This window comes from Maylandia zebra, linkage group LG3 (genome assembly GCF_041146795.1).
Source record: "Maylandia zebra isolate NMK-2024a linkage group LG3, Mzebra_GT3a, whole genome shotgun sequence".
NCBI classification, from domain to species: domain Eukaryota; kingdom Metazoa; phylum Chordata; class Actinopteri; order Cichliformes; family Cichlidae; genus Maylandia; species Maylandia zebra.
In genome coordinates, this window is record NC_135169.1 from 50,298,895 (window position 1) to 50,370,983 (window position 72,089).

The 72,089-nt window shown below is 41.3% G+C and overlaps 2 long non-coding RNA genes across 2 annotated transcripts; both read left to right on the top strand.

Moving 5' to 3' along the window:
• The first annotated feature begins 29,571 nt into the window (after window positions 1-29,571).
• Window positions 29,572-32,691, top strand: LOC112434160 (uncharacterized). Its single transcript, XR_003023925.2, has 4 exons — window positions 29,572-29,798; window positions 30,149-30,304; window positions 30,757-30,849; window positions 31,147-32,691. It is a non-coding gene; the product is annotated as an uncharacterized LOC112434160 (long non-coding RNA).
• Window positions 32,692-52,272: 19,581 nt separating this feature from the next.
• On the top strand, window positions 52,273-54,786 carry LOC143416577 (uncharacterized). The gene is made up of 3 exons (XR_013096973.1): window positions 52,273-52,357; window positions 52,708-52,756; window positions 54,221-54,786. It is a non-coding gene; the product is annotated as an uncharacterized LOC143416577 (long non-coding RNA).
• Window positions 54,787-72,089: the final 17,303 nt, after the last annotated feature.

Below are 72,089 nucleotides of genomic sequence, written 5' to 3' on the forward strand. Positions count from 1 at the left end.
TGCGACCGTGCACTGAAGTTTTAGATCAAATAAACTAAGCTGAAACCATTAAATAACTAACCAGCGTGTGTCAGGGATCTGTGTCAGCTGATCCCTGCAACCGTGCACTGAAGTTTTAGATAAACTAAGCTGAAACCATTAAATAACTAGCCAGCCTGTGCCAGCTATCTGTTTCAGCTGATCCCTGCAACCGTGCACTGAAGTTTTAGATAAACTAAGCTGAAACCATTAAATAACTAACCAGCCTGTGACAGCGATCTGTGTCAGCTGATCCCTGCAATCGTGCACTGAAGTTTTAGATCAAATAAACTAAGTTAAAACCATTAAATAACTAACCAGCCTGTGCCAGGGATCTGTGTCAGCTGATCCCTGCAACCGTGCATTGAAGTTTTAGATAAACTAAGCTGAAACCATTAAATAACTAACCAGCGACCTGTGCCAGCGATCTGTTTCAGCTGATCCCTGCAACCGTGCACTGAAGTTTTAGATAAACTAAGCTGAAACCATTAAATAACTAACCAGCCTGTGCCAGCGATCTGTGTCAGCTGATCCCTGCAACCGTGCACTGAAGTCTTAGATCAAATAAACTAAGCTGAAACCATTAAATAACTAACCAGCCTGTGCCAACGATCTGTGTCAGCTGATCCCTGCAACCGTGCACTGAAGTTTTAGATAAACTAAGCTGAAACAATTAAATAACTAACCAGCCTGTGCCAGGGATCTGTGTCAGCTGATCCCTGCAACCGTGCACTGAAGTTTTAGATTAAATAAACCAAACCGAAACCATTAAATAACTAACCAGCATGTGCCAGCGATCTGTGTCAGCTGATCCCTGCAACCGTGCACTGAAGTTTTAGATCAAATAAACTAAGTTGAAACCATTAAATAACTAACCAGCCTGTGCCAGCTATCTTTGTCATCTGATCCCTGCAACCGTGCACTGAAGTTTTAGATAAACTTGGCTGAAACCATTAAATAACTAACCAGCCTGTGCCAGCGATCTGTGTCAGCTGATCCCTGCAACCGTGCACTGAAGTTTTAGATAAACTAAGCTGAAACCATTAAATAACTAACCAGCCTGTGCCAGCGATCTGTGTCAGCTGATCCCTGCAACCGTGCACTGAAGTTTTAGATAAAATAAACCAAACCAAAACCATTAAATAACTAACCAGCATGTGCCAGCGATCTGTGTCAGCTGATCCCTGCAACCGTGCACTGAAGTCTTAGATCAAATAAACTAAGCTGAAACCATTAAATAACTAACCAGCCTGTGCCAACGATCTGTGTCAGCTGATCCCTGCAACCGTGCACTGAAGTTTTAGATAAATTAAGCTGAAACAATTAAATAACTAACCAGCCTGTGCCAGCGATCTGTGTCAGCTGATCCCTGCGAACGTGGACTGAAGTTTTAGATCAAATAAACCAAACCTAAACCATTAAATAACTAACCAGCCGGTGCCAGCGATCTGTGTCAGCTGATCCCTGCAACCGTGCACTGAAGTTTTAGATTAAATAAACCAAACCTAAACCATTAAATAACTAACCAGCCTGTGCCAGCGATCTGTGTCATCTGATCCCTGCAACCGTGCACTGAAGTTTTAGATAAACTAAGCTGAAACCATTAAATAACTAACCAGCATGTGCCAGCGATCTGTGTCAGCTGATTCCTGCAACCGTGCACTGAAGTTTTAGATAAACTAAGCTGAAACCATTAAATAACTAACCAGCCTGTGCCAGCGATCTGTGTCAGCTGATCCCTGCAACCGTGCACTGAAGTTTTAGATCAAATAAACCAAACCTAAACCATTAAATAACTAACCAGCCGGTGCCAGCGATCTGTGTCAGCTGATCCCTGCAACCGTGCACTGAAGTTTTAGATTAAATAAACCAAACCTAAACCATTAAATAACTAACTAGCCTGTGCCAGCGATCTGTGTCATCTGATCCCTGCAACCGTGCACTGAAGTTTTAGATAAACTTGGCTGAAACCATTAAATAACTAACCAGCCTGTGCCAGCGATCTGTGTCAGCTGATCCCTGCAACCGTGCACTGAAGTTTTAGATTAAATAAACCAAACCGAAACCATTAAATAACTAACCAGCATGTGCCAGCGATCTGTGTCAGCTGATTCCTGCAACCGTGCACTGAAGTTTTAGATAAACTAAGCTGAAACCATTAAATAACTAACCAGCCTGTGCCAGCGATCTGTGTCAGCTGATCCCTGCAACCGTGCACTGAAGTTTTAGATAAAATAAACCAAACCAAAACCATTAAATAACTAACCAGCATGTGCCAGCGATCTGTGTCAGCTGATCCCTGCAACCGTGCACTGAAGTCTTAGATCAAATAAACTAAGCTGAAACCATTAAATAACTAACCAGCCTGTGCCAACGATCTGTGTCAGCTGATCCCTGCAACCGTGCACTGAAGTTTTAGATCAAATAAACCAAACCTAAACCATTAAATAACTAACCAGCCGGTGCCAGCGATCTGTGTCAGCTGATCCCTGCAACCGTGCACTGAAGTTTTAGATTAAATAAACCAAACCTAAACCATTAAATAACTAACCAGCCTGTGCCAGCGATCTGTGTCATCTGATCCCTGCAACCGTGCTCTGAAGTTTTAGATAAACTAAGCTGAAACCATTAAATAACTAACCAGCCTGTGCCAGCTATCTTTGTCATCTGATCCCTGCAACCGTGCACTGAAGTTTTAGATAAACTTGGCTGAAACCATTAAATAACTAACCAGCCTGTGCCAGCGATCTGTGTCAGCTGATCCCTGCAACCGTGCACTGAAGTTTTAGATTAAATAAACCAAACCGAAACCATTAAATAACTAACCAGCATGTGCCAGCGATCTGTGTCAGCTGATTCCTGCAACCGTGCACTGAAGTTTTAGATAAACTAAGCTGAAACCATTAAATAACTAACCAGCCTGTGCCAGCGATCTGTGTCAGCTGATCCCTGCAACCGTGCACTGAAGTTTTAGATAAAATAAACCAAACCGAAACCATTAAATAACTAACCAGCCTGTGCCAGCGATCTGTGTCAGCTGATTCCTGCAACCGTGCACTGAAGTTTTAGATAAACTAAGTTGAAACCATTAAATAACTAACCAGCCTGTGCCAACGATCTGTGTCAGCTGATCCCTGCGAACGTGGACTGAAGTTTTAGATCAAATAAACAAAGCTGAAACCATTAAATAACTGACCAGCGATCTGTGTCAGCTGATCACTGTGACCGTGCACTGAAGTTTTAGATAAAATAAACTAAGTTGAAACCATTAAATAACTAACCAGCCTGTGCCAGCGATCTGGGTCAGCTGATCCCTGCGACCGTGCACTGAAGTTTTAGATAAAATAAACTAAGCTGAAACCATTAAATAACTAACCAGGCTGTGCCAGAGATCTGTGTCAGCTGATCCCTGCGAACGTGGACTGAAGTTTTAGATCAAATAAACAAAGCTGAAACCATTTAAATAACTAACCAGCGATCTGTGTCAGCGGATCCCTGCGACCGTGCACTGAAGTTTAAGATAAAATAAACTAAGTTGAAACCATTAAATAACTAACCAGCCTGTGCAAGGGATCTGTGCCAGCGATCTGTTTCAGCTGATCTTTGCGAACGTGCACTGAAGTCTTAGATCAAATAAACTAACCTGAAACCATTAAATAACCAACCAGCCTGTGCGAGCGATCTGTGTCAGCTGATCCCTGCAACCGTGCACTGAAGTCTTAGATCAAATAAACTAAGCTGAAACCATTAAATAACCAACCAGCCTGTGCCAGAGATCTGTTTCAGCTGATCCCTGCGAACGTGGACTGAAGTTTTAGATCAAATAAACTAAGCTGAAACCATTAAATAACTAACCAGCGATCTGTGTCAGCTGATCACTGCGACCGTGCACTGAAGTTTTAGAGAAAATAAACTAAGCTGAAACCACTAAATAACTAACCAGCCTGTGCCAGCGATCTGTGTCAGCTGATCCCTGCAACCGTGCACTGAAGTTTTAGAGAAAATAAACTAAGTTGAAACCATTAAATAACTAACCAGCGTGTGTCAGGGATCTGTGTTAGCTGATCCCTGCAACCGTGCACTGAAGTTTTAGAGAAAATAAACTAAGTTAAAACCATTAAATAACTAACCAGCCTGTGCCAGGGATCTGTGTCAGCTGATCCCTGCAACCGTGCACTGAAGTTTTAGATAAACTAAGCTGAAACCATTAAATAACTAGCCAGCCTGTGCCAGCGATCTGTTTCATCTGATCCCTGCAACCGTGCACTGAAGTTTTAGATAAACTAAGCTGAAACCATTAAATAACTAACCAGCCTGTGCAAGGGATCTGTGTCAGCTGATCCCTGCAACCGTGCACTGAAGTCTTAGATCAAATAAACTAAGTTAAAACCATTAAATAACTAACCAGCCTGTGCCAGGGATCTGTGTCAGCTGATTCCTGCAACCGTGCACTGAAGTTTTAGATAAACTAAGTTGAAACCATTAAATAACTAACCAGCCTGTGCCAGCGATCTGTGTCAGCTGATCCCTGCAACCGTGCACTGAAGTCTTAGATCAAATAAACTAAGCTGAAACCATTAAATAACCAACCAGCCTGTGCCAGAGATCTGTTTCAGCTGATCCCTGCGAACGTGGACTGAAGTTTTAGATCAAATAAACTAAGCTGAAACCATTAAATAACTAACCAGCGATCTGTGTCAGCTGATCACTGCGACCGTGCACTGAAGTTTTAGAGAAAATAAACTAAGCTGAAACCACTAAATAACTAACCAGCCTGTGCCAGCGATCTGTGTCAGCTGATCCCTGCAACCGTGCACTGAAGTTTTAGAGAAAATAAACTAAGTTGAAACCATTAAATAACTAACCAGCGTGTGTCAGGGATCTGTGTTAGCTGATCCCTGCAACCGTGCACTGAAGTTTTAGAGAAAATAAACTAAGTTAAAACCATTAAATAACTAACCAGCCTGTGCCAGGGATCTGTGTCAGCTGATCCCTGCAACCGTGCACTGAAGTTTTAGATAAACTAAGCTGAAACCATTAAATAACTAACCAGCCTGTGCCAGCGATCTGTTTCAGCTGATCCCTGCAACCGTGCACTGAAGTTTTAGATAAACTAAGCTGAAACCATTAAATAACTAACCAGCCTGTGCCAGCGATCTGTGTCAGCTGATCCCTGCAACCGTGCACTGAAGTTTTAGATAAAATAAACCAAACCGAAACCATTAAATAACTAACCAGCCTGTGCCAGCGATCTGTGTCAGCTGATTCCTGCAACCGTGCACTGAAGTTTTAGATAAACTAAGTTGAAACCATTAAATAACTAACCAGCCTGTGCCAGCGATCTGTGTCAGCTGATCCCTGCAACCGTGCACTGAAGTTTTAGATAAACTAAGCTGAAACAATTAAATAACTAACCAGCCTGTGCCAGCGATCTGTGTCAGCTGATTCCTGCAACCGTGCACTGAAGTTTTAGATAAACTAAGCTGAAACAATTAAATAACTAACCAGCCTGTGCCAGCGATCTGTGTCAGCTGATCCCTGCAACCGTGCACTGAAGTTTTAGATAAAATAAACCAAACCGAAACCATTAAATAACTAACCAGCCTGTGCCAGCGATCTGTGTCAGCTGATCCCTGCAACCGTGCACTGAAGTTTTAGATAAACTAAGCTGAAACAATTAAATAACTAACCAGCCTGTGCCAGCGATCTGTGTCAGCTGATCCCTGCAACCGTGCACTGAAGTTTTAGATAAAATAAACCAAACCGAAACCATTAAATAACTAACCAGCCTGTGCCAGCGATCTGTGTCAGCTGATCCCTGCAACCGTGCACTGAAGTTTTAGATAAACTAAGTTGAAACCATTAAATAACTAACCAGCGTGTGTCAGGGATCTGTGTCAGCTGATCCCTGCAACCGTGCACTGAAGTTTTAGATAAACTAAGCTGAAACCATTGAATAACTAACCAGCCTGTGCCAGCGATCTGGGTCAGCTGATCCCTGCGAACGTGGACTGAAGTTTTAGATCAAATAAACAAAGCTGAAACCATTAAATAACTAACCAGGGATCTGTGTCAGCTGATCCCTGCAACCGTGCACTGAAGTTTTAGATAAACTAAGCTGAAACCATTGAATAACTAACCAGCCTGTGACAGCGATCTGTGTCAGCTGATCCCTGCAACCGTGCACTTACGTCTTAGATCAAATAAACTAAGCTGAAACCATTAAATAACTAACTAGCCTGTGCCAGCGATCTGTGTCAGCTGATCCCTGCAACCGTGCTCTGAAGTTTTAGATCAAATAAACTAAGCTGAAACCATTAAATAACCAACCAGCCTGTGCCAGAGATCTGTGTCAGCTGATCCCTGCGAACGTGGACTGAAGTTTTAGATCAAATAAACAAAGCTGAAACCATTAAATAACTAACCAGCGATCTGTGTCAGCTGATCACTGCGACCGTGCACTGAAGTTTTAGATAAAATAAACTAAGTTGAAACCATTAAATAACTAACCAGCCTGTGCCAGCGATCTGTGTCAGCTGATCCCTGCAACCGTGCACTGAAGTCTTAGATCAAATAAACTAAGCTGAAACCATTAAATAACCAACCAGCCTGTGCCAGAGATCTGTTTCAGCTGATCCCTGCGAACGTGGACTGAAGTTTTAGATCAAATAAACTAAGCTGAAACCATTAAATAACTAACCAGCGATCTGTGTCAGCTGATCACTGCGACCGTGCACTGAAGTTTTAGAGAAAATAAACTAAGCTGAAACCACTAAATAACTAACCAGCCTGTGCCAGCGATCTGTGTCAGCTGATCCCTGCAACCGTGCACTGAAGTTTTAGAGAAAATAAACTAAGTTGAAACCATTAAATAACTAACCAGCGTGTGTCAGGGATCTGTGTTAGCTGATCCCTGCAACCGTGCACTGAAGTTTTAGAGAAAATAAACTAAGTTAAAACCATTAAATAACTAACCAGCCTGTGCCAGAGATCTGTGTCAGCTGATCCCTGCGAACGTGCACTGAAGTTTTAGAGAAAATAAACTAAGCTGAAACCACTAAATAACTAACCAGCCTGTGCCAGCGATCTGTGTCAGCTGATCCCTGCAACCGTGCACTGAAGTTTTAGAGAAAATAAACTAAGTTGAAACCATTAAATAACTAACCAGCGTGTGTCAGGGATCTGTGTTAGCTGATCCCTGCAACCGTGCACTGAAGTTTTAGAGAAAATAAACTAAGTTAAAACCATTAAATAACTAACCAGCCTGTGCCAGAGATCTGTGTCAGCTGATCCCTGCGAACGTGGACTGAAGTTTTAGATCAAATCAACAAAGCTGAAACCATTAAATAACTAACCAGCGATCTGTGTCAGCTGATCACTGCGACCGTGCACTGAAGTTTTAGAGAAAATAAACTAAGTTGAAACCATTAAATAACTAACCAGCGTGTGTCAGGGATCTGTGTCAGCTGATCCCTGCAACCGTGCACTGAAGTTTTAGATAAACTAAGCTGAAACCATTAAATAACTAGCCAGCCTGTGCCAGCGATCTGTTTCATCTGATCCCTGCAACCGTGCACTGAAGTTTTAGATAAACTAAGCTGAAACCATTAAATAACTAACCAGCCTGTGCCAGCGATCTGTTTCAGCTGATCCCTGCAACCGTGCACTGAAGTTTTAGATAAACTAAGCTGAAACCATTAAATAACTAACCAGCCTGTGCCAGCGATCTGTGTCAGCTGATCCCTGCAACCGTGCACTGAAGTTTTAGATAAAATAAACCAAACCGAAACCATTAAATAACTAACCAGCCTGTGCCAGCGATCTGTGTCAGCTGATTCCTGCAACCGTGCACTGAAGTTTTAGATAAACTAAGTTGAAACCATTAAATAACTAACCAGCCTGTGCCAGCGATCTGTGTCAGCTGATCCCTGCAACCGTGCACTGAAGTTTTAGATAAACTAAGCTGAAACAATTAAATAACTAACCAGCCTGTGCCAGCGATCTGTGTCAGCTGATTCCTGCAACCGTGCACTGAAGTTTTAGATAAACTAAGCTGAAACAATTAAATAACTAACCAGCCTGTGCCAGCGATCTGTGTCAGCTGATCCCTGCAACCGTGCACTGAAGTTTTAGATAAACTAAGCTGAAACAATTAAATAACTAACCAGCCTGTGCCAGCGATCTGTGTCAGCTGATCCCTGCGAACGTGGACTGAAGTTTTAGATCAAATAAACCAAACCTAAACCATTAAATAACTAACCAGCCTGTGCCAGCGATCTGTGTCAGCTGATCCCTGCAACCGTGCACTGAAGTTTTAGATTAAATAAACCAAACCTAAACCATTAAATAACTAACCAGCCTGTGCCAGCGATCTGTGTCAGCTGATCCCTGCAACCGTGCACTGAAGTTTTAGATAAACTAAGCTGAAACCATTAAATAACTAACCAGCCTGTACCAGCGATCTGTGTCAGCTGATCCCTGCAACCGTGCACTGAAGTTTTAGATAAACTAAGCTGAAACCATTAAATAACTAACCAGCCTGTGCCAGCGATCTGTGTCAGCTGATTCCTGCAACCGTGCACTGAAGTTTTAGATAAACTTGGCTGAAACCATTAAATAACTAACCAGCCTGTACCAGCGATCTGTGTCAGCTGATCCCTGCAACCGTGCACTGAAGTTTTAGATAAACTAAGCTGAAACCATTAAATAACTAACCAGCCTGTGCCAGCGATCTGTGTCAGCTGATCCCTGCAACCGTGCACTGAAGTTTTAGATAAAATAATCCAAACCGAAACCATTAAATAACTAACCAGCATGTGCCAGCGATCTGTGTCAGCTGATTCCTGCAACCGTGCACTGAAGTTTTAGATAAACTAAGCTGAAACCATTAAATAACTAACCAGCCTGTGCCAGCGATCTGTGTCAGCTGATCCCTGCAACCGTGCACTGAAGTTTTAGATCAAATAAACTAAGTTGAAACTATTAAATAACTAACCAGCCTGTGCCAGCGATCTGTGTCAGCTGATCCCTGCAACCGTGCACTGAAGTTTTAGATAAACTAAGCTGAAACCATTAAATAACTGACCAGCCTGTGCCAGCGATCTGTGTCAGCTGATCCCTGCAACCGTGCACTGAAGTTTTAGATAAAATAAACTAAGCTGAAACCATTAAATAACTAACCAGCCTGTGCCAGCGATCTGTTTCAGCTGATCCCTGCGAACGTGGACTGAAGTCTTAGATCAAAATAAACTAAGCTGAAACCATTAAATAACTAACCAGCCTGTGCCAGCGATCTGTGTCAGCTGATCCCTGCAACCGTGCACTGAAGTTTTAGATAAAATAAACTAAGTTGAAACCATTAAATAACTAACCAGCCTGTGCAAGGGATCTGTGCCAGCGATCTGTTTCAGCTGATCTTTGCGAACGTGCACTGAAGTCTTAGATCAAATAAACTAAGCTGAAACCATTAAATAACTAACCAGCCTGTGACAGCGATCTGTGTCAGCTGATCCCTGCAACCGTGCACTGAAGTTTTAGATCAAATAAACTAACCTGAAACCATTAAATAACTAACCAGGCTGTGCCAGAGATCTGTGTCAGCTGATCCCTGCGAACGTGGACTGAAGTTGTAGATCAAATAAACAAAGCTGAAACCATTAAATAACTAACCAGCGATCTGTGTCAGCTGATCCCTGCAACCGTGCACTGAAGTTTTAGAGAAAATAAACTAAGTTGAAACCATTAAATAACTAACCAGCCTGTGCAAGGGATCTGTGCCAGCGATCTGTTTCAGCTGATCTTTGCGAACGTGCACTGAAGTCTTAGATCAAATAAACTAAGCTGAAACCATTAAATAACTAACCAGGCTGTGCCAGAGATCTGTGTCAGCTGATCCCTGCGAACGTGGACTGAAGTTTTAGATCAAATAAACTAAGCTGAAACCACTAAATAACTAACCAGCGTGTGTCAGGGATCTGTGTTAGCTGATCCCTGCAAATGTGAACTGAAGTTTGACAGAAAATAAAGTAAGCTGAAACAATTAAATAACTAACCAGCCTGTGCCAGGGATCTGTGTCAGCTGATCTTTGCGACCATGCACTGAAGTCTTAGATCAAATAAACTAACCTGAAACCATTTAAATAACTAACCAGCCTGTGACAGCGATCTGTGTCAGCTGATCCCTGCAACCGTGCACTGAAGTTTTAGATTAAATAAACTAAGCTGAAACCATTAAATAACTAACCAGCCTGTGCCAGCGATCTGTGTCAGCGGATCCCTGCGACCGTGCACTGAAGTTTAAGAGAAAATAAACTAAGTTGAAACCATTAAATAACTAACCAGCCTGTGCCAGGGATCTGTGCCAGCGCTCTGTTTCAGCTGATCTTTGCGAACGTGCACTGAAGTCTTAGATCAAATAAACTAACCTGAAACCATTAAATAACCAACCAGCCTGTGCGAGCGATCTGTGTCAGCTGATCCCTGCAACCGTGCACTGAAGTTTTAGATCAAATAAACTAAGCTGAAACCATTAAATAACCAACCAGGCTGTGCCAGAGATCTGTGTCAGCTGATCCCTGCGAACGTGGACTGAAGTTTTAGATCAAATAAACTAAGCTGAAACCACTAAATAACTAACCAGCCTGTGCCAGAGATCTGTGTCAGCTGATCCCTGCGAACGTGGACTGAAGTTTTAGATCAAATAAACTAAGCTGAAACCACTAAATAACTAACCAGCCTGTGCCAGGAATCTTTGTCAACTGATCCCTGCAACCGTGCACTGAATTTTTAGAGAAAATAAACTAAGTTGAAACCATTAAATAACTAACCAGCGTGTGTCAGGGATCTGTGTTAGCAGATCCCTGCAAATGTGCACTGAAGTTTTACAGAAAATAAAGTAAGCTGAAACAATTAAATAACTAACCAGCCTGTGCCAGGGATCTGTGTCAGCTGATCTTTGCGACCATGCACTGAAGTCTTAGATCAAATAAACTAACCTGAAACCATTAAATAACCAACCAGCCTGTGCGAGCGATCTGTGTCAGCTGATTCCTGCAACCGTGCACTGAAGTTTTAGATAAACTAAGCTGAAACCATTAAATAACTAGCCAGCCTGTGCCAGGGATCTGTGTCAGCTGATCCCTGCAACCGTGCACTGAAGTTTTAGATAAACTTGGCTGAAACCATTAAATAACTAACCAGCCTGTACCAGCGATCTGTTTCAGCTGATCCCTGCAACCGTGCACTGAAGTTTTAGATAAACTAAGCTGAAACCATTAAATAACTAACCAGCCTGTGCCAGCGATCTGTGTCAGCTGATCCCTGCAACCGTGCACTGAAGTTTTAGATAAAATAAACCAAACCGAAACCATTAAATAACTAACCAGCCTGTGCCAGCGATCTGTGTCAGCTGATTCCTGCAACCGTGCACTGAAGTTTTAGATAAACTAAGCTGAAACCATTAAATAACTAGCCAGCCTGTGCCAGCGATCTGTGTCAGCTGATCCCTGCAACCGTGCACTGAAGTTTTAGAGAAAATAAACTAAGTTGAAACCATTAAATAACTAACCAGCGTGTGTCAGGGATCTGTGTTAGCTGATTCCTGCAACCGTGCACTGAAGTTTTAGAGAAAATAAACTAAGTTGAAACCATTAAATAACTAACCAGCCTGTACCAGCGATCTGTTTCAGCTGATCCCTGCAATCGTGCACTGAAGTTTTAGATAAACTAAGCTGAAACCATTAAATAACTAACCAGCCTGTGCCAGCGATCTGTGTCAGCTGATCCCTGCAACCGTGCACTGAAGTTTTAGATAAAATAAACCAAACCGAAACCATTAAATAACTAACCAGCCTGTGCCAGCGATCTGTTTCATCTGATCCCTGCAACCGTGCACTGAAGTTTTAGATAAAATAAACCGAACCGAAACCATTAAATAACCAACCAGGCTGTGCCAGAGATCTGTGTCAGCTGATCCCTGCGAACGTGTACTGAAGTTTTAGATCAAATAAACTAAGCTGAAACCACTAAATAACTAAACAGCGATCTGTGTCAGCTGATCCCTGCAACCGTGCACTGAATTTTTAGAGAAAATAAACTAAGCTGAAACAATTAAATAACTAACCAGCATGTGCCAGGGATCTGTGTCATCTGATCTTTGCGACCATGCACTGAAGTTTTAGATAAAATAAACTAAGCTGAAACCATTAAATAACTAACCAGCCTGTGCGAGCGATCTGTGTCAGCTGATCCCTGCAACCGTGCACTGAAGTTTTAGATCAAATAAACAAAGCTGAAACCATTAAATAACTAACCAGCGATCTGTGTCAGCTGATCACTGCGACCGTGCACTGAAGTTTTAGATCAAATAAACTAAGCTGAAACCACTAAATAACTAACCAGCCTGTGCCAGCGATCTGTGTCAGCTGATCCCTGCAACCGTGCACTGAAGTTTTAGAGAAAATAAACTAAGTTGAAACCATTAAATAACTAACCAGCGTGTGTCAGCGATCTGTGTCAGCTGATCTTTGCGACCGTGCACTGAAGTTTTAGATCAAATAAACTAACCTGAAACCATTTAAATAACTAACCAGCCTGTGACAGCGATCTGTGTCAGCTGGTCCCTGCAACCGTGCACTGAAGTTTTAGATCAAATAAACTAAGCTGAAACCATTAAATAACTAACCAGCCTGTGCCAGCGATCCGTGTCAGCGGATCCCTGCGACCGTGCACTGAAGTTTTAGATCAAATAAACTAAGCTGAAACCATTAAATAACTAACCAGCCTGTGCCAGCGATCTGTTTCAGCTGATCCCTGCAATCGTGGACTGAAGTTTTAGATCAAATAAACAAAGCTGAAACCATTAAATAACTAACCAGCGATCTGTGTCAGCTGATCACTGCGACCGTGCACTGAAGTTTTAGATCAAATAAACTAAGCTGAAACCACTAAATAACTAACCAGCCTGTGCCAGCGATCTGTGTCAGCTGATCCCTGCAACCGTGCACTGAATTTTTAGAGAAAATAAACTAAGTTGAAACCATTAAATAACTAACCAGCGTGTGTCAGGGATCTGTGTTAGCTGATCCCTGCAAATGTGCACTGAAGTTTTACAGAAAATAAAGTAAGCTGAAACAATTAAATAACTAACCAGCCTGTGCCAGGAATCTTTGTCAACTGATCCCTGCAACCGTGCACTGAATTTTTAGAGAAAATAAACTAAGTTGAAACCATTAAATAACTAACCAGCGTGTGTCAGGGATCTGTGTTAGCTGATCCCTGCAAATGTGCACTGAAGTTTTACAGAAAATAAAGTAAGCTGAAACAATTAAATAACTAACCAGCCTGTGCCAGGGATCTGTGTCAGCTGATCTTTGCGACCATGCACTGAAGTCTTAGATCAAATAAACTAACCTGAAACCATTAAATAACTAACCAGCCTGTGCCAGCGATCTGTGTCAGCTGATCCCTGCAACCGTGCACTGAAGTTTTAGATCAAATAAACTAAGCTGAAACCATTAAATAACCAATCAGCCTGTGCCAGAGATCTGTGTCAGCTGATCCCTGCGAACGTGGACTGAAGTTGTAGATCAAATAAACAAAGCTGAAACCATTAAATAACTAACAAGCGATCTGTGTCAGCTGATCCCTGCAACCGTGCACTGAAGTTTTAGAGAAAATAAACTAAGCTGAAACCATTAAATAACTAACCAGCCTGTGCCAGGGATCTGTGTCAGCTGATCCCTGCAACCGTGCACTGAAGTTTTAGATACACTAAGCTGAAACCATTAAATAACTAATCAGCCTGTGCCAGCGATCTGTGTCAGCTGATCCCTGCAACCGTGCACTGAAGTTTTAGATAAAATAAACCAAACCGAAACCATTAAATAACTAACCAGCCTGTGCCAGCGATCTGTGTCAGCTGATTCCTGCAACCGTGCACTGAAGTTTTAGATAAACTAAGCTGAAACCATTAAATAACTAACCAGCGTGTGTCAGGGATCTGTGTCAGCTGATCCCTGCAACCGTGCACTGAAGTTTTAGATAAACTAAGCTGAAACCATTGAATAACTAACCAGCCTGTGCCAGCGATCTGTGTCAGCTGATCCCTGCAACCGTGCACTTACGTCTTAGATCAAAAAAACTAAGTTGAAACCATTAAATAACTAACCAGCCTGTGCCAGCGATCTGTGTCAGCTGATCCCTGCAACCGTGCACTGAAGTTTTAGATCAAATAAACTAAGCTGAAACCATTAAATAACCAACCAGCCTGTGCCAGAGATCTGTGTCAGCTGATCCCTGCGAACGTGGACTGAAGTTTTAGATCAAATAAACAAAGCTGAAACCATTAAATAACTAACCAGCGATCTGTGTCAGCTGATCACTGCGACCGTGCACTGAAGTTTTTTATGATAAACTAAGTTGAAACCATTTAAATAACTAACCAGCCTGTGACAGCGATCTGTGTCAGCTTATCCCTGCAACCGTGCACTGAAGTTTTAGATAAACTAAGCTGAAACCATTAAATAACTAATCAGCCTGTGCCAGCGATCTGTGTCAGCTGATCCCTGCAACCGTGCACTGAAGTTTTAGATAAAATAAACCAAACCGAAACCATTAAATAACTAACCAGCCTGTGCCAGCGATCTGTGTCAGCTGATTCCTGCAACCGTGCACTGAAGTTTTAGATAAACTAAGCTGAAACCATTAAATAACTAACCAGCCTGTGCCAGCGATCTGTGTCAGCTGATCCCTGCAACCGTGCACTGAAGTTTTAGATAAACTAAGTTGAAACCATTAAATAACCAACCAGCCTGTGCCAGAGATCTGTGTCAGCTGATCCCTGCGAACGTGGACTGAAGTTTTAGATCAAATAAACAAAGCTGAAACCATTAAATAACTAACCAGCGATCTGTGTCAGCTGATCACTGCGACCGTGCACTGAAGTTTTAGATAAAATAAACTAAGTTGAAACCATTAAATAACTAACCAGCCTGTGCCAGCGATCTGTGTCAGCTGATCCCTGCAACCGTGCACTGAAGTCTTAGATCAAATAAACTAAGCTGAAACCATTAAATAACCAACCAGCCTGTGCCAGAGATCTGTTTCAGCTGATCCCTGCGAACGTGGACTGAAGTTTTAGATCAAATAAACTAAGCTGAAACCATTAAATAACTAACCAGCGATCTGTGTCAGCTGATCACTGCGACCGTGCACTGAAGTTTTAGAGAAAATAAACTAAGCTGAAACCACTAAATAACTAACCAGCCTGTGCCAGCGATCTGTGTCAGCTGATCCCTGCAACCGTGCACTGAAGTTTTAGAGAAAATAAACTAAGTTGAAACCATTAAATAACTAACCAGCGTGTGTCAGGGATCTGTGTTAGCTGATCCCTGCAACCGTGCACTGAAGTTTTAGAGAAAATAAACTAAGTTGAAACCATTAAATAACTAACCAGCCTGTGCCAGGGATCTGTGTCAGCTGATCTTTGCGACCATGCACTGAAGTCTTAGATCAAATAAACTAACCTGAAACCATTTAAATAACTAACCAGCCTGTGACAGCGATCTGTGTCAGCTGATCCCTGCAATCGTGCACTGAAGTTTTAGATCAAATAAACTAAGCTGAAACCATTAAATAACCAACCAGCCTGTTCCAGCGATCTGTTTCAGCTGATCCCTGCAACCGTGCACTGAAGTTTTAGATAAAATAAACCAAACCGAAACCATTAAATAAGTAACCAGCCTGTGCCAGCGATCTGTGTGAGCTGATTCCTGCAACCGTGCACTGAAGTTTTAGATAAACTTGGCTGAAACCATTAAATAACTAACCAGCCTGTGCCAGCGATCTGTGTCAGCTGATCCCTGCAACCGTGCACTGAAGTTTTAGATAAACTAAGCTGAAACCATTAAATAACTAACCAGTCTGTACCAGCGATTCTGTGTCAGCTGATCCCTGCAACCGTGCACTGAAGTTTTAGATTAAATAAACCAAACCTAAACCATTAAATAACTAACCAGCCTGTGCCAGCGATCTGTGTCAGCTGATCCCTGCAACCGTGCACTGAAGTTTTAGATAAACTAAGCTGAAACCATTAAATAACTAACCAGCCTGTGCCAGCTATCTTTATCATCTGATCCCTGCAACCGTGCACTGAAGTTTTAGATACACTTGGCTGAAACCATTAAATAACTAACGAGCATGTGCCAGCGATCTGTGTCAGCTGATTCCTGCAACCGTGCACTGAAGTTTTAGATAAAATAAACCAAACCGAAACCATTAAATAACTAACCAGCATGTGCCAGCGATCTGTGTCAGCTGATCCCTGCAACCGTGCACTGAAGTTTTAGATCAAATAAACTAAGTTGAAACTATTAAATAACTAGCCAGCCTGTGCCAGCGATCTGTGTCAGCTGATCCCTGCAACCGTGCACTGAAGTTTTAGATCAAATAAACTAAGTTGAAACCATTAAATAACTAACCAGCCTGTGCCAGCGATCTGTGTCAGCTGATCCCTGCAACCGTGCACTGAAGTTTTAGATAAACTAAGCTGAAACCATTAAATAACTAACCAGCGATCTGTGTCAGCTGATCACTGCGACCGTGCACTGAAGTTTTAGATAAAATAAACTAAGTTGAAACCATTAAATAACTAACCAGCCTGTGCCAGCGATCTGTGTCAGCTGATCCCTGCAACCGTGCACTGAAGTCTTAGATCAAATAAACTAAGCTGAAACCATTAAATAACCAACCAGCCTGTGCCAGAGATCTGTTTCAGCTGATCCCTGCGAACGTGGACTGAAGTTTTAGATCAAATAAACTAAGCTGAAACCATTAAATAACTAACCAGCGATCTGTGTCAGCTGATCACTGCGACCGTGCACTGAAGTTTTAGAGAAAATAAACTAAGCTGAAACCACTAAATAACTAACCAGCCTGTGCCAGCGATCTGTGTCAGCTGATCCCTGCAACCGTGCACTGAAGTTTTAGAGAAAATAAACTAAGTTGAAACCATTAAATAACTAACCAGCGTGTGTCAGGGATCTGTGTTAGCTGATCCCTGCAACCGTGCACTGAAGTTTTAGAGAAAATAAACTAAGTTGAAACCATTAAATAACTAACCAGCCTGTGCCAGGGATCTGTGTCAGCTGATCTTTGCGACCATGCACTGAAGTCTTAGATCAAATAAACTAACCTGAAACCATTTAAATAACTAACCAGCCTGTGACAGCGATCTGTGTCAGCTGATCCCTGCAATCGTGCACTGAAGTTTTAGATCAAATAAACTAAGCTGAAACCATTAAATAACCAACCAGCCTGTGCCAGCGATCTGTTTCAGCTGATCCCTGCAACCGTGCACTGAAGTTTTAGATAAAATAAACCAAACCGAAACCATTAAATAAGTAACCAGCCTGTGCCAGCGATCTGTGTCAGCTGATTCCTGCAACCGTGCACTGAAGTTTTAGATAAACTTGGCTGAAACCATTAAATAACTAACCAGCCTGTGCCAGCGATCTGTTTCAGCTGATCCCTGCAATCGTGCACTGAAGTTTTAGATCAAATAAACTAAGTTAAAACCATTAAATAACTAACCAGCCTGTGCCAGGGATCTGTGTCAGCTGATCCCTGCAACCGTGCACTGAAGTTTTAGATAAACTAAGCTGAAACCATTAAATAACTAACCAGCGATCTGTGTCAGCTGATCCCTGCGACCGTGCACTGAAGTTTTAGATAAAATAAACTAAGCTGAAACCATTAAATAACTAACCAGCCTGTGCAAGGGATCTGTGCCAGCGATCTGTTTCAGCTGATCTTTGCGAACGTGCACTGAAGTCTTAGATCAAATAAACTAACCTGAAACCATTAAATAACCAACCAGCCTGTGCGAGCGATCTGTGTCAGCTGATCCCTGCAACCGTGCACTGAAGTTTTAGATCAAATAAACTAAGCTGAAACCACTAAATAACTAACCAGCCTGTGCCAGCGATCTGTGTCAGCTGATCCCTGCAACCGTGCACTGAAGTTTTAGAGAAAATAAACTAAGTTGAAACCATTAAATAACTAACCAGTGTGTGTCAGGGATCTGTGTTAGCTGATCCCTGCAACTGTGCACTGAAGTTTTACAGAAAATAAACTAAGCTGAAACAATTAAATAACTAACCAGCCTGTGCCAGGGATCTGTGTCAGCTGATCTTTGCGACCATGCACTGAAGTTTTAGATAAAATAAACTAAGCTGAAACCATTAAATAACTAACCAGCCTGTGCGAGCGATCTGTGTCAGCTGATCCCTGCAACCGTGCACTGAAGTTTTAGATCAAATAAACTAAGCCGAAACCATTAAATAACTAACCAGGCTGTGCCAGAGATCTGTGTCAGCTGATCCCTGCGAACGTGGACTGAAGTTGTAGATCAAATAAACAAAGCTGAAACCATTAAATAACTAACCAGCGATCTGTGTCAGCTGATCCCTGCAACCGTGCACTGAAGTTTTAGAGAAAATAAACTAAGTTGAAACCATTAAATAACTAACCAGCGTGTGTCAGGGATCTGTGTCAGCTGATCCCTGCAACCGTGCACTGAAGTCTTAGATCAAATAAACTAACCTGAAACCATTTAAATAACTAACCAGCCTGTGACAGCGATCTGTGTCAGCTGATCCCTGCAACCGTGCACTGAAGTTTTAGATCAAATAAACTAAGCTGAAACCATTAAATAACTAACCAGCCTGTGCCAGCGATCTGTGTCAGCGGATCCCTGCGACCGTGCACTGAAGTTTAAGAGAAAATAAACTAAGTTGAAACCATTAAATAACTAACCAGCCTGTGCAAGGGATCTGTGCCAGCGATCTGTTTCAGCTGATCTTTGCGAACGTGCACTGAAGTCTTAGATCAAATAAACTAAGTTGAAACCATTAAATAACTAACCAGCCTGTGCCAGAGATCTGTGTCAGCTGATCCCTGCGAACGTGGACTGAAGTTTTAGATCAAATAAACTAAGCTGAAACCACTAAATAACTAACCAGCCTGTGCCAGCGATCTGTGTCAGCTGATCCCTGCAACCGTGCACTGAAGTTTTAGAGAAAATAAACTAAGTTGAAACCATTAAATAACTAACCAGCCTGTGCCAGGAATCTTTGTCAACTGATCCCTGCAACCGTGCACTGAATTTTAGAGAAAATAAACTAAGTTGAAACCATTAAATAACTAACCAGCGTGTGTCAGGGATCTGTGTTAGCTGATCCCTGCAAATGTGCACTGAAGTTTTACAGAAAATAAAGTAAGCTGAAACAATTAAATAACTAACCAGCCTGTGCCAGGAATCTTTGTCAACTGATCCCTGCAACCGTGCACTGAATTTTAGAGAAAATAAACTAACCTGAAACCATTAAATAACCAACCAGCCTGTGCGAGCGATCTGTGCCAGCTGATCCCTGCAACCGTGCACTGAAGTTTTAGATAAACTAAGCTGAAACCATTAAATAACTAGCCAGCCTGTGCCAGGGATCTGTGTCAGCTGATCCCTGCAACCGTCCACTGAAGTTTTAGATAAACTTGGCTGAAACCATTAAATAACTAACCAGCCTGTACCAGCGATCTGTTTCAGCTGATCCCTGCAACCGTGCACTGAAGTTTTAGATAAACTAAGCTGAAACCATTAAATAACTAACCAGCCTGTGCCAGCGATCTGTGTCAGCTGATCCCTGCAACCGTGCACTGAACTTTTAGATAAAATAAACCAAACCGAAACCATTAAATAACTAACCAGCCTGTGCCAGCGATCTGTGTCAGCTGATTCCTGCAACCGTGCACTGAAGTTTTAGATAAACTAAGCTGAAACCATTAAATAACTAGCCAGCCTGTGCCAGGGATCTGTGTCAGCTGATCCCTGAAACCGTGCACTGAAGTTTTAGAGAAAATAAACTAAGTTGAAACCATTAAATAACTAACCAGCGTGTGTCAGGGATCTGTGTCAGCTGATCCCTGCAACCGTGCACTGAAGTTTTAAAGAAAATAAACTAAGTTGAAACCATTAAATAACTAACCAGCCTGTGCCAGCGATCTGTGTCAGCGGATCCCTGCGACCGTGCACTGAAGTTTTAGATAAAATAAACTAAGTTAAAACCATTAAATAACTAACCAGCCTGTGCCAGCGATCTGTGTCAGCTGATCCCTGCAACCGTGCACTGAAGTTTTAGATAAAATAAACAAAGCTGAAACCATTAAATAACTAACCAGCGATCTGTGTCAGCTGATCACTGCGACCGTGCACTGAAGTTTTAGATCAAATAAACAAAGCTGAAACCATTAAATAACTAACCAGCGATCTGTGTCAGCTGATCACTGCGACCGTGCACTGAAGTTTTAGATAAAATAAACTAAGTTGAAACCATTAAATAACTAGCCAGCCAGTGCCAGCGATCTGTTTCATCTGATCCCTGCAACCGTGCACTGAAGTTTTAGATAAACTAAGCTGAAACCATTAAATAACTAACCAGCCTGTGCCAGCGATCTGTGTCAGCTGATCCCTGCAACCGTGCACTGAAGTTTTAGATAAAATAAACCAAACCGAAACCATTAAATAACTAACCAGCCTGTGCCAGCGATCTGTGTCAGCTGATTCCTGCAACCGTGCACTGAAGTTTTAGATAAACTAAGTTGAAACCATTAAATAACTAACCAGCCTGTGCCAACGATCTGTGTCAGCTGATCCCTGCAACCGTGCACTTACGTCTTAGATCAAATAAACTAAGCTGAAACCATTAAATAACTAACCAGCCTGTGCCAGCGATCTGTGTCAGCTGATCCCTGCGAACGTGGACTGAAGTTTTAGATCAAATAAACAAAGCTGAAACCATTAAATAACTAACCAGCGATCTGTGTCAGCTGATCACTGCGACCGTGCACTGAAGTTTTAGATCAAATAAACAAAGCTGAAACCATTAAATAACTAACCAGCGATCTGTGTCAGCGGATCCCTGCAACCGTGCACTGAAGTTTTAGATCAAATAAACTGAGCTGAAACCATTAAATAACCAACCAGCCTGTGCCAGAGATCTGTGTCAGCTGATCCCTGCGAACGTGGACTGAAGTTTTAGATCAAATAAACAAAGCTGAAACCATTAAATAACTAACCAGCGATCTGTGTCAGCTGATCACTGCGACCGTGCACTGAAGTTTTAGATCAAATAAACTAAGCTGAAACCACTAAATAACTAACCAGCCTGTGCCAGCGATCTGTGTCAGCTGATCCCTGCAACCGTGCACTGAAGTTTTAGAGAAAATAAACTAAGTTGAAACCATTAAATAACTAACCAGCGTGTGTCAGGGATCTGTGTCAGCTGATCTTTGCGACCGTGCACTGAAGTCTTAGATCAAATAAACTAACCTGAAACCATTTAAATAACTAACCAGCCTGTGACAGCGATCTGTGTCAGCTGATCCCTGCAACCGTGCACTGAAGTTTTAGATCAAATAAACTAAGCTGAAACCATTAAATAACCAACCAGCCTGTGCCAGCGATCTGTGTCAGCTGATCCCTGCAACCGTGCACTGAAGTTTTAGATAAACTTGGCTGAAACCATTAAATAACTAACCAGCCTGTACCAGCGATCTGTTTCAGCTGATCCCTGCAATCGTGCACTGAAGTTTTAGATCAAATAAACTAAGTTAAAACCATTAAATAACTAACCAGCCTGTGCCAGCGATCTGTGTCAGCTGATCCCTGCAACCGTGCACTGAAGTTTTAGATAAACTAAGCTGAAACCATTAAATAACTAACCAGCCTGTGCCAGCGATCTGTTTCATCTGATCCCTGCAACCGTGCACTGAAGTTTTAGATAAACTAAGCTGAAACCATTAAATAACCAACCAGCCTGTGCCAGCGATCTGTGTCAGCTGATCCCTGCAACCGTGCACTGAAGTTTTAGATAAAATAAACCAAACCGAAACCATTAAATAACTAACCAGCCTGTGCCAGCGATCTGTGTCAGCTGATCCCTGCAACCGTGCACTGAAGTTTTAGATAAAATAAACCAAACCGAAACCATTAAATAACTAACCAGCCTGTGCCAGCGATCTGTGTCAGCTGATTCCTGCAACCGTGCACTGAAGTTTTAGATAAACTAAGTTGAAACCATTAAATAAGTAAACAGCCTGTGCCAACGATCTGTGTCAGCTGATCCCTGCAACCGTGCACTGAAGTTTTAGATAAACTAAGCTGAAACAATTAAATAACTAACCAGCCTGTGCCAGCGATCTGTTTCAGCTGATCTTTGCGAATGTGCACTTACGTCTTAGATCAAATAAACTAAAATGAAACCATTAAATAACTAACCAGCCTGTGCCAGCGATCTGTGTCAGTTGATCCCTGCAACCATGCACTTACGTCTTAGATCAAATAAACTAAGCTGAAACCATTAAATAACTAACCAGCCTGTGCCAGCGATCTGTGTCAGCTGATCCCTGCAACCATGCACTTACGTCTTAGATCAAATAAACTAAGCTGAAACCATTAAATAACTAACCAGCGATCTGTGTCAGCTGATCCCTGCGACCGTGCACTGAAGTTTTAGATAAAATAAACTAAGCTGAAACCATTAAATAACTAACCAGCGATCTGTGTCAGCGGATCCCTGCGACCGTGCACTGAAGTTTAAGATAAAATAAACTAAGTTGAAACCATTAAATAACTAACCAGCCTGTGCAAGGGATCTGTGCCAGCGATCTGTTTCAGCTGATCTTTGCGAACGTGCACTGAAGTCTTAGATCAAATAAACTAACCTGAAACCATTAAATAACCAACCAGCCTGTGCGAGCGATCTGTGTCAGCTGATCCCTGCAACCGTGCACTGAAGTTTTAGATCAAATAAACTAAGCTGAAACCATTAAATAACCAACCAGGCTGTGCCAGAGATCTGTGTCAGCTGATCCCTGCGAACGTGGACTGAAGTTTTAGATCAAATAAACTAAGCTGAAACCACTAAATAACTAACCAGCCTGTGCCAGCGATCTGTGTCAGCTGATCCCTGCAACCGTGCACTGAATTTTTAGAGAAAATAAACTAAGTTGAAACCATTAAATAACTAACCAGCGTGTGCCAGGGATCTGTGTTAGCTGAGCCCTGCAAATGTGCACTGACGTTTTACAGAAAATAAAGTAAGCTGAAACAATAAAATAACTAACCAGCCTGTGCCAGGAATCTTTGTCAACTGATCCCTGCAACCGTGCACTGAATTTTTAGAGAAAATAAACTAAGTTGAAACCATTAAATAACTAACCAGCCTGTGCCAGGGATCTGTGTCAGCTGATCTTTGCGACCATGCACTGAAGTCTTAGATCAAATAAACTAACCTGAAACCATTAAATAACCAACCAGGCTGTGCCAGAGATCTGTGTCAGCTGATCCCTGCAACCGTGCACTGAAGTTTTAGATCAAATAAACTAAGCTGAAACCATTAAATAACCAACCAGCCTGTGCCAGAGATCTGTGTCAGCTGATCCCTGCGAACGTGGACTGAAGTTGTAGATCAAATAAACAAAGCTGAAACCATTAAATAACTAACAAGCGATCTGTGTCAGCTGATCCCTGCAACCGTGCACTGAAGTTTTAGAGAAAATAAAGTAAGTTGAAACCATTAAATAACTAACCAGCGTGTGTCAGGGATCTGTGTCAGCTGATCTTTGCGACCATGCACTGAAGTCTTAGATCAAATAAACTAAGCTGAAACCATTCAATAACTAACCAGCCTGTGACAGCGATCTGTGTCAGCTGATCCCTGCGACCGTGCACTGAAGTTTTAGATAAAATAAACTAAGTTGAAACCATTAAATAACTAACCAGCCTGTGCAAGGGATCTGTGTCAGCTGATCCCTGCAACCGTGCACTGAAGTTTTAGATAAACTTGGCTGAAACCATTAAATAACTAACCAGCCTGTGCCACGGATTTGTGTCAGCTGATCCCTGCAACCGTGCACTGAAGTTTTAGATAAACTAAGCTGAAACCATTAAATAACTAACCAGCCTGTGCCAGGGATCTGTGTCAGCTGATCCCTGCAACCGTGCACTGAAGTTTTAGATAAAATAAACCAAACCGAAACCATTAAATAACTAACCAGCCTGTGCCAGCGATCTGTGTCAGCTGATTCCTGCAACCGTGCACTGAAGTTTTAGATAAACTAAGCTGAAACCATTAAATAACTAGCCAGCCTGTGCCAGGGATCTGTGTCAGCTGATCCCTGCAACCGTGCACTGAAGTTTTAGATAAACTAAGCTGAAACCATTAAATAACTAACCAGCCTGTGCCAGCGATCTGTGTCAGCTGATCCCTGCAACCGTGCACTGAAGTTTTAGATAAAATAAACCAAACCGAAACCATTAAATAACTAACCAGCCTGTACCAGCGATCTGTTTCAGCTGATCCCTGCAACCGTGCACTGAAGTTTTAGATAAACTAAGCTGAAACCATTAAATAACTAACCAGCCTGTGCCAGCGATCTGTGTCAGCTGATCCCTGCAACCGTGCACTGAAGTTTTAGATAAAATAAACCAAACCGAAACCATTAAATAACTAACCAGCCTGTACCAGCGATCTGTGTCAGCTGATCCCTGCAACCGTGCACTGAAGTTTTAGATAAACTAAGTTGAAACCATTAAATAACCAACCAGCCTGTGCCAGCGATCTGTGTCAGCTGATCCCTGCAACCGTGCAATGAAGTTTTAGAGAAAATAAACTAAGTTGAAACCATTAAATAACTAACCAGCGTGTGTCAGGGATCTGTGTTAGCTGATCCCTGCAACTGTGCACTGAAGTTTTACAGAAAATAAAGTAAGCTGAAACAATTAAATAACTAACCAGCCTGTGCCAGGGATCTGTGTCAGCTGATCCCTGCGACCATGCACTGAAGTCTTAGATCAAATAAACTAACCTGAAACCATTAAATAACTAACCAGCCTGTGCGAGCGATCTGCGTCAGCTGATCCCTGCAACCGTGCACTGAAGTTTTAGATCAAATAAACTAACCTGAAACCATTAAATAACTAACCAGCGTGTGTCAGGGATCTGTGTCAGCTGATCTTTGCGACCATGCACTGAAGTCTTAGATCAAATAAACTAACCTGAAACCATTTAAATAACTAACCAGCCTGTGACAGCGATCTGTGTCAGCTGATCCCTGCAACCGTGCACTGAAGTTTTAGATCAAATAAACTAAGCTGAAACCATTAAATAACTAACCAGCCTGTGCCAGCGATCTGTGTCAGCGGATCCCTGCGACCGTGCACTGAAGTTTTAGATAAAATAAACTAAGTTGAAACCATTAAATAACTAACCAGCCTGTGCAAGGGATCTGTGTCAGCTGATCCCTGCAACCGCGCACTGAAGTTTTAGATAAACTTGGCTGAAACCATTAAATAACTAACCAGCCTGTACCAGCGATCTGTTTCAGCTGATCCCTGCAACCGTGCACTGAAGTTTTAGATAAACTTGGCTGAAACCATTAAATAACTAACCAGCCTGTACCAGCGATCTGTTTCAGCTGATCCCTGCAACCGTGCACTGAAGTTTTAGAGAAAATAAACTAAGTTAAAACCATTAAATAACTAACCAGCCTGTGCCAGCGCTCTGTGTCAGCTGATCCCTGCAACCGTGCACTGAATTTTTAGAGAAAATAAACTAAGTTGAAACCATTAAATAACTAACCAGCCTGTGCCAGCGCTCTGTGTCAACTGATCCCTGCAACCGTGCACTGAAGTTTTAGAGAAAATAAACTAAGTTAAAACCATTAAATAACTAACCAGCCTGTGCCAGCGCTCTGTGTCAACTGATCCCTGCAACCGTGCACTGAATTTTTAGAGAAAATAAACTAAGTTGAAACCATTAAATAACTAACCAGCCTGTGCCAGGGATCTGTGTCAGCTGATCCCTGCGAACATGGACTGAAGTCTTAGATCAAATAAACTAAGCTGAAACCATTAAATAACTAACCAGCCTGTGCCAGCGATCTGTGTCAGCGGATCCCTGCAACCGTGCACTGAAGTTTTAGATAAACTAAGCTGAAACCATTAAATAACTAGCCAGCCTGTACCAGCGATCTGTTTCAGCTGATCCCTGCAATCGTGCACTGAAGTTTTAGATCAAATAAACTAAGTTAAAACCATTAAATAACTAACCAGCCTGTGCCAGGGATCTGTGTCAGCTGATCCCTGCAACCGTGCACTGAAGTTTTAGATAAACTAAGCTGAAACCATTAAATAACTAACCAGCGATCTGTGTCAGCTGATCCCTGCGACCATGCACTGAAGTTTTAGATAAAATAAACTAAGCTGAAACCATTAAATAACTAACCAGCGATCTGTGTCAGCGGATCCCTGCGACCGTGCACTGAAGTTTAAGATAAAATAAACTAAGTTGAAACCATTAAATAACTAACCAGCCTGTGCAAGGGATCTGTGTCAGCGATCTGTTTCAGCTGATCTTTGCGAACGTGCACTGAAGTCTTAGATCAAATAAACTAACCTGAAACCATTAACTAACCAACCAGCCTGTGCGAGCGATCTGTGTCAGCTGATCCCTGCAACCGTGCACTGAAGTTTTAGATCAAATAAACTAAGTTGAAACCATTAAATAACTTACCAGTGTGTGTCAGGGATCTGTGTTAGCTGATCCCTGCAACTGTGCACTGAAGTTTTACAGAAAATAAAGTAAGCTGAAACCATTCAATAACTAACCAGCCTGTACGAGCGATCTGTGTCAGCTGATCACTGCAACCGTGCACTGAAGTTTTAGATCAAATAAACTAAGCTGAAACCATTAAATAACCAACCAGGCTGTGCCAGAGATCTGTGTCAGCTGATCCCTGCGAACGTGGACTGAAGTTGTAGATCAAATAAACTAAGCTGAAACCACTAAATAACTAACCAGCCTGTGCCAGCGATCTGTGTCAGCTGATCCCTGCAACCGTGCAATGAAGTTTTAGAGAAAATAAACTAAGTTGAAACCATTAAATAACTAACCAGCGTGTGTCAGGGATCTGTGTCAGCTGATCTTTGCGACCATGCACTGAAGTTTTAGATCAAATAAACTAAGCTGAAACCACTAAATAACTAACCAGCCTGTGCCAGCGATCTGTGTCAGCTGATCCCTGCAACCGTGCACTGAAGTTTTAGAGAAAATAAACTAAGTTGAAACCATTAAATAACTAACCAGCGTGTGTCAGGGATCTGTGTCAGCTGATCTTTGCGACCATGCACTGAAGTCTTAGATCAAATAAACTAACCTGAAACCATTTAAATAACTAACCAGCCTGTGACAGCGATCTGTGTCAGCTGATCCCTGCAACCGTGCACTGAAGTTTTAGATCAAATAAACTAAGTTGAAACCATTAAATAACTAACCAGCCTGTGCCAGCGATCTGTGTCAGCGGATCCCTGCGAACGTGGACTGAAGTTTTAGATCAAATAAACTAAGCTGAAACCACTAAATAACTAACCAGCCTGTGCAAGGGATCTGTGTCAGCTGATCCCTGCAACCGCGCACTGAAGTTTTAGATAAACTTGGCTGAAACCATTAAATAACTAACCAGCCTGTACCAGCGATCTGTTTCAGCTGATCCCTGCAATCGTGCACTGAAGTTTTAGATCAAATAAACTAAGTTAAAACCATTAAATAACTAACCAGCCTGTGCCAGGGATCTGTGTCAGCTGATCCCTGCAACCGTGCACTGAAGTTTTAGTTAAACTAAGCTGAAACCATTAAATAACTAGCCAGCCTGTGCCAGCGATCTGTTTCAGCTGATCCCTGCAATCGTGCACTGAAGTCTTAGATCAAAATAAACTAAGCTGAAACCACGAAATAACTAACCAGCCTGTGCCAGCGATCTGTGTCAGCTGATCCCTGCAACCGTGCACTGAAGTTTTAGATAAACTAAGCTGAAACAATTAAATAACTAACCAGCCTGTGCCAGGGATCTGTGTCAGCTGATCCCTGCGACCGTGCACTGAAGTTTTAGATCAAATAAACTAAGCTGAAACCACTAAATAACTAACCAGCCTGTGCAAGGGATCTGTGCCAGCGATCTGTTTCAGCTGATCCCTGCAACCGTGCACTGAAGTTTTAGATCAAATAAACTAACCTGAAACCATTAAATAACCAACCAGCCTGTGCCAGAGATCTGTGTCAGCTGATCCCTGCGAACGTGGACTGAAGTTTTAGATCAAATAAACTAAGCTGAAACCACTAAATAACTAACCAGCCTGTGCCAGCGATCTGTGTCAGCTGATCCCTGCAACCGTGCACTGAAGTCTTAGATCAAATAAACTAAGCTGAAACCATTAAATAACCAACCAGCCTGTGCCAGAGATCTGTGTCAGCTGATCCCTGCGAACGTGGACTGAAGTTGTAGATCAAATAAACAAAGCTGAAACCATTAAATAACTAACCAGCGATCTGTGTCAGCTGATCCCTGCAACCGTGCACTGAAGTTTTAGAGAAAATAAACTAAGTTGAAACCATTAAATAACTAACCAGCGTGTGTCAGGGATCTGTGTCAGCTGATCTTTGCGACCATGCACTGAAGTCTTAGATCAAATAAACTAACCTGAAACCATTAAATAACTAACCAGCCTGTGACAGCGATCTGTGTCAGCTGATCCCTGCAACCGTGCACTGAAGTTTTAGATCAAATAAACTAAGCTGAAACCATTAAATAACTAACCAGCCTGTGCCAGCGATCTGTGTCAGCGGATCCCTGCGACCGTGCACTGAAGTTTTAGATAAAATAAACTAAGTTGAAACCATTAAATAACTAACCAGCCTGTGCAAGGGATCTGTGTCAGCTGATCCCTGCAACCGCGCACTGAAGTTTTAGATAAACTTGGCTGAAACCATTAAATAACTAACCAGCCTGTACCAGCGATCTGTTTCAGCTGATCGCTGCAATCGTGCACTGAAGTTTTAGATCAAATAAACTAAGTTAAAACCATTAAATAACTAACCAGCCTGTGCCAGGGATCTGTGTCAGCTGATCCCTGCAACCGTGCACTGAAGTTTTAGATAAACTAAGCTGAAACCATTAAATAACTAACCAGCCTGTGCCAGCGATCTGTGTCAGCTGATCCCTGCAACCGTGCACTGAAGTTTTAGATAAAATAAACCAAACCGAAACCATTAAATAACTTACCAGCCTGTGCCAGCGATCTGTGTCAGCTGATTCCTGCAACCGTGCACTGAAGTTTTAGATAAACTAAGCTGAAACCATTAAATAACTAGCCAGCCTGTGCCAGGGATCTGTGTCAGCTGATCCCTGCAACCGTGCACTGAAGTTTTAGAGAAAATAAACTAAGTTGAAACCATTAAATAACTAACCAGCGATCTGTGTCAGCTGATCACTGCGACCGTGCACTGAAGTTTTAGATCAAATAAACTAAGTTGAAACCATTAAATAACTAACCAGCGTGTGTCAGGGATCTGTGTTAGCTGATCCCTGCAACTGTGCACTGAAGTTTTACAGAAAATAAAGTAAGCTGAAACAATTAAATAACTAACCAGCCAGACAATGGAGGTCGACAGACCTGGTGATAATTGCTTCTATAGAAAGTTAGCACATGGCAGTGTCAATCTCTTGCTTTTCTTCTGAGTAGTATTTTATTTAGTTGTAATTCAAACAATAATTTGCTTCTTGAAATTAAGGAATTAATTATTTTTTTTCTTTATAAATCTCAGATCCTGCCTTTACCTGCTCCCTCCTATACTGATGTGGTGTATGTGGTATTGCTGAGCTTGTATGTGGTATGTGAACTGTTATACTTTTAAAAACAAAACTGTTTTATAAGTTAAGTTTTCTTTTGTGACCCATCCCATGCCCCTGTTATTTCTTCTCCACATCTGAACCATGGTAAAGGTTGCAGTTCAAGGGCCTGAGGCATGAAATTCTTTTCAGATCAGCTGTGATCAATATTTTTTGGAACTTGATAAATAACAATAAAAGCTGTAATGGCTCCATTAGCATTTTGTGTAAATGTTTGTGTTAAAATTATAGCTTTAATGAGGTCTTACTACATTAGTTTTAGTTTGTATATGTGTACATATAGTATGTATATTTACAGTACAGTATGTTGTGTTTGTTGACATATTTTCAGGTGGAAGCAGAATATGTGAGGATTACTACTGCTGCACATGTTCCAAGGCTTTTTACACAACTTGACCAATACACTGACCAGCTCATAAAAGTCTTCAAGAAAAAAGGAGGCGTTGCAGGGAAGAAAATTAGACAAACTTTGGCCCCAGCCACACAGGTGCGTTATTCTGTTGGTAGCAAAATATTATGGCTAATAAGATCATTTTCAAATTTAAACAGCTAGTGTGTGGTAGCTGCACAGTGCACTTACATTTATATTAAGCAAGACAAAGTTTGGTACTCAAAACGTTGGAAAATTTAAATTACCTAAACATATGTAAAATCTGATCCCTTGATTTAGGTTAAACCAGAAGTGAATGTTTTTATGTTATGTTTTGAATGCAAAAAAGATGATGTATTAGTTTGTCTTTACCTCCATTATGGACATATATAATGTGGTGGAAACCCTGCCCAACAGGTTAACTATTCATGTCCATGTGATGATTAGTTGGTCTTGTGTACATGTCTATCTGTGCAGTGGATATGTCATTCATTTTGCGTATAACGTGAGTTTCTGTCATCCTAAAGTATATCTGTTTTCTCTTCCTGTATCTCTGCCACTCTCTACAGAAGGAAACCATTGAAAAGGGGAGGGAGTGTGTCCTCAGGGCACTACCTTTTTACCTGAATGAAGACCCAAGCATCCTCTTCAAAGAATAATTGGTTGGTAATTTTAGTTTAGTTTTTTATCTGTATTAAACCAAATTTTGAATAACTAATGTTGTTGCATGTTGTAATGTTGTTGTTGTTGTAATTTGCATGGAACCTGTTTAAATGTTTTGGGAAATCTTCTTGTATACCCAAACTATTTATATTTATCGTTGAATCTGTAGTCTAAAATAGTGGCGCACTGGGGTGCATGTTCCTAATATTGTGTTTACGTCATTAAAGGGTAGCTTTGGCCCTTTTTCTTTCTTTTTTTAAAACTGGATGCCATTTTTCTATGTTTTTGTGTCTAAGCTACAGCTGTTCAGAGGGAGCTGGAACAAATTACCCTTGCTATCTTTACCATCGAAAGAGCTGATGCCAGCACTCCTCCAGCCGATGTGGGTGTAAGCGCCAGACGTCTGCTTTATATTTTTATTTACGATTGAGTTCATGTTTGTTTTATAATTCATAGATTCATTACATAAGTCATCTTTTCAGGATTAATAAATGTGAAAATATATGTGTTTACATAAAGTAATTTTAAGTCACTGTTTTGGGATTGGAACCTAAAAGGGGGTACCTCTCACTTTAATTATGTAAGTGCAATAGTAGCATGAAACCCTGTGTGAGAGGGAAGGGGAGGAGCATGGACAGAGAGGTTAGGAGTCTCACGGTTTTCTGACCGTGTGCACAGCTAGTTCTGGATAACTGCTATTTTTTGGAACTTTCATGCTTTTTAGGAAGGAGTTCATTGTTACATCTTCCGTTTGTAATAAATAAACAGTCTTCAAATCATAATGCAACTGGAAGCATTTCTTTTGGAAACCAGGAACACGCGTCAGCCATAGACTCTTCTTTTTTGAACTTGGTTTATTGGAAATTACCCTACAGTGGGTATAACCATCTAGTGTGTCCTGCATGACCTGGAAGACCTGGCCTCTGCATGTGCACTCTTAATGGGTGGGATATATGCACTGAATCTCAGTTAACCTCAAGACTGAAAGCTAAGAGACAATCAAAAGTATTGAGATTTAAAGGATTTAATTGAGAGATGATACTGCACCAGAAATGTTGAAGGGTGGTGTGTATATTAGCGTTCAAGGCATATTGTTATGAGGTGGAAATATGTTCATATTCAGTTTGTGTTACATTGTGTGCATTGTAAAGGTAATTGCAATACATACTAAAATTAAGGGTAAGTTAGGAGGTTGATCTGATATCCTCGTGTTGGTGTTGTTCCCAGATCATCATACTAAATGTTGTTCCAGGATCAACATTGCAAGTGACCAATCAGAATGTTGTGACGTCATACTTTTGCGACTTCGGGAAAAACCGGCGTAAAACAAAAAACTGTACTTAAGCTGCGTGAAACCGCCTCTGTCCGCCGATCAACTGACCCTAACCCTAACCGTAACCCTTTAATAAACAGTAAGCAGAATTGATATTGTCCTTGCAACATTGGAATTTCATAAATGCACGAATGGCTTGGAATAGAATAACGTCACAACAATGTGATTGGTCACTTGCAATGTTGAACCTGGAACAACATTTTCATGATGGTCTGGGAACAACACCAACACGAGGATATCAGATCATCCAAGTTGGGAATGCAGGATGAATGTATATTTTGTGGACTTTTAAAGACGAACAATTGTTTCCATGTTAAAATGTTTCCATCTGAAGTTTTTTGCCCAAACACTGGTAAAATAAATGTTGACAGTGGCGAGTGTTAAATGGTTACTGCTGTGCTGTTGCAAAAAAACTGAACGCTGACAAGCTGTTTTATTGTTAGACCATAATGTTGGCATGTTTTGTTAAAGTTTTATTTGGGATGGTGACGTAATTTTCTTTGATTGCTAATATCAGTGGACTATTTATTATTATTATTATTATTATTATTATTGTTGTTGTTGTTGTTGTTACATTTTTTTTTTTTAAATTGTGGCTGTTGAGGTGGACACTTCACTTTGCATTGTTAAAGGAAAGCACTTCATTGGCATTGTGTTACTGGACTGACCCTAAGCAATCATTGCAAATAGCAACTTTGCTATCCATTTTAGACACTAAAAGAAAAAAACACTCACAGACCTTACTAGCATCACATGTGCATAACTCAAGTGTCATCTTATCAATGTGTTATGTGATCTTCAATGCATTTTTTTTTCTTCTATTTCTGGTAGATACAGACATTTAATTTAAAGTCTTGATGTTGCATCTGTCTACATACTGTTAATTACTAACCCTAATGAGCTGTTGTGTTTTATTTTGGACTGGGTTTACACAAATGCTCACTGAATGTGTTGGCAATAAAATAAATTTAAAAAAATAAGTTGGATGTACTTAATTCATTTGTGTGGAACCTGTTGACAAAATAGATTTATGTAAAACTAATTAATAAAGCACAAGGTGGCTGAAAATATAATATTTGAATTAATCTAACTTAAATTTAACATTTTACTGCCACAAATAAGAAATGTGTTGAAGTAACTAATCTAAACTATCTAACCTGAAAATATATCATCTATGTTCATACAACATAACTTGATTTAGTTAGTCTTAAATATGTCTTGTTAATCTTAAGTAGTTTTTTTAAATTAGATGAACTAAAGATTTTTGCTTTAAACTAACATAATTCAATTTCGTGGAACCTGTTGACAAAATAATTTTAATTAAAGTCAACGTTTCATTTTTTTGAGTGTAGGAAGACAATCTGGTCTCGGGCTTGTCCAAACTTGATTCCCCAACCGTCATTAATAATATTTATGTCGGGCTGGCGTTGTTGTCTTTCTTCCAGGTTTTTATATTTCACTTCCATCTGTCTACACTTCTCCTCCAGTTGAAGTTTCTCATCTTCAATCTGTTGAATTTTATTCTGGAGATGGTAGTTTTCCTTCTTACTGTCATGTAATGCCCTTTGGATGGCTAAGAGGTCATTTGGCCGGCCACGACAGGAAGGAGAAGCGGCGTAATCTTTTTGCCAAAGGGTTGAAAACAGACCCCACTGAGTAGATATAAATATAAAAAGTACGAAATAAAGATAAACAAAGGGAAAATTACAGTAGAAATTATCTTTAGAGTATTTGAAATTAATAATAGCAAGGATAACAACCTGTAAAGTGATATTATCAATGAAACACAGTTGGCATGATGACCATGCCCACAATGTATAAAATGGATATAAAGCAAATAATTCACACGAAAATATTTTAATAACATAAATAAAGTATATTAAGGCTGTGTCACTGTTCAGCCAAGGACAGTGTGTGAAAAGGTAACTGTCTCCACCTTGGGAAAAGGATGATACTGCAGGTCATCTGAAGCCCTTGATGGATACAAAATAAAATATAAATAATATATTATAATAGAACTGCCTGGTCTGCCATGCAACAGAGAGAACAAATGTGACCGCAGATTGGATGAATTCTAAATTATCTGTTTGCTAAATAAGATGATCCTAACTATCAAATTGGCTCAGTAGTAGTATAGTGGTACACACTAATAAAATATTATAATATGCTATTGCTGTTATATAAGACAAAGAGGATAATATTAACAATGACATAATGTTAATATGAAGAGGCACCTTAGTCGGTTATGATGTGAGGTGGATAATTGTTAAGCAGTAGTCTGCATCAAGCTTAAGGTTTGCTGAAACTCAGTGTAATGACATGTGAGATGAAGACAATACAGAGAATAACTAACTAATGAAGTGCATAGAGGCACTTGACCAGCTTCACAGCTATCATTCTAGCATGACACATTGCTGAGATATAGAGCACACCTATAATAACAACCAATAAGCAAAACCCTGTAGACAACAGCTAAAACTACAGGATTGAGAAGCTGAATTAAATATGTAGACACTGCTAAGCTGATGAGCATGTTACACATTTTCTTTTATTTTTATTTATTTGTTTCTTTTAGAGCAGAAGCTGCATGCTATTAAAAGCCAACATATGCAGACTTCTGCCTTGTTCGGGTGGCAGCATTTTTCTTTTTTCTTTTGTGTCCTGACACGTTTATGTTTTTGTTTGATTATTTTGTTGGTTTTGGAAACGAATTTAAACGAACTTGTGACAATACTTGAGAATCACAGTGACACATGGTGATTAGGCATATGATTGAAAAATGCCTAGGTTTAGAGCTATGAGCTATGAGCAATGCAAAGTTAAATATATATATATATGTATAAATGGGAAACAACCCTAACTTGAAAGTTTGAAATGTGTGAGATCCATGATTTGTTTGAAAACTAGAAATTATTTCAAACTGCCTTAAGTGAAAATGTAGTGTTGCATCTATTCTCCCAAACCAAGACAAAAAAAAGAAGAAGCATTCTGTAACTTAAAAATAAGGCTGATGTGTTGACAATAGACTAAAACACTAATCCGCAGGTGGCTATCAGGAACAGAGAGGCGAGCAAAGTCACAAACACCAAGGCTGCAGACAGTCACGCAGAAACAGCAGATAACATAGAGACAACGCCTGCTAGAACCGTGGAGAGGAAGGTCACTTCACACGAGATTGTAGGAGTAGGCCACAGAGAAATAATGCAAAACAGTTTTGAGGCAGCCACTTAAGAACTTATTTGACCTTACAGCACAGGCCGAAATTGTGTAGGTTACGCAGTAACCACAGATAGTAGGATAATAGAAGCAAAACCACTTTCTTCTTCATATTCTGCACAGAGCGCTGAGCTGATAGCTGTGATTCGCGCATGTGAAATACACAAAGATAAACAAATAAACATTTATACAGACAGCCAGTATGTTTTCTCTGCTGTGCATCATTTTGCAGAATATTTGGCAAAACAGAGGAATGATTACATCAACCACATCCACCGGTTCAGCATGCCAGCCTGCTACAACGCCTACTGACTGTAATACATTTACCACAACAACTCGCATTGTGTAAATGTGCAGCACACAAAACTGATGGCTCTTTCATTACTACAGGCAATAACTTTGCTGACAGAGCAGCAAAACAGGCGGCACAAACGACAAACATCACATTGATGGCAGTAGACACACATCAGATTCCACTGGATGTGTTGAAAAATGAACAAAAAGCAGCAAGCACAGCCGAGCAGGCAAAATGGCTAAAACACGGTGCAGTTCTGACAAACGACTTAATGATGTGTTATGGCAAGCCAGTGTTGCCAAAATCCCTCCACAAAATGGCGGCGTTAGTGACTCATGGCTGTACGCATTTGTCAACGGGGGCAATGACCTGTATTGTCAACTCTCATTTCTACACTGTAAATTTTGGAACTTCAGCAAAACAATTTGTCAGAACATGCATGGCGTGTCAAAAATAGAATGCTCAGGGGAACCTGAGACCAAAAAGAGGCCGTTTTCCCACACCACCTTATCCTTTTCACACAATTCATATGGACTTTATTGAGCTAAATGAATGCCAAGGGTCAAAATACGCCCTAGTGGTCATAGACGTGTTCTCAAAGTGGCCGGAAATCTACCCAGTGAAAAAGGCAGATACAATTTCAGTAGCAAAATGTATGTCTAAGTTGTAGGAAAATAAAGAGATGATTGTAAATAACGAAGAATGTAATGATGTCTATCAAGTGTCTTGCAGATTACAGCCCAGTGTCTGGGTTCTGATCAAGGTGCTCCAAAGGAAAAACTGGAGCACACCCAGGTGGGAGGGACCACATCAGGTTCTCCTCACCATGCCCACCGCTTGCAAAATTGCGGAACGACCATCCTGGATCCATCAGAGTCACTGCAGGCGAGTAAGTGAAGCCATCTAAACTCAGCCGACACAGGCTCGCCCAATCGTTGTGATCTCGCCCGGTGGAGGGGTCAGCCTTCCTGGCCGGGGGGTCTACTCACGACAGGAGGGTGTGTCCTGTTGTCATGAGGTGGTGGCTCCTAATAGCTGCAGCGGCCCTGACCCTGACCGGGCTCCTCATCTTTGCTTCCGTGAGGGACAACAAGTCACGCTATATGAAGAAAAGGCAGACACTGTATGACAAAGGAAAGTACACCAAGTTTCCCCATGGCTACGCCACTAATTTCTGGTGGCAGTTTATGAACACTACAGCTCACCTGAATAATAAAACTGACTGCTTTGCATGTACCCATATGCCCCTATCCTCACAGACGTTTGGCCTGTGGCCGTACAGCATACCTGAAGATCGCAGTTGGTGCCTGTTGGGCCTGGCAACACATCCAGGCTACGGTACTCTTTGGTCCAAGGCCAACTACAGCATCCCAGCAAAAGCAACCTGGAGGTCATCATGACCCACAAATGTGAACTGTTCCGGACAGACCTAGCTACTGACCTGGCCCCAAGTCTCAGACCCACTGCCTGATGTAATTCTACTGAACAAACTGCACGCAGCACAACTGCCAGTATGTGTGATGAACAATGGATTGCGGGCAGTGGGGGAGCTGCCTACTCACCTATCTACCGGATGCCACTACAAACAAAGACTCAGTACCAGACAGGATGTGCACGGACGGCACCAAGCAGTAAAGGAACCAGAGTTTCACATCTGAGGAGGAGTGAAATTCTTACAGAGCTTGATCCCCGGCATTGGAGTTGCCGAGGTGCAGGATCACGTGGAAATCAACCGATATGCTCTGCTACGACACATCAACTTAACTAAGACCCTGGGAACGGCCTTAGCAGGAGAACAGAAGGCCATCAGAATGATGGTGCTGCAGAACAGACTGACACTAGACCTGCTAACAGCATCACAAGGCGGAGTTTGTAAGCTGATCGGGGAGACATGTTGCACTTTTATCCCTGATGGATACGAAGCTGGAGGAGACATTTATTAAGTTTTGCAGAATTTGACCGTTCTGCAAAAATATGTCACTGACCACACACCTACAATGACTGCTTATGTTGCCGTGTCTCAAAAAGAACAGCATCCCGTTGCAATTCTGTTAGAGGACAACTTGTAATAGCTGCTAATAAATGACGTGGTGATTAAAAATGACTTGTCAAGTGATCATGCACTGATTAACACATTAGTAGTTTATGCAGGTACAATATAAGGTTTTATCCTTTTATTTTTTGTAGTTTTAGTTTTATTGTTTTCTCTTGATTATTCCTGTTGCTATTTTATTTACTATACTTTTCTTTGTTCTTTTTATTATTTTATTTGTTTCATTCTTTAGACCACATGATTTACATTTATGCTATGCTGACATTTTGACAATTAAAAAATTGCTAAAGATACTTAATAAATAACCTTTACAGACAATTGTTGTATACATTTAAAATAAGTTAAAACAGGAGGGAATATGTTAGTGGAAAATGATTCTATGTTTCTTTACCTTCTTTTAAATGTACAAAGATGCCCTTTGTCTATGGTTAGATTAGTTTAGAATTATCCTTTTAGACTTTCCCAGCGAAGACATATTGTTTTGGGACATATTGTTTTAGATTATTTTATCTTTCTCCCAGCTCTCTGCTGACGAGACTAGCGCCACATATGGAGTTGTTTATTTTATCTGTTTATTATTTTCTTATCCTGTTCTCACCGTCTCTGTGATTTGTGCCTATAAAAATGCCAAGCCTCTGTTCATGGGTGTGAGTTGTTCTTAACAGCTTACCCGTGTGCACGTTAAAGCATAAAAAGTAACTTTGTCTCATTGTGTCTTTATTTCTCCTGGGTTTTTGCAGAGCTTTCCCCCAACAGTTGGTGTCTTGTTGGATACATGTTGAAGGTTGTACACAACAACTCTGCAAAGGTTTCCAAAAGTTTCTGTGGTGAACGTGTGAAGGCTGCAAACACAAATGCTGCGAAGACACGAACTAAAAAACTGCTGTTTCTCACCCCTGTTTAAGGAAAAACTTCAAAAGATCAAAGTGTAGTGACATCATAACTCCGTGAGCCAATGAGATTGTCATGTGACATTTTGGAATGGGGATGTTTTTTTTTTAAACCGTTTTCAAATTTAACTTAATATTTGACTGTTTCTTAACTGACTTGTTTAGCTGATTAAGAAATGAATTGAAACGAGCATCACTAACGTTATATAACAGACAACAGAAAAAAAACAGGGTTTTTTTCTAAGTGATAGAGGTATAATACGTTTTTTTTTTTTTTTTAATTTAATTATCCTACTTCTTATAAGAGGGAACATTATTTAAAGAATATGTATTTAATTGGAAAACTCTCTATTCAGCTAAAGGCTATAACAAAAAAGGTGAGCTTCCTGCTCAAAAATGAAATGACCAAAATAAATGGAGCATTTCTCTGCAATTACAAACTCTGTGTAAACAATCTTGGTTTCAAAATAAGGCTAATGCTTGTGAGATGTCATCACAGGTGTAAATATTACTGCACATGTTACTATGTCAAAGTCTCACAACTGTCTTATGTTTATTTATGTAGGCAAGACCTACTTTTCACTTTTTTGCTTTGCTATATGCTCTTGAGTTTATTAGTTTGCCAGCAGCACGAACATGTACTAGTGTCAATAATAATAGTACGGTGGATTAGAAAACCTGCTCACAAGTTGAATAAACACCCAGGATTGTTGCATAATTTTCATTCAAAACCAATATTTGAGTCAAAATGAGAAAGTTGTTTGTGCTGTCTGATAAAGAAGAAGCAAAATAAAGTGCAGTTTTGATGTAGATGATGTTGTATACAAACTAGAAGAGGAAGATAGTAGGATCTCTGTATCATGTTTTGTCACTTTGTACCATGTAATTCTTTCTATTTCCACCAGGGGGTGTTTTCAGAGATGGTAGGTGGTAAAAGAAGAGGTCAGCAGGAAGATGGCGAAGAGCGACCAAAGACCAAGAAAAAGAGGCAGTCAGGCAAAGATGAAGAGTATTATATCCCTTACAGACCTAAAGACTTTGACTCTGACAGAGGGTGCAGCCCTCACCTCCTTCCTCAATATTCTCATAGTGGGAACGTCTCCCTCGTTAAAAGCAAGTTTCCTTTTAAGTATCAGATCCTTAATATCTTTAGAGAGCCACGGTTTGTTATTAGGGAAAGTCTTAAATTCTCTGACTGGAATCACAGAGTCTTTGCTACACACCACATCAGTGAGTTCATCCAAATCAGAAGTGCTCTCTTGAAACAAGGACCAATCAGTGCAATCAAAACACCCCTGAAGGGCAACACAACTGTCTTTTGTCCAGACATTAGTCCGCTTCACACAGGCCTTCTCCCTCCTAATCACAGATCTGTAAGCAGGGAGGAGATGAATAACATTGTGATCCGAAGAACCTAGCGCAGGTCCGTCCACAGACTTATATGCCCCCTGTTTTCCACTCTCCTTTTTCTCCCTCCTCGCGCTCACAGACGGGTATGGCAGTCCATTCTCCCTGCAGCACGGACTACACTGCCCATGAGGCTACATTCGTTAGGGCTATGCCTGTAGCATTCTGCCTGTTAGCTTAGCACAACAACAACAACAACAAAAATATTTGTATTTTAAATATGTAACGGCGGTACATGTACTCCGTTACTCCCCAACACTGGGAATGAAGCCCATTGACAGCGAGCAGGTCTGAACAGGAATGGAACGCATCCATGGATAATACACCACTTTATTTGAAGACATCTGTAGCACTGCCTCAGTTCTGGATGTTTCCACAGACTCCTCTGGCCTCTGTGCACCTAAAGAAAAGGTCAAAGGTCAGCAGCACATGTAGTTGGGACAATTCTTAATTTACAAACAACAGTTGCACAAACGATACAATTATTTTCCTCCAATCACGACTTTTCACTTGCAGAAATGGTCCTGTGTGATTTCTAGGCTGTGATATGAAAAACTAGTTCCTAATGGCAGCGATTCACTCAGTAAACATGTGTTTCCTCCTCAGAGGTCAGACTGGGCCACTGGATTCAACAATGAGCCAATGATCATCAAGTAGTGACTAAAGCAGAGCCCTGACGTTCTGACATTCATCACACAGTTAGAACAAATGTCTGCTGATGACTTCATCTCATGAAACGACTGATAGATGTCAACTCATTGATCAGCTGAGCTGCTGCTGCTGATCTTCTTCATCGTGCACAGAAACATTCAGCTCGTTTCAATCAGTAAATAACTTTGAACTGTTCCCACTCAAAATGCTGTCAGAACAATGATCATTGTTACTCCCCTCGAGTCTTAATAAAGCTCAACTTGTTCTTTGTGTTTAAACTGACATTTATTTCGGACAGGAGGATTCTTCCACATGTCTTAACATGTAATGATGTCCAACCACAGCCGATACAATGCCGTCAGAACTAAAAGGAAATACAAACTTAAATGAATATTCTTACTAAAGTCCTTAAGCATTATATACAACGAAACATTCCAACAAAATGATCAATAAAGTACACATTACACTTCACACTGCGGCTATTGCACTTGAATACCATGCAAAACTCGTGCATTTACATACAACGATAATAAACAAAACATTTACCTCATTGGCCTCACTCAAAGGGAATAAACTTTCATTTTTACTCGGTGGGGATGTCCAGAAAAGGCACTCTTTATTTATCTTTCTGCAGACGTGCAAACCTCGTGGCTCGTCTCTTAATTAGCTTGCTGAGTGTGACAGCCAAAAAATGCCCTCTTAGCCACAACACAACTTTAGAAAAGGTTCCTCTATAATTGCACAATTAGCACAAATAACACATTTAAACATATAAATCTAATCAACAAACATGGATTACTATTTATTTCTTATGTATTATTTCTTAATATTTCAACTACTTATTGTTTCAAACTTAACTATCTAATAAAATGAACTGAAAAAGCAACAGAAGAGTGAAAACATTTCGTGTTTCTAGAAAGATCTTTCAGCTCATAGCTGCTCACAGACTGTATTTACAAGTGACAAACTGCAACTCTACAGTACATCTACAGTATATATCAAATATATTCTGTATTCAAATCTATTGAGTGATGTTTGAAAGTCTTTCCAGGTGAGTTTGATCCAGGAGGGTCTGAAGCCAGAGTCAGACAGAGACTGTGCAGAGACTGTAGAAGGACAGCGCAGCAGCAGAGCAGTCCAGATACACTGATGATCCTCTGTCAGATCCAGAGGGACACACAGGGATGATGCTGGACTCTACATTGTGTCTGACAGTGGAGCTGTTCTCAGAGCAGTTCACTCTGCAGCACTGACAGTCATCTGCACTTCTTCTCATTCCTCTGTCAGTCACTGCTGGATGAAGCTCTCCTCTCCACCTCCCAGTAACATGGCCCAGTCAGAGCGTCTCTACACACAAGCTGCTGCTGCTTCAACCTCTCTGGATCATCAGGACACAGCTCCTCCTCTCTCAGCACACACACCGTCCTGTTTACCATCATATCCTCCACCTGCAGAGAGAAGAAGGAAGAGCAGAGGAGATAAACGAGTGTTTCCAGAGACTCTTCATCAGCTGTCAGTCAGTGATGCAGCACATCCAGTATAAAGAGCAGCAGGGACTTCAGTGCTGGGACTGTACTAGGACTCATTGTTGCTTCACTTTTTCTAATCTTTGGATTTTTATTGAAGTTGATGAAAATGTTTTTCCCTCCTAGTTTGAGTTTGGACTTTCATTCATTAGAAGAACCTTGGTGTGTCCACTCTGAGCTCTGTAGGAACCCCAACAACAAGCCCAACAATCCAGATGGACAGTTCCAGCTGTTAACTGGAGGAATTCCATCCAAACATCTGCTCTCACTAAATTCTTCCTCACCTACAGACTGTGTTCTTCACTGCTTTAAACTTGGAAATGAATGCAGTCATTGGTCTGCGTGCTGCTTTGTTCAGAGAGCTGATTGGCTGTTGACAGTGTTTGATCAGAGCGTGTCAGCCATTACTATGGTGACCATAAAGGTCAGAAACAGGAAGTGTTTGTGTCCAATCCTGAAGCCTGTCACCATTCTCCTCTCACAGCTTCACTGAGAAGCGGCAGCTTTACAGGAAACACTGGATCTTTGTTTCATACTGACTGTGTTTAGTACAATACTGCTGACAGCACCACCCACTCACTCCATCACTCTACTGACCTCAGAGTCTCCAGTCTGTAGTCTGGACTCTGAAGATCAGACAGCTGCTTCACATCTGGATCCTTCAGGTTGTTGTCCCACAGGTCCAGCTGTCTCAGATGGGAGGGGTTGGACTTCAGTGCTGCTGCCAGATAATCACAGCTGATCTCTGACAAACCACAGCGACTAAATCTGTATAAAGAATGAAAGATGTAAGTTTATTAGACAAAGTGTGAGCTTGAAATCATTCAGTGTTTCATCATCTGTTCAGAGCTGAAGAAGGTTCAGAATGTAGAAGTTTAGAAAATGGAAACTCCAAACAGCTGAAGCCAACAGGAAGCAGCTTCAAACAGGAAACTGTGCAGAGTTTCAGACTATATGTCCTGATGCAGCCAGTTGGATTTTGGAGATTTGAATCTCTGTTCTGTGACTAAGTCCTTGAATCATTTCTTCCAGTTGGTCCAACAAGACAGACTAAGTGTTGGACATGTGTTGTGGCTCCATTAGGGGAGCTTCTAAATGTGATGTGATGGCCCCTCTGGGTCTGTCAGGTCACAGCACTGAAGAGAGCTCAAACTGGGCACACAGTTGTTCCAGTCTGGACCAAAGACTCTATACTGGGACTGAGGGACTGCTTTGACTGCACCCACTGGGACTTTATAAAGGCTCATGTTCTCACTTAGATCATCGATTTCTACTTACATTTCTTTCTGGGAAAAATGGGGAGTACTTTGAAAACAGGAAGTATTTTCCCCAATAAGCAGCCCTGGATTAGTAAATCACTCCAACATGTTCTCAGGCAGAAGAAGCTGTCTTGTTATGAGGGAGAAAAGAAAAAGATTGAGGCACAGAAACTTGTTGAAAGAGAGATAAAGCAGCTAAAATCAGGTGTAAAAGTAAAGCAGAGGATGAGCTGAATAAAGGACACTCAAGGCTGGCTTGGAAAGGAATGAAGTCCATGGTGGGGATGCAGAACAAGGAGCAAAGATGAATGTGATGCTGAATCAGCAGAAGACTTGGACTCATTTGATTCCAGCTTTGATATCATTGATTTCAATGAAGAGCTTTGTGATTGCAGCAAAGGGCTGGTAGCTCTGAGAGTCCCACTGATGAGGTGTTTGTGTGGAAATCTCTTAGTGGGACCAAAGAGAGAAAAAGCCCTGGTCCTGATGCTGTGGGAGGGAAATGATTGAAGTGTGCTGTGAGGAACTGACTGGGAGATTTTCACACATTTTCCAGTCCTCCTTGGAACAACAGGAAGTTCCCAGCATATGGAAACAAAGGTTAAGTGTCCTATGGCACTCAGTGATGATGGTGCTGTGGCCCCACCACCTCCACCTCTTTGTAAAGGAACTAACTGTAATCTGAAGCTTCAAATGGAACTAAGACTTCCTCCACTAGGTGGCAGTGTCTGATGAGAAAGTGTTAGTGGAGCTGGCCTGGAGTCAGAAACAGGAAGATGCAGGATTTGGGCTGAAATGGGGAAAAGTGGTTCGCACTAGTGCCTTAAAGCAAGAAGGTTGTAGGTTGAAGCTTGTTGGCCTTTCTGTGGAGGTTGGATGTTCTCCCACAGTCCAAAGAAATGCAGCTTAGGTTCACTGGTGCTTCTAAATTGGCTGTAGGTGTGGATGTGAGAGAGTGCTTCTCTGTCTCTCTCTGTTGGCCCTGTGATGGACTGCTCACCTGTGCAGGTGGACCACGCCTCTTGCCCTATGACAGCTAGGGCACAGGCTGCAGCTCTTTGAGCCTAAGCTGAATAAACAGTTAGCAAAAATGATCCATAGATGGCCTGAAATCCCCCAATTAGCAGTTTGGTAGATAGCTATGACATGCTAATCCCATCCAGCAGCTGTAGAATAGAATAGAATAGAATAGAATAGCCTTTATTGTCATTGTACAGAGTACAACGAAATTGGAGTGCCACTCCCTTGGTGCAAGTTTCAATAATAAATATAAATGTAAGATATAAAAAGTACAAAAAAAACCAATCATAAGTACTCAAACAATAGTATGTACAATATATACAGGATAGCAGCATTAATATAATGACAGTATGAATAGCAGCATAATATAATGACAGTGACGGTATGGAATAGGTTCAATTGTTTTTGTGCTTATTTACTACGGTGATAGCTCTGGGAAAGAAGTCAACCCCGAATCTGTTTGTCCTGGTTTTATGTGACCTGTACCGTCGGCCTGACGGTAATAGTTCAAACAGTTGGTTGCTGGGGTGAGAGTGGTCCTTGATGATATTACCAGCTCTGCTGAGGTACCGAGAGTTTGCAGTGACCTCCAGGCTGGGCAGAGAGCAGCCAGTGATCTTCTGGGCTGTGTTGATGACCCTCTGCAGTACTTTCCTGTCCACAGCTGAGCACCCTGCATACCATGTTGTTACGCCGTACGTTAGGATGCTCTCTATGGTGGCTCTGTAAAATGTCACCAGCAGCCTCTCCTCCAGGTTGTTCCTCCTGAGCACTCTCAGAAAGTGGAGACGCTGCTGGGCCTTTTTAACCACCGCTGTAGTATTTGCAGTCCAGGAGAGGTCATCAGATATCTGCACACCCAGAAACCTCATGGAGTGTACCCTCTCCACACAGCTCCCGTGAATGTAAAGTGGGGCCGGGTCTGCTCTGCCCTTCCTGAAGTCCAAGATAAGTTCTTTAGTTTTCGTGGTGTTCAGTTGGAGGTTGTTAACTGAACACCACTCAGTCAGTCTGTTGACCTCATCTCTGTAGTCCGACTCATCCCCCCTTGAGATGAGTCCAACCACTGTGGTGTCATCCGCGAACTTTATGATGGTGTTTGAGAGATGGGTAGGGGAGCAGTCGGATGTGTAGAGCGTAAACAGGAGGGGACTCAAAACACATCCTTGTGGAGACCCGGTGCTGAGTGTGATGGTGCTGGACCGGTGGGGGGCGGGTCTGACAGACTGTGGTCTATTTGTCAGGAAGTCACTGTCACTGTTCATAGACATAAACTACACCTTTATTGGTGCTATTTCCAAGCACATTGTGCGCTGTCGGTCCTGCTTGCTACACAAGAACATTCAATATTTAGTATTTACTGCTGTTTACACTTAGCTAGATTAACGTGATGGTCAGTGGCGGTCCTAGCCTGTTTGGCGCCCTGGGCAAACACTCTCTATGGTGCCCCCCCCTCCCCCCCTCCCCCACACACAAACACACACACACACATAAAACATATTAAGGATTGTATGTTAACATAAAACTGTTGTCGAAATTCACCAGAGAAACACACACACATGAAGAGAGAGAGAGAGTATGCATTGTATGCAGACGGCTACCAAACAGCCATCGTAATTCGTCACACAATGAGAACAGGACAAATCACAAATTGACAATGACTAATTAATGTTTTAAACTGTATTTGTTAACAATTTGAAAAATAAAATTTGCTGAATGAATGATCAACAGTTGTTGTTGCTGTGCAGCAGTGGGAATACTGACAACTGTCACTGGATCATTTAATGTTGAAGAAATATATTAAACCAGAGGACGACTTTTTTTTTTCTTTAATTCTCCGCTTTTCCAGTCTCTTCAATTTGTCTTTTAGAACACTCTACTCACCATATCAGGAAATGCTAAGATTTGACTAATGACTGCTTGAGAATCACTGGGCATAAAATAGTATTTTTTCCTGCCAAACTGTGTTACATTTTGAATTTTTGTAGATTAATTTAAAGAATTAAGAACAAATGATCTGTTTTGTGACAGGCTATTAATAACAAGCACCTAAAGATAATTTAAAATTAATTATTTGCAACATTGTCTGTTTTTTGTACACACAACATGGTTGATTCTTTTGAGTTAAGCACTTTTTTGTAACGGTGACAGTGTAGAAGTGAAAAAACACTGCCATCATCAGGTCAAACTTGAAATTTCAAAATTACTCTACAAATTTTATCCTGCAAATTGTCACTGAGGTTCTGTAATGACAGGAAAAAATTTTATGGAATGTTTATTTCCTTGAAAGTGGATCAAAGCCAAAGTAAAATGTATTTCTGTAGCTGTTGACCAAAGTGACCTGCTCTCCCTCTTGAGCTACAGCAACTCCTAATGTAACATTAAGTAAGATAAATACCACCTAGAACCTCTTGTACTATACAGTGTTTGTGTAGATAAAGAACTCTATGAATGTTTCTTAATCACTTTAAATAAATAATCATAAACAACCTCCAAAAATTCTGCTTGATCTGCTTGCAAACTGTCAGGGGTTAGTACTTAAAAAATTTATATATGAATGTACTACACAAAGGGAGTTCATTTGGATTTTTATGAACCCCAATTTTACAGGGAGTGCAGAATTATTAGGCAAATGAGTATTTTGTCCACATCATCCTCTTCATGCATGTTGTCTTACTCCAAGCTGTATAGGCTTGAAAGCCTACTACCAATTAAACATATTAGGTGATGTGCATCTCTGTAATGAGAAGGGGTGTGGTCTAATGACATCAACACCCTATATCAGGTGTGCATAATTATTAGGCAACGTCCTTTCCTTTGGCAAAATGGGTCAAAAGAAGGACTTGACAGGCTCAGAAAAGTCAAAAATAGTGGGATATCTTGCAGAGGGATGCAGCAGTCTCAAAATTGCAAAGCTTCTGAAGCGTGATCATCGAACAATCAAGCGTTTCATTCAAAATAGTCAACAGGGTCGCAAGAAGCGTGTGGAAAAACCAAGACGCAAAATAACTGCCAATGAACTGAGAAAAGTCAAGCATGCAGCTGCCAAGATGCCACTTGCCACCAGTTTGGCCATATTTCAGAGCTGCAACATCACTGGAGTGCCCAAAAGCACAAGGTGTGCAATAGCACACCTTGTGATGTCAGAGACATGGCCAAGGTAAGAAAGGCTGAAAGACGACCACCACTGAACAAGACACACAAGCTGAAACGTCAAGACTGGGCCAAGAAATATCTCAAGACTGATTTTTCTAAGGTTTTATGGACTGATGAAATGAGAGTGAGTCTTGATGGGCCAGATGGATGGGCCCGTGGCTGGATTGGTAAAGGGCAGAGAGCTCCAGTCCGACTCAGACGCCAGCAAGGTGGAGGTGGAGTACTGGTTTGGGCTGGTATCATCAAAGATGAGCTTGTGGGGCCTTTTCGGGTTGAGGATGGAGTCAAGCTCAACTCCCAGTCCTACTGCCAGTTTCTGGAAGACACCTTCTTCAAGCAGTGGTACAGGAAGAAGTCTGCATCCTTCAAGAAAAACATGATTTTCATGCAGGACAATGCTCCATCACACGCGTCCAAGTACTCCACAGCGTGGCTGGCAAGAAAGGGTATAAAAGAAGAAAAACTAATGACATGGCCTCCTTGTTCACCTGATCTGAACCCCATTGAGAACCTGTGGTCCATCATCAAATGTGAGATTTACAAGGAGGGAAAACAGTACAACTCTCTGAACAGTGTCTGGGAGGCTGTGGTTGCTGCTGCACGCAATGTTGATGGTGAACAGATCAAAACACTGACAGAATCCATGGATGGCAGGCTTTTGAGTGTCCTTGCAAAGAAAGGTGGCTATATTGGTCGCTGATTTGTTTTTGTTTTGTTTTTGAATGTCAGAAATGTATATTTGTGAATGTGGAGATGTTATATTGGTTTCACTGGTAAAAATAAATAATTGAAATGGGTATATATTTGTTTTTTGTTAAGTTGCCTAATAATTATGCACAGTAATAGTCACCTGCACACACAGATATCCCCCTAAAATAGCTAAAACTAAAAACAAACTAAAAACTACTTCCACAAACATTCAGCTTTGATATTAATGAGTTTTTTGGGTTCATTGAGAACATGGATGTTGTTCAATAATAAAATTATTCCTCAAAAATACAACTTGCCTAGTAATTCTGCACTCCCTGTAGACTGGTCAAGTTCTTCTATACCAAACTCGCTCATACATGTCTTTCTAGACCCTTCTTTGTGCGCTGCTGCACAGTCATGTTGGAACAGGAAGGGGTCATCTCCAAACTGTTTCCACAAAATTGGGAGCATGAAACTGTCAAAAATGTCTTGGTATGTCTGCGTGTATTTCAAAACATGTAGCTCTCCGACTTTATATCCTGTACGAGAGTTTGTCTTGTATTATGTTCAAATGTTTAATAAAAACGTGTATCACTCATTGATAAAGAAGAAAACTTTGAAGAAAACTCTGAAATTATCCCGATTAGTGAAGAGTGTGTCGTTTCCGCAGCACTATTCTTTGTTTCTATTTAATGTATTTAAATCTAGTATTGTGTAGATTCACAATGGTCAGAGGGCCCGGTGGCGCCAGTGTCCGGCAGCCTCGCCTCTGTCAGTGCGCCCCAGGGTGGCTGTGGCTACAATGTAGCTTGCCATCACCAGTGTGTGAATGTGTGTGTGAATGGGTGGATGACTGGATATGTAAAGCGCTTTGGGGTCCTTAGGGACTAGTAAAGCGCTGTATAAATACAGGCCATTTACCACTCAATGAGAATGATCATCACGTGTTCTTACATGATATTGTAAGAACTGTATTTAAATAATGTAATGGAGAGCAGAGGATCATCACACTTTTTTCATATAAATGGTAAATGGCCTGTATTTGTATAGTGCTTTACTAGTCCCTAAAGACCCCAAAGCGCTTTACACATCCAGTCATCTACACACACATTCACACACTGGTGATGGCAGCTACATTGCAGCCACAGCCACTCTGGGGCGCACTGACAGAGGCGAGGCTGCCAGACACTGGTGCCACTGGTTTCACCCAAAACCTCTGGTGATAATGACCCACACTTTTTTTCACACCTTGGCTCATGTTATGAAGCACATGATTAATAGTGGTCAGCAATGCACTCAAATACACTAATAGTATTTTAGTGTGATTTAAAATGGGGTAGCACAGTTACCTGCAAGAAGGTCCTGAGTTCAATTCCACTATCAAGCCGGGATCTTTCTGTGTGGAGTTTGCATGTTCTCCCCATGTTTGTGTGGGTTCTCTCCGGGTACTCCGGCTTCCTCCCACCGTCCAAAGACATGCAGTTAGAGGGGATAGGTCAATTGAAAAATCTAAATTGCCCATAAGTGTGAATCCATGAGTGAATGTGAGTACGGATGGTTGTTTGTCTCTGTGTGGTAGCCCTGCGACAGACTGGCAACCTGTCCAGGGTGTACCCTGCCTCTTGCCCTAAGATAGCTGGGATAGGCTCCAGTGCCCCCCGCAACCCTGAAAAGGATAAGCTGAAGCAAATGGATGAATTTAAAATGGTCTAAAATAATTTTTAGACCATTTCACTCATTGGATTTATTTCATTTTTCTGACAAATAATATTTTGATGAGACAAAATGTTCTGATGAACAGAAAATACTTCTTTCTGTAATATTTATTCTGTATAAACAGATTATACAGGAAACACTTGGGCTGATGGATTGTAGGTTTCCAGGTTTGGCAACTAGATCAAAACGTGGCACAGCTGGCAACCTAACAAACTTTTATCCACACTCCTAAAAGGTTGATTCTGTTCATCTGGCTGAGATTTTCATCAGTAATCTGGGACATTTAAAAGTTGATGTGTACCGTAAACCTACGCATACAGATCAGAATTTAATGTTTGACTCTCTTCATCCACTGAAGCATATACTGGGTGTCACCAGGACGCTGCAACATAGAGTGAACACCATCCCTACAGACACAGTGGCCAGGGAAGCAGAAGAACATCACATCAAGAAGGCCCAGAGTAAATGTGATTCAAGATTCTTTATTTGTCACGTGCATGGCTATACAGGTATAACACACAGTGAAATGTGACCTGATACACTCCTCGACTGTGCAACGAAAAAAAGAGAAAGACAGAACTTTATATACAGTGAATGAGTATATACAAAGAGGACATTATGTGTTGCAAGTGGTACATTATATAAATAGAAATAAAATAAAATAAAACAATATGGAAAATTACATCTTGTGCACATTGTGTGGGAAGGGTGTTAAAATGTCATGTGCTATAGTGAGGCCAGAAGAATCAGGATGATATGAGAATATATGCACTGCACTACACACTGTATATAAATGCCACTTGTTTTGCACATATTCAACTCTGTATATTTTATATATTTTATTATTTTTATTATTTATTTATTTTTACTATTTAATTTGTAAAAACACACACACACACACACACACACACACACACACACACACTCGTAGGAAAATATTTAGTATACACATCCAGAAATGCATACACTATTATATATTGTACATATATTTATTAGTTTCAGGTTGGCCATTCTTGTATTTTGCTCGTTTGTGTTGTTGTGTTTGCACATCTCTGTTGCTTGTGGGGCTCGCACACAAGAATTTCACTCGCATGTGCTGTGCCAGTGTGCCTGCACATGTGATGTGACAATAAAAGTGATTTGATTTGATTTGATTTGAATATGATAATGAGTCCTGTCTCAGTCACTTAAGGATAATAGGGGGGTGGGGGGCACCCGTCCCATCCCAGCAACAGATGGGATGGGTCCTTCAAAATCTCTCACATCTCTCCACAGCACCTGTATAGAAAGTCCTGAGGATCACTGGAGAGACCCTGAACTTCCTCAGTTGTCGTAGGTTGTACAGGCACTGCCTAGCCTTTTTGGTCTGGACCTGAATGTGGGCAGACCATGTCAGGTCTGAGGAGATGTTGACACCGAGATACTTGAAGGACTGCACGCTCTCCACTGGAGCTCCATTAATGATAATGGAGGCTATCCCAGCTGGACATATATATATATATATATATATATATATATATATATATATATATATATATATATATATATATATATATATCTCTACAGGCCTTTGGAGCCGAGGATCGCAAGTTTCATTCCCGCCTGGGATGTCTGTATCCAGTAAGGGTCCTGAGGCTAGACCCCCTATGCTAAGTGAGCCTACTGCAGACATGAGCGAGACAGATTTTTTTTTATAGATATATATAACATATCAGAGGGGCTTTTAATAAGATATATATATAAAAAAACCCTCTTTACATCTGCTAATGAAAGTGAAAATGAATGAAAATAAAATGCTAGAGAAAGGGCTGTGTGGAGAGCTGTTATAAATGCATGATCTGTTGATCTGTTAGAGTTTAAGTTGAGTTTAAACTACATACATCTTATGTAATACTCAATACAAATACACTATGAACACCTTCATCTTGTTGAATTTAATATGCTGTGTGTATTATATTCTGACAAGATGAAATGTAAATGTAACTGATTTTGTTCAATAATGAGTTTGAGTGGGTTTTATTTCTTTTATGTCATTTTTGATTTCGTTGTTAGTTATTATTTTGTTTTGTTTATGACTTTGAATAAATAAAGTTTGGAGGAAAAAACACCAGTGGTTGTTATCCTGCTGGGATTTGTGGTTCATTAAATACTTGGTGTTGATTTTTAAATTCACTTCTGGAACCTTATGAAGTGGAGTCAGCTTTGGATACCATGGGAACCATTGGTGCATCTCTCAGAGTTCAGTGAAGGCAAGCATTAAGCAGGACCAAAACAAATGTCCCTCACATGCCAAGGGTAAGAAAAAAACTGGTGGTCAGTGGTAGTTTTAGTAAATCAAAGGACATTCAGTGTTTTTTTTTCCTTTTAATTGTGTTATTTTCAATTGAATTCATGTTTCAGGTCCAGTTTATCTTTAAAACTAGGCACAAACACGAGACGAAATGTCTGTAAATTTGTAGTATCTAACTTGATTATCTTTCTTATTGCTACTTTAAAGTATTTAATCATATTTTCAAGCTAAATTTTAAAGGTACATATGTTGTTTTTCATTTATGTGCTTGGATGAGAAGTCTTAACATCATTGTTGTTTTTAAGGCAGTATTTGGATAATTTTTCTCTAAACTTATTATCTTTATGTTTGTCAGAGCTGATTCACTGAGTAACACCAGCAGCCAAATGCTCACAGTGGCAGAGGTAAGTCACTTTAACGTGACACATTAGATAAGGAAGAGACATGGCATTCCAAGTGTAACCCACCTAAAATTGCCTCATGAAAATTAACTGCTGATCCCGAGGAATGCCAGGTAGGTGGCACTATGAGATTATGTAGTGCTTGTGAATTTAAATAGCGAAGGAAAACGACGTTAAGGCTGTATCCCAATTCGGGGTCTGCAGCTTTAAAGTACGCAGCCTTAACGGTCCTCAAGGTCCGCGTACTCAAAGACCGTTAAGGCCGGAAGTGCGAGGCTTGGAAACGTTTCATACAGCTTTGTTTGACAGAAATGAAGGAGAACATATTTTGTACATTTGTTTCTACATGAGCTCTGTGTGATTTGATAAGAATCTGAGGCTGAGACCACAGGACTGTACAAACATGATTGTTGGGCTTCATTTCTGTACTGAACAGTCATTTTAAGATTAGCTAGTAAATAACAATTAGATAGTGTTGTTCATGAGACTAAAATCATCTCACTTTGGTAATGTAACTATAATATGGCCAATATTATAGTTATTATATTAATCATTATTAGTTATTACAGCAGTGAGTTTGAACTCTGTGTCAAATACTGAGCTTCAGTAAAGATTCAAGTTGCAGTTATTTATTTATATCACCTTAAATCTTCACTCAAAGACAAGTATCTGTTACAGTGTATATATAGATGTATCATACATAAGAGACAAATGTTGTTCTTTTAATGTGTTGGCATTACTAAATTTGGCTCAGTGCTTACATATATGTGTAAAAAGAAAATGTACGAGCTGTGATAACTGTTTCTGATAGAATGAAGAGTAGACTTTGCTGCTCTTAACTTTTTACTGTCCACTTTCTGCTGTGAACAAACAAATTTCCTATGTGTGGGACTAATAAAGGTTTATCTTATCTTATCTTATGTGAAGGTGAAAGGTAAACTTCACAGTGACATAAAAATGTTCCCAAAGGGGCCAGGGGAACAGTTAATTTAGCATTTTTGGCATTACAGGTACAGCCAGGATATATTTTTACTTACCTTTCACTAAAATTGCAGTTTCCCTGCTGACTCCAATTATGGAATCAGATGGGGAAGCACAGAGTTTCCGTTGTTGAATAGTGGGTTTGTGTTTGCATTTGGTGACGTGTGAACAGGATTACTTTGCTTACTTGTAAATAGCCTGTTTAAGTTACATATAAATGGGTAAAAAACATGTATAATTAATATGCAAAATATTGTTGGGGTAATGAGCATGCTGACTGCATCAAAACATCTTCTGACTACAAACACGTTTTTCATCCCTCACCTGGCGGGAGGAGTTTATGAAAGAAGGACACAACAACTCTTCAGTAATTTCCCATTTCCACTTTTTCACAACACCTCAGTCTTTGTAAGGAGGAAGTCTATCAGATCAAATGGTTGTAGATTGTTGTTACTCTGTCCATCTCTTCTTTCTCTTTATATACAGACCGGGAAAATGCAAAGAAGACCTCACCATAAGAAGGGGGTAGATTCAACTGAAGAACAGCTGGATCTGCGCACAAAAGTTCACACCAAACGATACCTCTGTGAGCAGTGTGGGAAAATGTTCAAAACACTATTAAGTTTGAAGGTCCATCAGCGTCTGCACACTGGACAAAAACCCTATTCTTGTGATCAGTGTGGCCAGAGCTTTGCCCAGTTAGTTCATCTTCAGGTGCATCAGTTTGGGCACAGTGGAAAAAAACCATTCCTCTGTGAAGAGTGTGGAAAGACCTTCACTCACCGAAGTCCTTTGAAAAGACACCAATACACCCACACAGGAGAAAAACCATTCCCCTGTGATGAGTGTGGAAAAAGGTTCTCTCACTTAGGGAACTTGAAAATGCACCAGCGTATTCACACAGGAGAAAAACCATTCCCCTGTAATAACTGTGGAAAACGCTTCGTCCAAGCAATTCATTTACAGAAACACAAGTGCATGCCACAGGTGTAGGAAGCATCCTGCCCTACATCGGCACTTCCACAAATGTTTATTAACCCATTAAAATAATTTGCAAGCATATTAACATGTTGTCATTCTAATTTCATTTTCAAATGAAAGCCAATGACAGGGAGATGTTTTCTTTCTGTGCCAGCGATCTGTGTCAGCTGATCCCTGCAACCGTGCACTTACGTCTTTGATCAAATAAACTAAGCTGAAACCATTAAATAACTAACCAGCCTGTGCCAGCGATCTGGGTCAGCTGATCCCTGCGAACGTGGACTGAAGTTTTAGATCAAATAAACAAAGCTGAAACCATTAAATAACTAACCAGCGATCTGTGTCAGCTGATCCCTGCGACCGTGCACTGAAGTTTTAGATAAAATAAACTAAGCTGAAACCATTAAATAACTAACCAGCGATCTGTGTCAGCGGATCCCTGCGACCGTGCACTGAAGTTTAAGATAAAATAAACTAAGTTGAAACCATTAAATAACTAACCAGCCTGTGCAAGGGATCTGTGCCAGAGATCTGTGTCAGCTGATCCCTGCGAACGTGGACTGAAGTTTTAGATCAAATAAACTAAGCTGAAACCACTAAATAACTAACCAGCCTGTGCCAGCGATCTGTGTCAGCTGATCCCTGCAACCGTGCACTGAAGTTTTAGAGAAAATAAACTAAGTTGAAACCATTAAATAACTAACCAGCCTGTGCCAGGAATCTGTGTCAGCTGATCCCTGCGACCGTGCACTGAAGTTTTAGAGAAAATAAACTAAGTTGAAACCATTAAATAACTAACCAGCGTGTGTCAGGGATCTGTGTTAGCTGATCCCTGCAAATGTGCACTGAAGTTTTACAGAAAATAAAGTAAGCTGAAACCATTAAATAACTAACCAGCCTGTGCCAGGGATCTGTGTCAGCTGATCTTTGCGACCATGCACTGAAGTCTTAGATCAAATAAACTAACCTGAAACCATTAAATAACTAACCAGCCTGTGCGAGCGATCTGTGTCAGCTGATCCCTGCAACCGTGCACTGAAGTTTTAGATCAAATAAACTAAGCTGAAACCATTAAATAACCAACCAGCCTGTGCCAGAGATCTGTGTCAGCTGATCCCTGCAACCGTGCACTGAAGTTTTAGAGAAAATAAACTAAGTTGAAACCATTAAATAACTAACCAGCGTGTGTCAGGGATCTGTGTCAGCTGATCTTTGCGACCATGCACTGAAGTCTTAGATCAAATAAACTAACCTGAAACCATTTAAATAACTAACCAGCCTGTGACAGCGATCTGTGTCAGCGGATCCCTGCGACCGTGCACTGAAGTTTTAGATAAAATAAACTAAGTTGAAACCATTAAATAACTAACCAGCCTGTGCCAGCGATCTGTTTCAGCTGATCCCTGCAACCGTGCACTGAAGTTTTAGATAAACTTGGCTGAAACCATTAAATAACTAACCAGCCTGTACCAGCGATCTGTTTCAGCTGATCCCTGCAACCGTGCACTGAAGTTTTAGATAAACTTGGCTGAAACCATTAAATAACTAACCAGCCTGTACCAGCGATCTGTTTCAGCTGATCCCTGCAACCGTGCACTGAAGTTTTAGATAAACTTGGCTGAAACCATTAAATAACTAACCAGCCTGTACCAGCGATCTGTTTCAGCTGATCCCTGCAACCGTGCACTGAAGTTTTAGATAAACTTGGCTGAAACCATTAAATAACTAACCAGCCTGTACCAGCGATCTGTGTCAGCTGATCCCTGCAACCGCGCACTGAAGTTTTAGATAAACTTGGCTGAAACCATTAAATAACTAACCAGCCTGTACCAGCGATCTGTTTCAGCTGATCCCTGCAACCGTGCACTGAAGTTTTAGATCAAATAAACTAAGTTAAAACCATTAAATAACTAACCAGCCTGTGCCAGGGATCTGTGTCAGCTGATCCCTGCAACCGTGCACTGAAGTTTTAGATAAACTAAGCTGAAACCATTAAATAACTAACCAGCCTGTGCCAGCGATCTGTGTCAGCTGATCCCTGCAACCGTGCACTGAAGTTTTAGATAAAATAAACCAAACCGAAACCATTAAATAACTAACCAGCCTGTGCCAGCGATCTGTGTCAGCTGATTCCTGCAACCGTGCACTGACGTTTTAGATAAACTAAGCTGAAACCATTAAATAACTAGCCAGCCTGTGCCAGGGATCTGTGTCAGCTGATCCCTGCAACCGTGCACTGAAGTTTTAGATAAACTAAGCTGAAACCATTAAATAACTAGCCAGCCTGTGCCAGCGATCTGTTTCATCTGATCCCTGCAACCGTGCACTGAAGTTTTAGATAAACTAAGCTGAAACCATTAAATAACTAACCAGCCTGTGCCAGCGATCTGTGTCAGCTGATCCCTGCAACCGTGCACTGAAGTTTTAGATAAAATAAACCAAACCGAAATCATTAAATAACTAACCAGCCTGTGCCAGCGATCTGTGTCAGCTGATTCCTGCAACCGTGCACTGAAGTTTTAGATAAACTAAGTTGAAACCATTAAATAACTAACCAGCCTGTGCCAACGATCTGTGTCAGCTGATCCCTGCAACCGTGCACTGAAGTTTTAGATAAACTAAGCTGAAACCATTAAATAACTAACCAGCCTGTGCCAGCGATCTGTTTCAGCTGATTCCTGCAACCGTGCACTGAAGTTTTTTATGATAAACTAAGTTGAAACCATTTAAATAACTAACCAGCCTGTGACAGCGATCTGTGTCAGCTGATCCCTGCAACCGTGCACTGAAGATTTAGATCAAATAAACTAAGCTGAAACCATTAAATAACTAACCAGCCTGTGCCAGTGATCTGTGTCAGCTGATCCCTGCAACCGTGCACTTACGTCTTAGATCAAATAAACTAAGCTGAAACCATTAAATAACTAACAAGCCTGTGCCAGCTATCTTTGTCATCTGATCCCTGCAACCGTGCACTGAAGTTTTAGATAAACTTGGCTGAAACCATTAAATAACTAACCAGCCTGTGCCAGCGATCTGTGTCAGCGGATCCCTGCGACCGTGCACTGAAGTTTAAGATAAAATAAACTAAGTTGAAACCATTAAATAACTAACCAGCGATCTGTGTCAGCGGATCCCTGCGACCGTGCACTGAAGTTTAAGATAAAATAAACTAAGCTGAACCCATTAAATAACTAACCAGCGATCTGTGTCAGCGGATCCCTGCGACCGTGCACTGAAGTTTAAGATAAAATAAACTAAGCTGAAACCATTAAATAACTAACCAGCGATCTGTGTCAGCGGATCCCTGCGACCGTGCACTGAAGTCTTAGATCAAATAAACTAAGCTGAAACCACTAAACAACTAACCAGCCTGTGCCAGCGATCTGTGTCAGCTGATCCCTGCAACCGTGCACTGAAGTTTTAGAGAAAATAAACTAAGTTGAAACCATTAAATAACTAACCAGCCTGTGCCAGGAATCTTTGTCAGCTGATCCCTGCAACCGTGCACTGAAGTTTTAGATCAAATAAACTAAGCTGAAACCATTAAATAACCAACCAGCTTGTGCCAGAGATCTGTGTCAGCTGATCCCTGCGAACGTGGACTGAAGTTTTAGATCAAATAAACAAAGCTGAAACCATTAAATAACTAACCAGCGATCTGTGTCAGCTGATCCCTGCGACCGTGCACTGAAGTTTTAGATAAAATAAACTAAGCTGAAACCATTAAATAACTAACCAGCGATCTGTGTCAGCGGATCACTGCGACCGTGCACTGAAGTTTAAGATAAAATAAACTAAGTTGAAACCATTAAATAACTAACCAGCCTGTGCAAGGGATCTGTGCCAGCGATCTGTTTCAGCTGATCTTTGCGAACGTGCACTGAAGTCTTAGATCAAATAAACTAACCTGAAACCATTAAATAACCAACCAGCCTGTGCGAGCGATCTGTGTCAGCTGATCCCTGCAACCGTGCACTGAAGTTTTAGATCAAATAAACTAAGCTGAAACCATTAAATAACCAACCAGGCTGTGCCAGAGATCTGTGTCAGCTGATCCCTGCGAACGTGGACTGAAGTTTTAGATCAAATAAACTAAGCTGAAACCACTAAACAACTAACCAGCCTGTGCCAGCGATCTGTGTCAGCTGATCCCTGCAACCGTGCACTGACGTTTTAGAGAAAATAAACTAAGTTGAAACCATTAAATAACTAACCAGCCTGTGCCAGGAATCTTTGTCAACTGATCCCTGCAACCGTGCACTGAATTTTTAGAGAAAATAAACTAAGTTGAAACCATTAAATAACTAACCAGCGTGTGTCAGGGATCTGTGTTAGCTGATCCCTGCAACTGTGCACTGAAGTTTTACAGAAAATAAAGTAAGCTGAAACAATTAAATAACTAACCAGCCTGTGCCAGGGATCTGTGTCAGCTGATCTTTGCGACCATGCACTGAAGTCTTAGATCAAATAAACTAACCTGAAACCATTAAATAACTAACCAGCCTGTGCCAGCGATCTGTGTCAGCTGATCCCTGCAACCGTGCACTGAAGTTTTAGATCAAATAAACTAAGCTGAAACCATTAAATAACCAACCAGGCTGTGCCAGAGATCTGTGTCAGCTGATCCCTGCGAACGTGGACTGAAGTTGTAGATCAAATAAACAAAGCTGAAACCATTAAATAACTAACCAGCGATCTGTGTCAGCTGATCACTGTGACCGTGCACTGAAGTTTTAGATCAAATAAACTAAGCTGAAACCACTAAATAACTAACCAGCCTGTGCCAGCGATCTGTGTCAGCTGATCCCTGCAACCGTGCACTGAAGTTTTAGAGAAAATAAACTAAGTTGAAACCATTAAATAACTAACCAGCCTGTGCCAGGAATCTTTGTCAACTGATCCCTGCAACTGTGCACTGAAGTTTTACAGAAAATAAAGTAAGCTGAAACAATTAAATAACTAACCAGCCTGTGCCAGGGATCTGTGTCAGCTGATCTTTGCGACCATGCACTGAAGTCTTAGATCAAATAAACTAACCTGAAACCATTAAATAACTAACCAGCCTGTGCCAGCGATCTGTGTCAGCTGATCCCTGCAACCGTGCACTGAAGTTTTAGATCAAATAAACAAAGCTGAAACCATTAAATAACTAACCAGCGATCTGTGTCAGCTGATCCCTGCGACCGTGCACTGAAGTTTTAGATAAAATAAACTAAGCTGAAACCATTAAATAACTAACCAGCGATCTGTGTCAGCGGATCACTGTGACCGTACACTGAAGTTTAAGATAAAATAAACTAAGTCGAAACCATTAAATAACTAACCAGCCTGTGCAAGGGATCTGTGCCAGCGATCTGTTTCAGCTGATCTTTGCGAACGTGCACTGAAGTCTTAGATCAAATAAACTAACCTGAAACCATTAAATAACCAACCAGCCTGTGCGAGAAATCTGTGTCAGCTGATCCCTGCAACCGTGCACTGAAGTTTTAGATCAAATAAACTAAGCTGAAACCACTAAACAACTAACCAGCCTGTGCCAGCGATCTGTGTCAGCTGATCCCTGCAACCGTGCACTGAAGTTTTAGAGAAAATAAACTAAGTTGAAACCATTAAATAACTAACCAGCCTGTGCCAGGAATCTTTGTCAACTGATCCCTGCAACCGTGCACTGAATTTTTAGAGAAAATAAACTAAGTTGAAACCATTAAATAACTAACCAGCGTGTGTCAGGGATCTGTGTTAGCTGATCCCTGCAACTGTGCACTGAAGTTTTACAGAAAATAAAGTAAGCTGAAACAATTAAATAACTAACCAGCCTGTGCCAGGGATCTGTGTCAGCTGATCTTTGCGACCATGCACTGAAGTCTTAGATCAAATAAACTAACCTGAAACCATTAAATAACTAACCAGCCTGTGCCAGCGATCTGTGTCAGCTGATCCCTGCGAACGTGGACTGAAGTTGTAGATCAAATAAACTAAGCTGAAACCACTAAATAACTAACCAGCCTGTGCCAGCGATCTGTGTCAGCTGATCCCTGCAACCGTGCACTGAAGTTTTAGAGAAAATAAACTAAGTTGAAACCATTAAATAACTAACCAGCCTGTGCCAGGAATCTTTGTCAACTGATCCCTGCAACTGTGCACTGAAGTTTTACAGAAAATAAAGTAAGCTGAAACAATTAAATAACCAACCAGCCTTTGCCAGCGATCTGTGTCAGCTGATCCCTGCAACCGTGCACTGAAGTTTTAGATCAAATAAACTAAGCTGAAACCATTAAATAACTAACCAGCCTGTGCCAGCGATCTGTGTCAGCTGATCCCTGCGACCGTGCACTGAAGTTTAAGATAAAATAAAAATAAGTTGAAACCATTAAATAACTAACCAGCCTGTGCCAGGGATCTGTGTCAGCTGATCTTTGCGAACATGCACTGAAGTCTTAGATCAAATAAACTAACCTGAAACCATTTAAATAACTAACCAGCCTGTGACAGCGATCTGTGTCAGCTGATCCCTGCAAGCGTGCACTGAAGTTTTAGATCAAATAAACTAAGCTGAAACCATTAAATAACTAACCAGCCTGTGCCAGCGATCTGTGTCAGCGGATCCCTGCGACCGTGCACTGAAGTTTTAGATAAACTTGGCTGAAACCATTAAATAACTAACCAGCCTGTACCAGCGATCTGTTTCAGCTGATCCCTGCAATTGTGCACTGAAGTTTTAGATCAAATAAACTAAGTTAAAACCATTAAATAACTAACCAGCCTGTGCCAGGGATCTGTGTCAGCTGATCCCTGCAACCGTGCACTGAAGTTTTAGATAAACTAAGTTGAAACCATTAAATAACTAACCAGCCTGTGCAAGGGATCTGTGTCAGCTGATCCCTGCAATTGTGCACTGAAGTTTTAGATCAAATAAACTAAGTTAAAACCATTAAATAACTAACCAGCCTGTGCCAGCGATCTGTGTCAGCTGATCCCTGCAACCGTGCACTGAAGTTTTAGATAAACTAAGCTGAAACCATTAAATAACTAGCCAGCCTGTGCCAGCGATCTGTTTCATCTGATCCCTGCAACCGTGCACTGAAGTTTTAGATAAACTAAGCTGAAACCACGAAATAACTAACCAGCCTGTGCCAGCGATCTGTGTCAGCTGATCCCTGCAACCGTGCACTGAAGTTTTAGATCAAATAAACAAAGCTGAAACCATTAAATAACTAACCAGCGATCTGTGTCAGCTGATCCCTGCGACCGTGCACTGAAGTTTAAGATAAAATAAACTAAGCTGAAACCACTAAATAACTAACCAGCCTGTGCCAGCGGTCTGTGTCAGCTGATCCCTGCAACCGTGCACTGAAGTTTTAGAGAAAATAAACTAAGTTGAAACCATTAAATAACTAACCAGCCTGTGCCAGGAATCTTTGTCAACTGATCCCTGCAACCGTGCACTGAATTTTTAGAGAAAATAAACTAAGTTGAAACCATTAAATAAATCCCTGCAACTGTGCACTGAAGTTTTAGATAAACTAAGCTGAAACCATTAAATAACTAACCAGCCTGTGCCAGGGATCTGTGTCAGCTGATCCCTGCAACCGTGCACTGAAGTTTTAGATAAACTTGGCTGAAACCATTAAATAACTAACCAGCCTGTGCCAGGGATCTGTGTCAGCTGATCCCTGCAACCGTGCACTGAAGTTTTAGATAAACTTGGCTGAAACCATTAAATAACTAACCAGCCTGTGCCAGCGATCTGTGTCAGCTGATCCCTGCAACCGTGCACTGAAGTTTTAGATAAACTAAGCTGAAACCATTAAATAACTAACCAGCCTGTGCGAGCGATCTGTGTCAGCTGATCCCTGCAACCGTGCACTGAAGTTTTAGATAAACTAAGCTGAAACCATTAAATAACTAACCAGCCTGTGCCAGCGATCTGTGTCAGCTGATCCCTGCAACTGTGCACTGAAGTTTTAGATAAACTAAGCTGAAACCATTAAATAACTAACCAGCCTGTGCCAGCAATCTGTTTCAGCTGATCTTTGCGAACGTGCACTGAAGTCTTAGATCAAAATAAACTAAGCTGAAACCACGAAATAACTAACCAGCCTGTGCCAGCGATCTGTGTCAGCTGATCCCTGCAACCGTGCACTGAAGACTTAGATCAAATAAACTAAGCTGAAATCATTAAATAACTAACCAGCCTGTGCCAGCGATCTATGTCAGCTGATCCCTGCAACCGTGCACTGAAGTTTTAGATCAAATAAACTAAGCTGAAACCATTAAATAACTAACCAGCCTGTGCCAGCGATCTGTGTCAGCTGATCCCTGCGAACGTGGACTGAAGTTTTAGATCAAATAAACATAGCTGAAACCATTAAATAACTAACCAGCGATCTGTGTCAGCTGATCACTGCGACCGTGCACTTAAGTTTTAGATAAAATAAACTAAGTTGAAACCATTAAATAACTAACCAGCCTGTGCCAGCGATCTGTGTCAGCTGATCCCTGCAACCGTGCACTGAAGTTTTAGATCAAATAAACAAAGCTGAAACCATTAAATAACTAACCAGCGATCTGTGTCAGCTGATCCCTGCGACCGTGCACTGAAGTTTTAGATAAAATAAAGTAAGCTGAAACCATTAAATAACTAACCAGCGATCTGTGTCAGCGGATCCCTGCGACCGTGCACTGAAGTTTAAGATAAAATAAACTAATTTAAGACCATTAAATAACTAACCAGCCTGTGCCAGCGATCTGTTTCAGCTGATCTTTGCGAACGTGCACTGAAGTCTTAGATCAAATAAACTAACCTGAAACCATTAAATAACTAACCAGCCTGTACCAGCGATCTGTTTCAGCTGATCCCTGCAACCGTGCACTGAAGTTTTAGATCAAATGAACTAAGCTGAAACCATTAAATAACTAACCAGCCTGTGCCAGGGATCTGTGTCAGCTGATCCCTGCAACCGTGCACTGAAGTTTTAGATCAAATAAACTAAGCTGAAACCATTAAATAACTAACCAGCCTGTGCCAGCGATCTGTGTCAGCTGATCCCTGCAACCGTGCACTGAAGTTTTAGATAAACTAAGCTGAAACCATTAAATAACCAACCAGCCTGTACCAGAGATCTGTGTCAGCTGATCCCTGCGAACGTGGACTGAAGTTGTAGATCAAATAAACTAAGCTGAAACCATTAAATAACTAACCAGCGATCTGTGTTAGCTGATCCCTGCAACTGTGCACTGAAGTTTTACAGAAAATAAAGTAAGCTGAAACCATTAAATAACTAACCAGCCTGTGCCAGGGATCTGTGTCAGCTGATCTTTGCGACCATGCACTGAAGTCTTAGATCAAATAAACTAACCTGAAACCATTAAATAACTAACCAGCCTGTGCCAGCGATCTGTGTCAGCTGATCCCTGCAACCGTGCACTGAAGTTTTAGATCAAATAAACTAAGCTGAAACCATTAAATAACTAACCAGCCTGTGCCAGCAATCTGTGTCAGCGGATCCCTGCGACCGTGCACTGAAGTTTTAGATCAAATAAACTAAGCTGAAACCATTAAATAACTAACCAGCCTGTGCCAGCAATCTGTGTCAGCTGATCCCTGCGAACGTGGACTGAAGTTTTAGATCAAATAAACTAAGCTGAAACCATTAAATAACTAACCAGCCTGTGCCAGGAATCTTTGTCAACTGATCCCTGCAACCGTGCACTGAATTTTTAGAGAAAATAAAGTAAGCTGAAACCATTAAATAACTAACCAGCCTGTGCCAGCGATCTGTGCCAAATGATCCCTGCAACCGTGCACTGAAGTTTTAGATAAACTTGGCTGAAACCATTAAATAACTAACCAGCCTGTGCCAGCGATCTGTGTCAGCTGATCCCTGCGAACGTGGACTGAAGTTTTAGATCAAATAAACTAACCTGAAACCATTAAATAACTAACCAGCCTGTGCGAGCGATCTGTGTCAGCTGATCCCTGCAACCGTGCACTGAAGTTTTAGATAAACTAAGCTGAAACCATTAAATAACTAACCAGCCTGTGCCAGCGATCTGTGTCAGCGGATCCCTGCAACCGTGCACTGAAGTTTTAGAGAAAATAAACTAAGTTGAAACCATTAAATAACTAACCAGCCTGTGCCAGGGATCTGTGTCAGCTGATCCCTGCAACTGTGCACTGAAGTTTTAGATAAACTAAGCTGAAACAATTAAATAACTAACCAGCCTGTGCCAGCGATCTGTGTCAGCTGATCCCTGCAACCGTGCACTGAAGTCTTAGATCAAATAAACTAAGCTGAAACCATTAAATAACTAACCAGCCTGTGCCAGCGATCTGTGTCAGCTGATCCCTGCAACCGTGCACTGAAGTCTTAGATCAAATAAACTAAGCTGAAACCATTAAATAACTAACCAGCCTGTGCCAGCGATCTGTGTCAGCTGATCCCTGCGAACGTGGACTGAAGTTTTAGATCAAATAAACAAAGCTGAAACCATTAAATAACTAACCAGCCTGTGCCAGCGATCTGTGTCAGCGGATCCCTGCGACCGTGCACTGAAGTTTTAGAGAAAATAAACTAAGTTGAAACCATTAAATAACTAACCAGCCTGTGCCAGGGATCTGTGTCAGCTGATCCCTGCAACTGTGCACTGAAGTTTTAGATAAACTAAGCTGAAACAATTAAATAACTAACCAGCCTGTGCCAGCGATCTGTGTCAGCTGATCCCTGCGAACGTGGACTGAAGTTTTAGATCAAATAAACTAAGCTGAAACCATTAAATAACTAACCAGCCTGTGCCAGCGATCTGTGTCAGCTGATCCCTGCGACCGTGCACTGAAGTTTTAGATAAAATAAACTAAGCTGAAACCATTAAATAACTAACCAGCGATCTGTGTCAGCGGATCCCTGCGACCGTGCACTGAAGTTTAAGATAAAATAAACTAAGCTGAAACCATTAAATAACTAACCAGCGATCTGTGTCAGCTGATCACTGCGACCATGCACTGAAGTTTTAGATAAACTTTGCTGAAACCATTAAATAACTAACCAGCCTGTACCAGCGATCTGTTTCAGCTGATCCCTGCAACCGTGCACTGAAGTTTTAGATCAAATAAACTAAGTTAAAACCATTAAATAACTAACCAGCCTGTGCCAACGATCTGTGTCAGCTGATCCCTGCAACCGTGCACTGAAGTTTTAGATAAACTAAGCTGAAACCATTAAATAACTAACCAGTCTGTGCCAACGATCTGTGTCAGCTGATCCCTGCAACCGTGCACTGAAGTTTTAGATAAACTAAGCTGAAACCATTAAATAACTAACCAGTCTGTGCCAGCGATCTGTTTCAGCTGATTGCTGCAACCGTGCACTGAAGTTTTAGATAAAATAAACCAAACCGAAACCATTAAATAACTAACCAGCCTGTGCCAGCGATCTGTGTCAGCTGATCCCTGCAACCGTGCACTGAAGTTTTAGATCAAATAAACTAAGCTGAAACTATTAAATAACTAACCAGCCTGTGCCAGCGATCTGTGTCAGCTGATCCCTGCGAACGTGGACTGAAGTTTTAGATCAAATAAACAAAGCTGAAACCATTAAATAACTAACCAGCGATCTGTGTCAGCTGATCCCTGCGACCGTGCACTGAAGTTTAAGATAAAATAAACTAAGTTGAAACCATTAAATAACTAACCAGCCTGTGCAAGGGATCTGTGCCAGCGATCTGTTTCAGCTGATCTTTGCGAACGTGCACTGAAGTCTTAGATCAAATAAACTAACCTGAAACCATTAAATAACTAACCAGCCTGTGCGAGCGATCTGTGTCAGCTGATCCCTGCAACCGTGCACTGAAGTTTTAGATCAAATAAACTAAGCTGAAACCACTAAACAACTAACCAGCCTGTGCCAGCGATCTGTGTCAGCTGATCCCTGCAACCGTGCACTGAAGTTTTAGAGAAAATAAACTAAGTTGAAACCATTAAATAACTAACCAGCGTGTGTCAGGGATCTGTGTTAGCTGATCCCTGCAACTGTGCACTGAAGTTTTACAGAAAATAAAGTAAGCTGAAACAATTAAATAACTAACCAGCCTGTGCCAGGGTTCTGTGTCAGCTGATCCCTGCGACCATGCACTGAAGTCTTAGATCAAATAAACTGACCTGAAACCATTAAATAACTAACCAGCCTGTGTGAGCGATCTGTGTCAGCTGATCCCTGCAACCGTGCACTGAAGTTTTAGATCAAATAAACTAAGCTGAAACCATTAAATAACCAACCAGGCTGTGCCAGAGATCTGTGTCAGCTGATCCCTGCGAACGTGGACTGAAGTTGTAGATCAAATAAACAAAGCTGAAACCATTAAATAACTAACCAGCGATCTGTGTCAGCTGATCACTGCGACCGTGCACTGAAGTTTTAGATCAAATAAACTAAGCTGAAACCACTAAATAACTAACCAGCCTGTGCCAGCGATCTGTGTCAGCTGATCCCTGCAACCGTGCACTGAAGTTTTAGAGAAAATAAACTAAGTTGAAACCATTAAATAACTAACCAGCCTGTGCCAGGGATCTGTGTCAGCTGATCTTTGCGACCATGCACTGAAGTCTTAGATCAAATAAACTAACCTGAAACCATTTAAATAACTAACCAGCCTGTGCCAGCGATCTGTTTCAGCTGATCCCTGCAATCGTGCACTGAAGTTTTAGATCAAATAAACAAAGCTGAAACCATTAAATAACTAACCAGCGATCTGTGTCAGCTGATCCCTGCGACCGTGCACTGAAGTTTTAGATAAAATAAACTAAGCTGAAACCATTAAATAACTAACCAGCGATCTGTGTCAGCGGATCCCTGCGACCGTGGACTGAAGTTTAAGATAAAATAAACTAAGTTAAAACCATTAAATAACTAACCAGCCTGTGCAAGGGATCTGTGCCAGCGATCTGTTTCAGCTGATCTTTGCGAACGTGCACTGAAGTCTTAGATCAAATAAACTAACCTGAAACCATTAAATAACTAACCAGCCTGTACCAGCGATCTGTTTCAGCTGATCCCTGCAACCGTGCACTGAAGTTTTAGATAAACTTGGCTGAAACCATTAAATAACTAACCAGCCTGTACCAGCGATCTGTTTCAGCTGATCCCTGCAATCGTGCACTGAAGTTTTAGATCAAATAAACTAAGCTGAAACCATTAAATAACTAACCAGCCTGTGCCAGGGATCTGTGTCAGCTGATCCCTGCAACCGTGCACTGAAGTTTTAGATCAAATAAACTAAGCTGAAACCATTAAATAACTAACCAGCGTGTGTCAGGGATCTGTGTTAGCTGATCCCTGCAACTGTGCACTGAAGTTTTACAGAAAATAAAGTAAGCTGAAACCATTAAATAACTAACCAGCCTGTGCCAGCGATCTGTGCCAACTGATCCCTGCAACCGTGCACTGAAGTTTTAGATAAACTAAGCTGAAACAATTAAATAACTAACCAGCCAGTGCCAGCGATCTGTGTCAGCTGATCCCTGCGAACGTGGACTGAAGTTTTAGATCAAATAAACTAAGCTGAAACCATTAAATAACTAACCAGCCTGTGCCAGCGATCTGTGTCAGCTGATCCCTGCAACCGTGCACTGAAGTTTTAGATAAACTAAGCTGATACAATTAAATAACTAACCAGCCTGTGCCAGCAATCTGTTTCAGCTGATCTTTGTGAACGTGCACTGAAGTCTTAGATCAAAATAAACTAAGCTGAAACCACGAAATAACTAACCAGCCTGTGCCAGCGATCTGTGTCAGCTGATCACTGCGACCGTGCACTGAAGTTTTAGATAAAATAAACTAAGTTGAAACCATTAAATAACTAACCAGCCTGTGCCAGCGATCTGTGTCAGCTGATCCCTGCAACCGTGCACTGAAGTCTTAGATCAAATAAACTAACCTGAAACCATTAAATAACTAACCAGCCTGAACCAGCGATCTGTTTCAGCTGATCCCTGCAACCGTGCACTGAAGTTTTAGATCAAATAAACTAAGCTGAAACCATTAAATAACTAACCAGCCTGTACCAGCGATCTGTTTCAGCTGATCCCTGCGAACGTGGACTGAAGTTTTAGATCAACTAAACAAAGCTTAAACCATTAAATAACTAACCAGCGATCTGTGTCAGCTGATCACTGCGACCGTGCACTGAAGTTTTAGATAAAATAAACTAAGCTGAAACCATTAAATAACCAACCAGCCTGTACCAGCGATCTGTTTCAGCTGATCCCTGCAACCGTGCACTGAAGTTTTAGATAAACTAAGCTGAAACCATTAAATAACTAACCAGCCTGTACCAGCGATCTGTTTCAGCTGATCCCTGCAATCGTGCACTGAGGTTTTAGATCAAATAAACTAAGCTGAAACCATTAAATAACTAACCAGCCTGTGCCAGCGATCTGTGTCAGCTGATCCCTGCAACCGTGCACTGAGGTTTTAGATCAAATAAACTAAGCTCAAACCATTAAATAACTAACCAGCCTGTCCCAGCGATCTGTGTCAGCTGATCTTTGCGACCATGCCCTGAAGTATTAGATCAAATAAACTAACCTGAAACCATTAAATAACTAACCAGCCTGTGCGAGCGATCTGTGTCAGCTGATCCCTGCAACCGTGCACTGAAGTTTTAGATCAAATAAACTAAGCTGAAACCATTAAATAACCAACCAGGCTGTGCCAGAGATCTGTGTCAGCTGATCCCTGCGAACGTGGACTGAAGTTGTAAATCAAATAAACTAAGCTGAAACCATTAAATAACTAACCAGCGATCTGTGTCAGCTGATCCCTGCGACCGTGCACTGAAGTTTTAGAGAAAATAAACTAAGTTGAAACCATTAAATAACTAACCAGCGTGTGTCAGGGATCTGTGTTAGCTGATCCCTGCAACTGTGCACTGAAGTTTTACAGAAAATAAAGTAAGCTGAAACCATTAAATAACTAACCAGCCTGTGCCAGCGATCTTTGTCAGCTGATCCCTGCGAACCTGGACTGAAGTTTTAGATCAAATAAACCAAACCTAAACCATTAAATAACTAACCAGCCTGTGCCAGCGATCTGTGTCAGCTGATCCCTGCAACCGTGCACTGAAGTTTTAGATTAAATAAACCAAACCTAAACCATTGAATAACTAACCAGCCTGTGCCAGCTATCTTTGTCATCTGATCCCTGCAACCGTGCACTGAAGTTTTAGATAAACTTGGCTGAAACCATTAAATAACTAACCAGCCTGTACCAGCGATCTGTGTCAGCTGATCCCTGCAACCGTGCACTGAAGTTTTAGATAAACAAAGCTGAAACCATTAAATAACTAACCAGCCTGTGCCAGCGATCTGTGTCAGCTGATCCCTGCAACCGTGCACTGAAGTCTTAGATAAAATAAACTAAGTTGAAACCATTAAATAACTGACCAGCCTGTGACAGCGATCTGTTTCAGCTGATCCCTGCGAACGTGGACTGAAGTCTTAGATCAAAATAAACTAAGCTGAAACCACAAAATAACTAACCAGCGATCTGTGTCAGCGGATCCCTGCGACCGTGCACTGAAGTTTTAGATAAAATAAACTAAGTTGAAACCATTAAATAACTAACCAGCCTGTGCAAGGGATCTGTGCCAGCGATCTGTTTCAGCTGATCTTTGCGAACGTGCACTGAAGTCTTAGATAAAATAAACTAAGCTGAAACCATTAAATAACTAACCAGCCTGTGCCAGCAATCTGTGTCAGCTGATCCCTGCAACCGTGCACTGAAGTTTTAGATAAAATAAACTAAGCTGAAACCATTAAATAACTAACCAGCATGTGCCAGCGATCTGTGTCAGCTGATTCCTGCAACCGTGCACTGAAGTTTTAGATAAACTAAGCTGAAACCATTAAATAACTAACCAGCCTGTGCCAGCGATCTGTGTCAGCTGATCCCTGCAACCGTGCACTGAAGTTTTAGATCAAATAAACTAAGTTGAAACTATTAAATAACTAACCAGCCTGTGCCAGCGATCTGTGTCAGCTGATCCCTGCGAACGTGGACTGAAGTTGTAAATCAAATAAACTAAGCTGAAACCATTAAATAACTAACCAGCGATCTGTGTCAGCTGATCCCTGCGACCGTGCACTGAAGTTTTAGAGAAAATAAACTAAGTTGAAACCATTAAATAACTAACCAGCGTGTGTCAGGGATCTGTGTTAGCTGATCCCTGCGACCGTGCACTGAAGTTTTACAGAAAATAAAGTAAGCTGAAACCATTAAATAACTAACCAGCGTGTGTCAGGAATCTGTGTTAGCTGATCCCTGCGACCGTGCACTGAAGTTTTAGATAAACTAAGTTGAAACCATTAAATAACTAACCAGCCTGTGCCAGCGATCTGTGTCAGCTGATCCCTGCAACCGTGCACTGAAGTTTTAGAGAAAATTAACTAAGTTAAAACCATTAAATAACTAACCAGCCTGTGCCAGGGATCTGTGTCAGCTGATCCCTGCAACCGTGCACTGAAGTTTTAGATAAACTAAGCTGAAACCATTAAATAACTAACCACCCTGTGCCAGCGATCTGTGTCAGCTGATCCCTGCGAACGTGGACTGAAGTTTTAGATCAAATAAACTAAGCTGAAACCATTAAATAACTAACCAGCCTGTGCCAGCGATCTGTGTCAGCGGATCCCTGCGACCGTGCACTGAAGTTTTAGAGAAAATAAACTAAGTTGAAACCATTAAATAACTAACCAGCCTGTGCCAGGGATTTGTTTCAGCTGATCTTTGCGAACGTGCACTGAAGTCTTAGATCAAATAAACTAAGCTGAAACCACGAAATAACTAACCAGCGTGTGTCAGGGATCTGTGTTAGCTGATCCCTGCAACTGTGCACTGAAGTTTTACAGAAAAGAAAGTAAGCTGAAACCATTAAATAACTAACCAGCGATCTGTGTCAGCTGATCACTGCGACCGTGCACTGAAGTTTTAGATCAAATAAACTAAGCTGAAACCATTAAATAACTAACCAGCCTGTGCGAGCGATCTGTGTCAGCTGATCCCTCCAACCGTGCACTGAAGTTTTAGATCAAATAAACTAAGCTGAAACCATTAAATAACCAACCAGGCTGTGCCAGAGATCTGTGTCAGCTGATCCCTGCGAACGTGGACTGAAGTTGTAGATCAAATAAACAAAGCTGAAACCATTAAATAACTAACCAGCGATCTGTGTCAGCTGATCACTGCGACCGTGCACTGAAGTTTTAGATCAAATAAACTAAGTTGAAACCATTAAATAACTAACCAGCGTGTGTCAGGGATCTGTGTTAGCTGATCCCTGCAACCGTGCACTGAAGTTTTAGAGAAAATAAACTAAG